Raw genomic sequence first — 72,089 nt, 5'->3', positions numbered from 1 at the left:
TCATTTATTTGGATTTTCTGAAAGCATTTGATAAGGTGCCACACATATAACAATTACAGCACGGAAACAGGCCATCTCAGCCCTTCTAGTCCGTGCCGAACATCAGACTGCTTAACAAGATAAAATCCTATGGTGTTACAGGAAAGGTACTGGCATGGATAGCAGAATGGCTGACAGGCAGGAGGCAGTGAGTGGGAATAAAAGGGCCCTTTTCTGGTTGGCTGCCAGTGACTAGTGGTGTTCCTCAGGGGTCAGTATTGGGACCGCTACTTTTCACATTGTTTGTCAATGATTTAGATAGTGGAATTGATGGCAAGTTTGCGGATGATTCAAAAATAGGTGGAGGGGTAGGTAGTGCTGAGGAAGCAATGTGATTGCAGCAGGAATTAGACAAATTGGAAGAATGGGCAAAAAAGTGACAAATGGAATACAGTGTTGGGAAATGGACGATAATGCATTTTGGTGAAAGGAGCAATAGTATGGACTATTATCTAAATGGGGGGAAGGTTCAAACATCAGAGGTGCAGAGGGACTTGGAGTTCTTGTGCAAGACTCCCAGAAGGTTAACTTACAGGTTGAGTCTGTGGTAAAGAAGGCAAATGCAATGTTGACATTTATTTCAAGAGGAATAGAATACAAAAGCAAGGAGATAATGCTGAGGCTTTATAAGACACTAGTCATGTTGCACTTGGAGTATTGTCAACAGTTTTGGGCCCCACATCTCAGAAAGGATCTGTTCTCATTGGCAAGAGTCCAGAGCAGTTTCATGAAGATGATTCTGGGAATGAAGGGGTTAACACATGGGGAGCGTTTGGCAGCTTTGGGCCTGTACTCACTGAAATTTAGAAGAATGTGTGGGGATCTCATTGAAACCTAATCAATGTTGAAAGGACTAGATAAGGTGGGTGTGGAATGGATGTTTCCTATAGTGGGGGTATCCAGAACTAGAGGGCACAGCCTCAAAATAGAGGGGAGACCTTTTAGAACAGAGGTAAGGAGGATTTTCTTTTTAGCCAGAGAGTAGTAAATATGTGGCATGCTCTGTCACAGACTGCGGTGGAGGCCAAGACCATGTGTATATTTAAGGTGGAAGTTGATCATTTCCTGATTGGTCAGGCCATCAAAGGATATTGTGAGAAGGCAGGTGTATGGGACTGAGTGGAAACCGTGATCAGCCATGATGGAATGACAGAGCAGACTCAATGGGCTGAATGGCCTAAGTATGCTCCTACGTCTTATGGTCTTTTGCTGTGGGGATGCTTCACTGCAGCAGGCCCTGGAAGGCCTTTGAAGGTAGAGGGTCAAATGAATGTAGAAAAATACAGGGAAATCCTGGAGGAAAACCTGATGCAGTCCGGAACAGAACTGGGATTTGGGGGATTTGTTTTCCAGCAAGACAGTGACCCCCAAGCATAAAGCCAAAGCTACACAGGAATAGCTTAAAACAACAAAGTTAATGTCCTGGAGTGGCCAAGTTAAATCTGATAGAGCTTGAGCAGGTTTGTAAAGAAGAATGGGGAAAAATTGCAGCGTGCAGATGTGCAAAGCTGATGGAGACCGATCCACACAGACTCACGGCTGTAATTGCTGCCAAAGGTGTGTCTACTAAATACTGACTTGAAGGGGGTGAGTAATTATGCAATCAATTATTTTATGTTTTATATTTGTAATTAATTTAGATCAGTTTGTAGAGATCTGTTTTCACTTTGACATGAAAGAGTCTTTTTCTGTTGATTGGTGTCAAAAGATTCAAATTAAATCCACTGTGATTCAATGTTGTAAAACAATAAAACATGAAAACTTCCAAGGGGAGAGTGAATACTTTATATAGGCACTGCATACAAGCTTTCACCCTCACACACACTCTCCACACCCTCTCTCACAGTTCCCACTCCCTCTCACACTCCCCGCCCTCCCTCACAGTTCCTACCCTCTCTCAATCCCCACCCTCTCACACACTCCCCACCCCCTGTCACTCTCCACCCCCTCTCACACAATCCCCACCCCCTCTCACACAATCCCCACCCCCTCTCACACTCCCCACCCCCTCTCACTCTCCACCCTCTCTCACACAATCCCCACCCCCTCTCACACTCCCCATCCCCTCTCACGCACTCCCCACCCTCTCACACTCCCCACCCCCTCACACTCCCCGCCCTCCCTCACACTCTCCGCCCTCTCTCACACAATCCCCGCCCTCCCTCACACTCCCCGCCCTCCCTCACACTCTCCGCCCTCTCTCACACAATCCCCGCCCTCTCTCACACTCCCCATCCCCTCTCACACTCTCCATCCCCTCTCACCTGCACTCCCACCCTCTCTCAATCCCCACCCTCTCTCACACAATCCCCACCCTCTCTCACTCCCCATCCCCTCTCACGCACTCCCCACCCTCTCTCACACAATCCCCACCCTCTCTCACACTCCCCATCCCCTCTCACGCACTCCCCACCCTCTCTCACAATCCCCACCCTCTCTCACACTCCCCATCCTCTCACGCACTCCCCATCCTCTCTCAATCCCCACCCTCTCTCACACTCCCCACCCTTTGTCACAATCTCCTTCTCCCTGACTGCCCCGTGGCCACCGCCTTTGCAGTCACTGGGGCCTCTGGGAGATTCGATCCCTTTGCTCCTGCCAGTGATTGTTTGGGTAAACCGTGGAGCGACGTGAGCCCTGCCGGTGATTGTTTGGGTAAACCGTGGAGCGACGTGAGCCCTGCCGGTGATTGTTTGGGTAAACCGTGGAGCGACGTGAGCCCTGCCGGTGATTGTTTGGGTAAACCGTGGAGCGACGTGAGCCCTGCCGGTGATTGTTTGGGTAAACCATGGAGCGACGTGAGCCCTGCCGGTGATTGTTTGGGTAAACCGTGGAGCGACGTGAGCCCTGCCGGTGATTGTTTGGGTAAACCGTGGAGCGACGTGAGCCCTGCCGGTGATTGTTTGGGTAAACCGTGGAGCGACGTGAGCCCTGCCGGTGATTGTTTGGGTAAACCATGGAGCGACGTGAGCCCTGCCGATGCCATCTCTCACTGAGCCTCACAGTCCCTTGCCTGGATCAAACTACGATGATCAAGTTCTCACTCCTGATTACCGCTCGATGCTGTAAGATCCTCCATCTCACCCAGTGGTCAGTGAGGCTCATCACTGTCCATCCTCGCTGATCAGAGATGCTGACCGCTATGGCGGTAGAGGCAAACACATTGGAGCCTTTTGAGAGGCGTTAGGATAGGCACGTGCTGTGGAGGAAGATGGAGGGACACGGACGTGGTGGAGGAAGATGGAGGGACACGGACGTGGTGCAGGAAGATGGAGGGACACGGACGTGGTGGAGGAAGATGGAGGGACACGGACGTGGTGCAGGAAGATGGAAGGACACGGACGTGGTGCAGGAAGATGGAGGGACACGGACGTGGTGCAGGAAGATGGAGGGACACGGACGTGGTGGAGGAAGATGGAGGGACACGGACGTGGTGTAGGTAGGAAGGATTGGTGTTCGGCTGTTCAACTGGCTCGGCATGACGCTGTTCAAATACATCCTGTCCCAGCATGCCTGTATCTCAGTATCATCCCCCTTTTTTTAACAAGGCTATAACAGTTTATTTGCATAACAATTACACAAGGTACAGTATTTACAAGACAGTGAAGACATTCCCTGGGGGACCACCGCTCCTGAAAGTCCCCCAAGGTACTGATTGCGACCGCGTGCTCCCTCTCCACGGACAGACGAGTAGGACGTATCCTTGGAAACGGGGCAGGCTGATGGCCCTGGCACAGCCCTCGACTTTCCATCCTGGCCAGGCCCGGAGCAAGCCCTGTCCTCCTCAGGACCCGTCCCCGTTCCGTACTGGGCGCCTGTACCTGCGGAGCGCGGGGCTGAAATGATTCAGAACCTGAGCAACATTCCCTTCAGACACTCAGACAGGGGCCGCGACCTCTCACACTCCATGTAAACGTGGTACACTGACCCCTCCCGGTCACAGAGTGGACAGGAGGACGGAGTGTCAGTGAACCTGCTCAGAAATCTGTTTCCACGGTACTGCCCGATGCAACACGCTCCACCCCAGGTGCCCAATGTACAGGGGAAGGGCCCCTGCGTAAAGAGATTTCCACTGGGACCCCCCCCCCCCCCACCACCCGCTGCCAGACGGTAGCACGGACCGCCAAGGTGAGTCCGGTCGGCAGGGGAAGGCAGGGAAGTGAAAGGTGAGCAGGCGCAGCCCGCACAAGAAATGCTTCAGAGCGTCACGGATCGGCACAGAGGGCATCCCCGCAAGACGGCTCACATTGTGCAGGACCCTCTCCGATGGGGTATCCCGAGGCCTGGGTCCGAGCTTCGGAGCGTCACGGATCGGCACGGTGGGCATCCCCGCAAGACGGCTCACATTGTGTGGGACCCTCTCCCGCGTGGTCTCCCGAGGCCTGCGATCGATATCTGGCCAAACAGGTGGTGGTGCAGCCACAACCCCTCCACTTCCCCGAGTCCCCTTAACACCTACCGATAGTGTGGGGACCAGTCCCCCTCGCAGCCAGAGCCCCATCCCCCGCCAATGCAGGAGCCTGTCTGGACGAGACCAAACCCCCATCCTACACAGCTCCCAATAAAACCGAGGCAGTTCCCACAAATCGGTGTCCTCTGGAATCCGCGTGCCCTCCCGCAGGCAGCGTCCCCAGCGGAGAAAGTGCATGCCATCGCGGAGGGTGGTCACTGTACAGGCATCTCTGCAGGGTCCTGGGGTGGAGAAGGGGCATCGCCAGTGCATGCCATCGCGGAGGGTGGTCACTGTACAGGCATCTCTGCAGGGTCCTGGGGTGGAGAAGGGGCATCGCCAGTGCATGCCATCGCGGAGGGTGGTCACTGTACAGGCATCTCTGCAGGGTCCTGGGGCGGAGAAGGGGCATCGCCAGTGCATGCCATCGCGGAGGGTGGTCACTGTACAGGCATCTCTGCAGGGTCCTGGGGTGGAGAAGGGGCATCGCCAGTGCATGCCATCGCGGAGGGTGGTCACTGTACAGGCATCTCTGCAGGGTCCTGGGGTGGAGAAGGGGCATCGCCAGTGCATGCCATCGCGGAGGGTGGTCACTGTACAGGCATCTCTGCAGGGTCCTGGGGCGGAGAAGGGGCATCGCCAGTGCATGCCATCGCGGAGGGTGGTCACTGTACAGGCATCTCTGCAGGGTCCTGGGGCGGAGAAGGGGCATCGCCAGTACATGCCATCGCGGAGGGTGGTCACTGTACAGGCATCTCTGCAGGGTCCTGGGGTGGAGAAGGGGCATCGCCAGTGCATGCCATCGCGGAGGGTGGTCACTGTACAGGCATCTCTGCAGGGTCCTGGGGCGGAGAAGGGGCATCGCCAGTGCATGCCATCGCGGAGGGTGGTCACTGTACAGGCATCTCTGCAGGGTCCTGGGGCGGAGAAGGGGCATCGCCAGTGCATGCCATCGCGGAGGGTGGTCACTGTACAGGCATCTCTGCAGGGTCCTGGGGCGGAGAAGGGGCATCGCCAGTACATGCCATCGCGGAGGGTGGTCACTGTACAGGCATCTCTGCAGGGTCCTGGGGTGGAGAGCCGTCAGCAGGGTGCACACGCACACCAAGGACTGACCGCCCTCTGCGATCAGAGAGTCAGGACCACTGGAGTCCACCAACCTCTTCCGGGCCCCGCAGACAAATGAAGTGAGCAGGGCTAAGGTAATCAGGTGATACCATATCACGGAGGCGACCAGCTGATCTATAAACACCAAGTACACTGCAGATGCTGTGGTCAAATCAAGACGGACAAACAAGCTGGACGAAGGGTCTCGACCCGAAACGTTGACTGCTTCTTTCAACGGATGCTGCCCGACCTGCTGAGTTCCTCCAGCTGTTTTGGACGTTTGCTGATTTATAACTATGCCCTTCCTCGACACCAGATCGCACGGAGGCCCGACCAGTGCCCCAAGCGGGCAGAGATCTTTACCTCCAAATCCCGCTATTTCTCCGGCCAGGCCTCTTCCATCCAGCTCCGGTAGACGCCAAGAAAAGGAGATGTGCCTCAACCCCTCAGGTAGGGAGTCCGCCTGGCATTGACTCACCAAGAGGCCCGCGTTCTTCTCCCATTTGACCCATGCAGAGGACGCGGCTAAGCAGACCTGCTAGCATTCTCACAACCTCTGCAAGTCAACCGGGTCAGTGTAAGCCGAAAGGATGGCCTCCATGTCTGGTTTGCGTAGAAACAAACCCGTTAACCTCTCACGGAGAAGGCACAGGAATGGCTCCATGCAAACAGAATACAACTGTACAAACATGGGTCACCCCTGACACACCCCCTCCCAAAGCACAAGGTCACTGTCAAGGACCCATTAACCTTAACGAGGCATTCCACAGCAGTGTACAGCAGTCAAACGCAGGTCACAAAATGCTTGCAAGGTTCCAAAAAGGTAGTTGTGGTCCATCCTGTCAAATGCCTTCTCAAGGGAGAGGAAGGCGACTGACAGACCAGCCTCCCGGCACAGGTAAATCAGATCCCGGACAGGGTGGATATTGTCCTGGATCGACCGCCCCGGGACCGTGCAGGACTGGTCAGGGTGGACCACTTTCGCCAGCACGGAGCCCAGATGACCGGCCACTGCCCGGGCAAAGACCTTGTACAGTACTCCGCACTGAGGAGGGATACTGGGCGTCAATTCCACAGGCAACAGAGATCCCCCTTCTTTGGCAGCAGGGCCACGACTGCTTTCCGTCAAGAGAGGGGCATCTGACGTGTCGCCGTGCTCAATACCCCAATACACCTGCACAATCAACCCCTAGGATGTCCCAGAAGGCCTGGAGAAATTCATCTAGCCCCGCGAACTTGCCTCTCTGTAGCTGCCCGAGGACACTGGTCAGCTCCACCAAAGACAGCGGGGCACCTAGACGCTCAGCACCCCCAGGGCTGACCCTCGGCAAGTCCTCCTACAGATCCTCCGTTCATCCTCACTGCACGGGTCCGGTGAGAAGAGAGCCTCACAGAAGGAATGCATTTCCGCAACAATTCTCGCGGATCGTGACGGTGGAACCATGCTCTCCCGGTAGCTCCACCAGCTGACACCCCTCCCTTTCGAGTGAGAGTAGAAGAGGGGCGAAACGAGGTCCAGATCCTGCAGCACCTGGACCCGCGACCTCACGGAAGCACCTCGGGACCTCTTGGGGTGCAGGTGCCTCAGCGCCTCCTCCTACCTCCGGTACTCATCCCGGAGGGGCTGGTCTCCATTGGTCAACCCTAGCCGGGACTCCAAGTCTACCAGCTCCTTCTCGAGCCGATCGATACCGGACATCCGCTGCACGGTCGACCCGCGAGCATATTCCTGGCAAAACAACCGGATACCCACATCCCACCAGAGCCTCGGATGCCCCCGTTCCTGCCGCCAGGAGCCTCAGAACAGCCGGAACGAATCCCGGAACCTTCTGTCCTCCAGCAGCCGGTCGTTGAAATGCCAGTACGCGGACCCCACCAGAACGGGCAGCGCATTCAGCTCCGCCCACACCCGGTGGTGGTCCGAGCAGGCAGCCGGCCGTATGGAGGCGGCCCACACCATGGAGATGAGCTGGTCGACCCGCGAGCCCCCACCCCCTCTGTGTCTCCTTGAGAAAGCACAGAGGTCAGGGTGAAGGCTCCGCCAGATATCGACCGAGGACACGACCAGCCCCCGGAACTTCCTCACCGATGCTCGAATACTCTGGGGACCAGTGCGATCCCGCTCCTCGAGGGCGCAATTGAAATCTCCCCCAGGATAAAGCATTTACTACGATCGATCGGCCCCAGCAATGCTGACCCCCCTGGGACCAGGCGCTCCTGCATCGGGCCGGGCTCAGGGTACAGACGTGGACAAAGTGTATTGGTACGCTGACCTGACGGACGGACGCTGAGGTGCGGCAGACGGCCTAGCACGAGTTCCTCAACTATTTCATGTTGGAAAAAGGGGCCAACGAGCATTTTTTCTTCAGCTGTTTGATTGAGGCACGACTGCGCAGGCGTGTGAACCTCAGCAAGTTAGACCGGTGGAAAGAATTTAAAAGGAAGACAACTTTATAGAGTGAGTGTCGGAGTAGAGGTAGACAGAGTAGGAAGGCTTTAGCTCAGTGGGGCTTTGGTGATAAAGGGTCGAGGCGAGGTAAGTTACTTGTGAAGTATGTGTGTGAGGCCTGTGTTCTGTACTGGGTGTCAGATGTGGGCAGTCTGTGCAACTCCCAGCCTCCCGGTCGGCCACATCTGCGTCGAGCGCAGCTCCTGAGGGACCGTGTTAGGGAACTGGAGATGCAGCTCGATGACCTTGGTCTGGTCAGAGAAAGTGAGGAGATGATAGAGAGGAGCTATAGGCAAGCTTTAGGAGACAGATAAGTGGGTAATACTCAGGAGAGGGAAGGGCAAGGGGCAGATACTAGAGAGTACCCCTGTGGCTGTCCCCCTGAGCAATAAATACTCCTGTTTGAGTACTGTTGGGGGGGTGGCGACAGCCTACCTGAGGGAAGCAACAGTGGCCGTGCCTCTGGCACAGAGTCTGACTCTGTGGCTCAGAAGGGGAGGGAACGGAAGAGGAAGACAGTAGTGATAGGGGACTCTATAGTTAGGGGTTCAGACAGGTGATTCTGTGGACACAGGAAAGAAACGCGGATGGAAGTTTGCCTCCCAGGTGCCAGGGTCCGGGATGTTTCTGACCGTGTCCACGATATCTTGAAGTGGGAAGGTGAACAGCCAGAGGTTGTACATATTGATACCAACAAAATAGGTAGGAAAACTGACTACAGGGAGATAGGAAGGAAGTTGAGAAGCAGGACCTCAAGGGTAGTAATCTTGGGATTACTGCTTATGCCACGTACAGGAATAGAATGAGATGGAGGATAAATGCGTGGCTGAGGGATTGGAGCAGGGTCAGGGATTCCGGTTTCTGGATCACAGGGACCTCTTTTGGGGCGGGTGTGACCTGTACAAAAAGGATGGGTTGCACTTGAATCGGAGGGGGACCAATATCCTGGCGGGGAGGTTTACTAGGGCTACTGGGGAGAGTTTAAACTAGAATCACTGGGGGGGGGTGTTTGGGAACTGAACTGAAGAGACGGAGGAAGGGGCAATTTTCTCACAAATAGAGAAAGCTCGGAGACAGTGCGAGAGGGAGGATAGGCAGGTGATAGAGAAGGGATGCGCTCAGACCGATGGTTTAAGATGCGTCTATTTTAATGCAAGGGGTACCATGAACAAAGAAGATGAGCTTAGAGTGTGGTCCAGTTCTTGGAGCTATGATGTTGTGGCCATTACAGAGACTTGGATGGCTCAGGGGCAGGAATGGTTACATTGAGTGCCAGGGTGTGTGTTCCCATTGGGGTGTGAGGTCCCATCGGGGTGTGTGGACCCATTGGGGTGTGTGGACCCATTGGGGTGTGAGGTCCCACCGGGGTGTGTGGACCCATTGGGGTGTGAGGTCCCATTGGGGTGTGTTTTCATGGGTGTGTGAGGTCCCATCGGGTGTGTTTTCACGGGGGTGTGAGGTCCCACCGGGGTGTGTTTTCACGGGTGTGTGAGGTCCCACCGGGGTGTGTTTTCATGGGGGGGGGGAGGTGGTCCCACCGGGGTGTGTTTTCACGGGGGGGGGGAGGTGGTCCCACCGGGGTGTGTTTTCACGGGTGTGTGAGGTCCCACCGGGGTATGTTTTCACGGGTGTGTGAGGTCCCACCGGGGTGTGTTTTCACGGGGGTGTGAGGTCCCACCGGGGTGTGTTTTCACGGGGGTGTGAGGTCCCATCGGGTGTGTTTTCACGGGGGTGTGAGGTCCCACCGGGGTATGTTTTCACGGGGGTGTGCGGTCCCACCGGGGTGTGTTTTCACGGGTGTGTGAGGTCCCACCGGGGTGTGTTTTCACGGGGGTGTGAGGTCCCATCGGGAGTGTTTTCACGGGGGTGTGCGGTCCCACCGGGGTGTGTTTTCACGGGTGTGTGAGGTCCCATCGGGTGTGTTTTCACGGGTGTGTGAGGTCCCACCGGGGTGTGTTTTCACGGGTGTGTGAGGTCCCACCGGGGTGTGTTTTCACGGGGGTGTGAGGTCCCATCGGGTGTGTTTTCACGGGGGTGTGAGGTCCCACCGGGGTGTGTTTTCACGGGAGTGTGAGGTCCCATCGGGTGTGTTTTCACGGGGGTGTGAGGTCCCACCGGGGTGTGTTTTCACGGGGGTGTGAGGTCCCACCGGGGTGTGTTTTCACGGGTGTGTGAGGTCCCACCGGGGTATGTTTTCACGGGGGTGTGAGGTCCCACCGGGGTGTGTTTTCACGGGTGTGTGAGGTCCCACCGGGGTATGTTTTCACGGGGGTGTGAGGTCCCACCGGGGTGTGTTTTCATGGGGGTGTGAGGTCCCACCGGGGTGTGTTTTCACGGGGGTGTGAGGTCCCACCGGGGTGTGTTTTCACGGGGGTGTGAGGTCCCACCGGGGTGTGTTTTCACGGGGGTGTGAGGTCCCACCGGGGTGTGTTTTCACGGGTGTGTGAGGTCCCACCGGGGTATGTTTTCACGGGGGTGTGAGGTCCCACCGGGGTGTGTTTTCATGGGGGTGTGAGGTCCCACCGGGGTGTGTTTTCACGGGGGTGTGAGGTCCCACCGGGGTGTGTTTTCACGGGGGTGTGAGGTCCCACCGGGGTATGTTTTCACGGGGGTGTGAGGTCCCACCGGGGTGTGTTTTCACGGGGGTGTGAGGTCCCACCGGGGTGTGTTTTCACTGGAGTGTGAGATCCCATCGGGGTGTGAGGTCCCATTTGAGTGTGTGGTGACGACAACTGTCAGTGATAATAATCCTGATTCTGATACTGCTGGCCAGCATGGTGTCGATGGGCTGATGGGCCTGTTTCCTGCTGTATTTCTCTGTGATTCTCTGAGTTTTGCAGAGTGGTGGTTCGGAGACGTTTTGCCTCAGATCAGTGGGACAGCTGCTCTCCCGTCTGTGCAGACAGGAGCAGAGAATTTACTTAGCACCTACTTTTGCCGGCGGGAGAAGCGGGGAGGATGGGTGCTGCATGTCTCAGCAAGAAGGAGGTACACAGGTGGCAATCAGGAAGGAAATAGGAGCAGGAGTAGGCCATTCGGCCCCTCGAGTTCTGCATTCATCAGGATCAATGCTGATGTATGTCAGTTCCGTTTTGTCTGCACATCCACAGATTCAATGCTCTCTGCCTTAAACTCTGGGACAGGGCCTCCTCTCGGTTACGTCAGGATACAAGTGGGAGGCAGGGGAAGACAGGCACCTATCCCTTTCCCACACATCGCTATCGGTTCTTACCACCATTGGAGGGGTGCCTGTCTTCCCCTGCCTCCCACTTGTATCCTGACGTAACCGAGAGGAGGCCCTGTCCCAGAGTTTAAGGCAGAGAGCATTGAATCTCCAACACGCCCCAACACGCCCCAACACTGAACTGCCTCACAACTAATAGAGTCACTTTCAAGGACTCTTCATCTTATGCTCTCAATAGTTATTGCTTGCTTGCTTGATTATTTATTTATTTATTGCATTTGCACCATTTGTTGTCTTTTACACTCTGGGTGTCCATCATATTGGTTGCAGTCTTACTGATTTTATTGTGTTTCTTTGTATTTACTGTGAATGCCTGCAAGATAACGAATCTCTGGGTTGTATATGGTGACATACATGTACTTTGATAATAAAGTTACTTTGGACTTTGAACTCTCCCTAGAACTGAAATGATCCATCGGAGGCAAAGTCCTGGGAATCTCCCCAGTGTAATCACATCTAACTGATAGTGTGGACCAGATGTACTCTGGATTCACGGGTACTCACTGACAGGTTACATCCTGTTCCCCTTTTCCAGCCCTGACAGTTCTCCTGGAGCCAGAGTCAGCAGTTCCCCAATCCTCATGACAGAGACTGGAGTCAGAATCAGGTTTCATATCACTAACATGTTGTGAAATCTTTTCTTTACGATATATATAATTAAATAAACAGTGTGAAAAGAGGGAGAAAGGAGTGAGGTGGTGTCCATGGGCTCATTGTCCATTCAGGAGTCTGATGGTGCAGGGGAAGAAGCTGTTCCTCAGTGTTCAGGCTCCGGTACCTCCTCCTTGATGCTGGCAATGGGAAGAGCCCATGTACTGGGTGCTGGGGATTGCTAATGAGTGAGGCGTCACCTTCTGAAGGTGTCCCCTGCTGGGGAGTCAGTGCCCCCATGGACCTGACTGAGTTGACAACTTCCTGCAGCTTTTTTCAATCCTGTGTAGTGGCCCCCTCCCCTCCATACCAGATGGCAGTGTAACCTGTCAGAATGCTCTCCACTGTACATCTGTAAAAATTTGTGAGAGTCTTTGGTGATATAGCAAAGCTCCTCACATTTGTAATGAAATATAACCATCTTCTGTAATTGCATCAATATGTTGGACTCAGGACAGAGAGGAATCAGGACTGAGGTTTATAAAGGAGGTTGGAGGTAAGAGGCAATTGACAAATGGATAGAGCTGAGATCACTGTCTCTCACTCACACACTCTCTCACACTCACACACACACTCACTGACACACACACACAATCAGATTCACAACAGAGGCACTCACACTGACACACACACTCACACAGACACACTCACCCTCACACACAGACACGCACACACTCATACATTGACAGTCACACACATACGCACACACACTCACCCTCACACACACACTCACCCTCACACACACGCTCTAACTCCAAACAGAGAGAGTGATCCCTGTGATCAGACCGTTTCTTTGAGTCCCACTGACCCTCAGTAATCAGATAAGAGCTTCTGGTTAAACGCATCTTCACACAACATACAGTACAACCATTCTCTTTAAATCCCTCGCTCCAAGAGGTTTCTGCCTCTGGTAGCGGATTAAAAACTGATCCGCTAAAGAGCCCGTAATCCGCTGGCTCCCCTCTGTCTTTGATGCTCGGCTGTTCCTGTGGACACACGGGCTGACTGCGCTCCCTTCCCCACTCTAGTTAATGAGTTATTGTGTTAGTGCCTCACGTACTGAGATGCCAATGCTCAGGGTGACGGGACAGTCAGACAGAGGCCCCCTTTGGACTGCTCCTGACCACGCCTGAGCTGTCTGTTGATCAGGGAGTGGGTTGACCCTCCTCTGATGGTCGGGGTCGCCCATGGATATTGCGTCTTTGTTCTCTAAGTCAGTACACAAGCTGGACTGTACGATATGGAGAGCGAGCTGTTCATGCAGCGGACTCCCCGTCTCCCCGCAGATGATGAATCCAAAGGAACGGCAGAGACCGATACAGTTTGGCATCAGCGGCGTCGCAGGAGCTGCCGGTCAGCGTTGAACTGAACTGAACTGAACCCCAGCCCTTCTCCAAGATGAGAAGAGTTTTCCTTCTCCTAGATGAGCTGCCAACCACAGCCGACGAACCCCATCTACCCGACCGAAATGGGTTTAAAGAGCCAGTAACCCGCCTTTGCCCCATCTCCTGTCAGTAGCCGGGTTTAGTAGCTAAACCATATGTGAAGGCCAGGAGCTGGATTTGGTTGTCAGAGGCTGTAGGAGACTCATGTCATCTAGTAGGCAGTGAATGGGATCTTATCTCCATTACACCCCACCGGCTAGGCCAACCTTTAGGAACTCCCACTATAGAACCCCTCTACAGTACACTGATGCCCCATCGGCAGCTTCCCATTGGACCGACTGACATCCGAGCTCTCCCGGGGAACAGCTGCCCGCAGGAATGCGGGACTCGAGCGCAATGTTGAAATGTTATGATATCTGTGGCCAAAGCAATAAATAGATTATCGTGCTGTTTATTGGTTTATTACAACCTGGACGGTTGCCATGGTAACAACACTGAGACAGCAAAGATGTAATGCGTCTGTAAATCGATCAGTGTGCGAGGGACATTAAGGAAGATGAGGAGTCTGTTTACAATTCATAGATCGGCTGTCCAATTAGTCCCACTCTCTGCTTTCTCTCTAAAGCACTGTAAATACCTTCGCTTGCTCTGTGACCGTGCGCACAGTGCTTCTGAGAAATAAGAGATAATACCACCACCCAAGCAATCGGAAACCGCGGAGGCCACTCGGCCCCTCGGTACTGACCTACCATTCAGTGCGGCCATGTTGATCCCTACTCCCCTCATCTCCTCTTCTGTGCTAGTCCCCATCGCCCTCAGTCCCCTGATCAGTCAAATATTTCACTCCCACGTCTTTTAACTATCCCCCCCCCCCGTGACCCAGTCTCTACACTCCTCTGGGGTGGAGAATTCTAGAGATTCCCCTCCCTCTGTGAGAAGCCCAGCACACCTCAATTTTAAATGTCTGCCTCCTAATCCTGTAACTGTGTCCCCTCGATTGAGACTCTCCTACTAGTGGAAACGCCTCCACATCTCCTTATCTCCCTGTCATGTCCGCTCAGGGTCCGAGATGTTTCTGTAGGGTCACCCTTCCTTCTCCTGAGCGCCACAAAGCACAGACTCAACTCCTTTAGCTGTTTTCTTTTCCAAGAAGGAGACTGAGGAGTTACAGATCCAACCCATCCAGTCTCTCTTGACAGGATAACGCTCTCACCCTGGAGACTGTTTGGCCCATGAGTACTGTGCTAGCCCCTATTTCTTTCCCACAGTGCATTGCCCTCTCCCAGTGTTTCTCTTTGTAAGTTTCTGTTAGATCTGAAGTTACCAAATTTCTTGTATCCTAGCTCCTCACCATGGCTGTTATCCTCTGTCACCACCCCTGGTCCAAAGTTCAACGTAAATGTGTTATCAAACTACATACATATCACCATATACAAGCCCCAGATTCTTTTTCTTGCAGGCATACTCAGTAAATCCAAGAACCATTATAGAATTAATGAAAGATTGCACCCAACAGGACGGGCAAACAGCCAGCGTGCAAAAGACAACAAACTCTGAAAATACAAAATAATAAATAATAAATAAGCAGTAAATATGGAGAACATGAGATGAAGAGTCCTTGAAAGTGAGTCCATAGTTGTGGGAACAATTCAGTGAGGCTCAGTGAAGTTATCCCCTCTGGTTCAAGAGCCTGATGGTAGAAAGATAATAACTGTTCCTGAACCTGGTGTTGTGGGTCCTGTGGCTCCTGTAATTGCCTCTGTCCCCTACCAATGGGGAGGGCTTTACTCATGATGGACTGGGCTATATCCACATTTGTAGGATTTTACATTTAAGGGCATTGGTGTTTCCACACCAGGCTGTGGTGCAGCCAGTCAATCTACTCTCAAACAGTTTGTCAAAGTTATAAATGTCATTCCGAATTCGTGCAAATGTCTAAGGAAGTAGAGGCATTGCTATGCTTTCTTCATAATTGCACTTAATTGCTGCGCCTAGGACAGGTCCTCTGAAATTATTACATGGAGGAATTTAAAGCTGTTGACCCTCTCCACCTCTGATCCCCCAATGACCTCTGATTACCTGCTCCTGAAATCAATCATCAGTTCCTTGGTCTTGCTGATATTGAGTGAGAGGTTGTTGTTGTGGCACCACTCAGCCTCATTTTCAGTTTCCCTCCCATATGCTGATTCGTCACCACCTTTGATTTGCTAATTGATAGTTGTGTCAACAGCAAATTTAAATATTGCATTGGAACTGTGCTTAGCTACTCAGTCATAAGTGAGTAGAGGAGGGGTCTAAGCACGTAGCCCAGGAGAAGAGGAGACCTGGGGAGGAGGAGGGTCGACTGGAACCTCTGTCAGAGAGCCAGCCCTGGAATAATGGGCCAAGTAGTCTGCAGTTGTGTGAGTCTATAACAGAGCAGAGACGAACTCTTAGGAAGTGAATAGGCCAGAGATGACGGTATTGGAAGTGAGGTGTCCCATGGAACTGCAGTAGGAAAACAATCTGGTTAATTATCACTGCCTATAAAAAGTATTCATCTCCCCACCCTTGGAAGTTTTCATTATTGTTTTAATTTGGCTTTTTTTTACACTGATCATCAGAAAAAGACACTTTTGTGTCAAAGTGAAAACCAGATCTCTACAAAGTTATCTAAATTAGTTACAAATATAAAACACAAAATAATTGATTGCATAAGTATTCACCTCCTTTAATATGACACACCAAATCATCATGGGTGCCCCCAACTGGTTTTACAAGTCACATAATTAGCTAAAAAGAGGTCACCATGTGCAGTCAAGGTGTTTCAATTGATTGTAGTAAAAATAAAACTGTACATGGAAGGGCCAACTTCTAAGTGTCTATGTGGGTATTCTTTGGGTGCTACGTGAAAACCTCTTGACCATTTATATTTGTTTAATTAGATCGGTATTTGATTATGGCTCTGTGGCTTATGGATCAACATCATCTTCAAATTTAAAATGTTTCGATGTGATACAGCATGGGCTTTAAGGCTGTGTTAAGTTGCAGTAAGGTTGTGATACAGCATGGGCTTTAAGACTGTGTTAAGTTGCAGTAAGGTTGTGATACAGCATGGGCTTTAAGACTGTGTTAAGTTGCAGTAAGGTTGTGATACAGCATGGGCTTTAAGACTGTGTTAAGTTGCAGTAAGGTTGTGATACAGCATGGGCTTTAAGACTGTTAAGTTGCAGTAAGGTTGTGATACAGCATGGGCTTTAAGACTGTGTTAAGTTGCAGTAAGGTTGTTTCCTATTTCAGCTTCACTGGTTGAAATGGGACCTTTACAGTTGTGGAGGCTGAAGTTGTTGTTGAAGTACTGGGTTAATTTGAGGAGGCAGAGAAATGATCACCCTGTTAAGTATGTTGGAAGACTGTTGGGAGCATCACAAGAAGAGTGTTCAAATCACAAACAAGAGAAAATTTGCAGATGCTGGAAATCTGAGTAACACACACAAAGTGCTGGAGGAACTCAGTAGCCAGGCAGTACCTAAGGAAAAAGTATAGTCGATGTTACTTTTTTCCATAGATGCTGCCTGGCCTGCTGAGTCCTCCAGCATTTTGTGTGTGTTGCAAGAAGAGTGTTTTTTGTTTTGGGTGGCTGGGTTCTTATCACACGAGGAATATACTGAAGTTTGTTGGATTATGCAATTTGTCCCATTGTAGCTTTTCTGGTAACCCCACCATGGCTTTAGTTGATTTAGGTTGCATGATTTAATGAAATCCAACGATCCTGATATACCTAAGGGTCTGTTGGTTCATCAGTATGTTAAGGAAAATAATTGTGGTATGTTAACCATTTTTACAGATGGATCAAAAGATAATTTAATGGGAAATGTCGGTGTGACTGTTTTTGTGCCTGAATTTCAGGTAACAATAAAGAAACATCTTACTAACCATTTATCAATGTATACTGCAGAACTACAAACCCCATTTCCAGAAAAGTTGGGATATTTTCCAAAATGCAATAAAAACAAAAATCTGTGATATGTTAATTCACGTGAACCCTTATTTAACTGACAAAAGTACGAAGAAAAGATTTTCAATAGTTTTACTGACCAACTTAATTGTATTTTGTAAATATACACAAATTTAGAATTTGATGGCTACAACACACTCAACAAAAGTTGGGACAGAGTTAAAATAAGATTGAAAAGTGCACAGAATATTCAAGTAACACCGGTTTGGAAGACTCCACATTAAGCAGGCTAGTTGGTAGCAGGTGAGATATCATGACTGGGTATAAAAGTAGCGTCCATCAAAGGCTCAGTCTTTGCAAGCAAGGATGGGTCATGGCTCACCCCTTTGTGCCAAAATTCGTGACAGAATTGTTAGTCAGTTCAAAAGGAACATTTCCCAACGCAAGATTGCGGTGAATTTAGGTCTTTCAACATCTACAGTGCATAATATTGTGAAAAGATTCAGAGAATTCAGAGACATCTCAGTGCGTAAAGGGCAAGGTCGGAAACCACTGTTGAATGTGCGTGATCTTCAAGCCCTCAGGCGGCACTGCCTAAGAAACCGTCATGCTACTGTGACAATTATAGCCACCTGGGCTCGGGAGTACTTCGGAAAACCATTGTCACTTAACACAGTCAGTCACTGCATCCAGAAATGCAACTTGAAACTATATTACGCAAGGAGGAAGCCATACATCAGCTCTATGCAGAAACGTTGGCGAGTTCTCTGGGCCCGAGCTCATCTCAGATGGACCGAAAGACTGTGGAACCATGTGCTGTGGTCAGATGAGTCCACATTTCAGCTAGTTTTTGGAAAAAACGGGTGTTGAGTTCTCCGTGCCAAAGATGAAAACGACCATCCTGATTGTTATCAGCGAAAGGTGCAAAAGCCAGCATCTGTGATGGTATGGGGGTGCATCAGTGCCCACGGCATGGGTGAGTTGCATGTATGTGAAGGTACCATTGACTCTGAGACGTATATTAGGATTTTAGAGAGACATATGTTACCATCAAGGCGACATCTCTTCCCGGGATGACCATGCTTATTTCAGCAGGACAATGCCAGACCACATTCTGCACGGGCTACAACAGCGTGGCTTTGTAGACACAGAGTGCGTGTGCTTGACTGGCCTGCTGCCAGTCCAGATCTATCTCCTATTGAAAATGTATGGCGCATCATGAAGAGGAGAATCAGACAACGGAGACCACGGACTGTTGAGCAGCTGAAGTCTTATATCAAGCAAGAATGGACAAAATTTCCAATTGCAAATCTACTACAATTAGTATTCTCAGTTCCAAAACGATTAAAAAGTGTCATTAAAAGGAAAGGTGATGTAACACAAGGGTAAACATGCCTCTGTCCCAACTTTTGAGTGTGTTGCAGCCATCAAATTCTAAATTTGTGTATATTTATAAAATACAATTAAGTTGGTCAGTAAAACTATTGAAAATCTTTTCTTTGTACTTTTGTCAGTTAAATAAAGGTTCACATGAATTAACATATCACAGATTTTTGTTTTTATTGCATTTTGGAAAATATCCCAACTTTTCTGGAAATGGGGTTTGTAGTTGCCGTCATTTTGAGCTTACAGTAGGTGGAGAAAATTTGTCCTTGCGAAGTTATAATTTGTTCAGATTCTTTTTCGGTTTTGATTTGATTAAAACTGGTCATTCTCGCAGTAGCTCAGATTTACTGCTGTAAGCTCTTTAAACTTTATTTCACATTCAAAGTATTACTCTACATGTTCTCTTCTTAAGAGTTCCTGCAAATCGAGGTGTGAGGGGAATGAGTGGGTTGATTGTTTGGACAAAAAAGTCATTAAAAGTTCATCTGTGGATATAGACCTTCTACTTAGCAAGTCAGAAGCTAAGGGGTTGGTGGGGCTAAGTAGGGGATTGTGACAAGACTTGTGGGATAATGGGCAGAAGGGGAGACACCTTTACAGAATACATAAAACTGTTGGATTGATGGGAGAAGGGGGTAAGACAAGACGGGAAGGAATTGCATTGACTTGACTTATGCTTAATTATTCCTTGTATCTTGTTGGAAAACATCACTCTGGGGCGTGTAGGTTTTGTCATCATTATGAAAAAGTTGAACACATTCTTTTACAATGTGAAGCATATAAGGTTGAAAGAAAACAAATCAAGCTGCATTACTAGCTTTGGGGGTCGACAGTTTTCATTTTAAAACTTTACTGAGTTATGGAATGACTTTAATATAATTCACAATATTGTTTTTCATTAGTTAAAATCTATAGAGCTTTTTGGAGTAATTTAGTTTTCATTTGATAAAGAACTCGTAAGGAATTTATTTCCCAACTCGCTACAGCACACTCCAGTCCAGTTGGTGGCGGTAGTGCACCTTTAAGTTGGACTGCCAACCACCATTAAAAGCCCAGAAGAAGAAGGAGAAGGTCCAACTGCTGGTGAGTCAGTATCCTGGCAAAAACTATCATGAGGACAAAGAACACACTAATCAACTCCGCGAAAAGGTTAATGAAAGTCAGGAGATGGATACAAAAAAATTTCCAAGTCACTGAATATCCCTTGGAGTGCAGTTAAGTCAATTATCAAGAAATGGAAAGAATATGGCACAGCTGTAAATCTGCCTAGAGCAGGCCGTCCTCAAAAACTGAGTGACCATGCAAGAAGGGGACTAGTGAGGGAGGCCACCAAGCGACCTATGACAACTCTGGAGGAGTTACAAGCTTCAGTGGCTGAGATGGGAGAGACTGCACGTACAACAACTGTTGCCTGGGTGCTTCACCGGTTGCAGCTTTATGGAGAGCAGCAAAGAGAAAGCCACCATTGAAAAAAACTGTAATGAAATCTCGTCTAGAGTTTCCCAGAAGGTGTGCGGGAGACTCTGAAGTCAGCTGGAAGAAGGTGATATGGTCTGGTGAAACCAAAATTGAGCTTTCTGGCCATCAGACTAAACGCTGTGCTTGGCACAAGGCAAACACTGCACATCATCAAAAACACACCATCCCTACTGTGAAGCACGGTGGTGGCTGCATCATGCTGTGAGGACGCTTCACTGCCACAGGCCCTGGAAGGCTTGTGAGGGTAAACTGAATGCAGTAAAATACAGGGAAATCCTGTGACTTGGGAGAAGATTTGTTTTCCAGCAAGACCGTGACCCCAAGCATAAAGCCAAAGATACACAGGAATGTCTTAAAAACTAAGTTAATGTCCTGGAGTGGCCAAGTCAGAGTCCAGACTCAATCCAGCTGAGAATTTGTGGCTGGACTTGAAATGGGCTGTTCACTCACGATCCCCATGCAATTTGACAGAGCTTGAGCAGGTTTGTAAAGAAGAATGGGGAAGAATTGCAGTGTGCAGATGTACAAAGCTAATAGAGACATATCCACACAGACTCAAGGCTGTGATTGCTGCCAAAGGTGCATCTACAAAATACTGACTTGAAGGGGGTGAGTAATTGTACAATCAATTATTCTGAATTTTAAATTTGAAATCAATTTAGATCACTTCGTAGAGATCTGATTTCACTTTGACACTAAAAAACTATTTTTCTGTCGATCAGTGCGTAACACTCGCTCTGGCTAATGGCTTAATCTGGGGGATTATAACCACCTCCCACCGCCGGCTAGGCCAAACTTAAGAAATCTTGTTTGGGTGGATGCTGCACGATGTGTCCCCCGTTACAAATCAGTACCCCGAAATAACAAACAGTGCACAATATGTGATTAAATGATTGAGCTTTATAATTCTTAATTTGATTATATGATTAGTAAAGAAACAAGAGAAAGGCCCATTCTCATGAAACGGTCTAATGCACAACGTTGGAGCTCACGGTTCCGTTTAAAGTCCAATCCAGGTGCAAAAGGCAGTGACATAGCTCCTGAAACAGTAGGGTCACACTCTGTTCCCCTGGTGCTACATAGGCCAGCCTATCTGGTGGTCTCCTAATCCTCTGAGACCTCTGTACTCCCTCACCTAACTCTTCAGGTTCTGACACTACTGGGGATACTTCTGGTCTACCTGGTGAGGCCTCCCCTGACCTATCACTCATGCCCACCGGCAACTCTGACCCCTCCGTCCCGTGTCCAAGCCCCGCCTCATCCCCTGCAGGGTCCCACTGCAACCCAGGCTGTCCACAGATAGCTCCCCAGCTTCACCTGACTCAGTGGGAGAAGGGCTGGGAGTCTCTTCCTCAATCAATGGGGAGTTAGCGAAAAGCAACATATACAACACATCCAGGTCCTCATCCTCTGAATCAGTATCCCTCTCAGGGGTGGGAGCCGGCCTAACCTGCCCCGCTGCAGGCCCTGCAGTCGCCCCGTGCTTCCGCAGAGTCCTCTTACTAGGTGTAGGCTCCAAGTCGGGCTCTGGGTCTACCTGCACCTCTTGTCCCAGGGACAACAGGTGGTTCCAATGGAGAATCTTGACAGGCCCATCCATTCCTTTCCTCTGGTTTCACCCGGAAAACTGGTAGGTTTGGCATTTGACTCTCCACCACGTAGGGCTTAGCCGCCCAGCGGTCCACCAATTTGTGTTTCCCCGGCAGCCCCAAATTCCTTATGAGGATCCAGTCTCCCAGCAGGAGTTGGGAGAACCTCACCTTTTGATTGTACCTCTTCTTATTTCCTTGATTCTGCTCGGCAACTGCAACCCCAGCTAATTCATAAGCCCTTTTTCAGCTCTCTTCTCATGTCAGACAAATACTTCAGATAAGTCTTCGGTGGTAAGTCACCCTCGTCAGTCCCAAAACAGAGGTCGATGCGCAACCTCGCCTCGCGCCCAAACATCAGGTAATATGGCGAGTACTCAGTAGCTTCATTTCGAGTACAGTTTTAACTGTGAACCAGATGTCCAACATGTTGACTCCACCTGCTCTTCTTGCTGATCTCCAGGGTCCCGAGCATGTCTAGCAAGGTCCATTTAAACCTCTCTGGCTGGGGATCACCCTACGGGTGATAGGGCGTGGTCCTCAACTTCTCAACTCCAAGCATGCCCAGTAACTCATGGATGAGTCTGCTCTCGAAATCCCATCCCTGATCACTATGTATCCACCTGGGAAGGCCATAATAAATGAAATACTTCTCCCATAACACTTTGGCCACCGTAGACACCCTCTGGTCCTTGGTAGGAAAAGCCTGAGCATATCTGGTGTAGTGGTCAGTGATGACTAAGACATTCGCCGTGTTGCTGGGTTCTATTGACAGGAAATCCATACACGCCAGGTCCAGGGGCCCCGCACTCTGCAAGTGGGACAAGGGAGCTGCCCACATAGGCAATGTCTTCTGCCATATGCATCGAATGCATGACACGCAGTATTCTTTAACCTCCGACTTCATTCGGGGACAGTAAAACCGGTCTCTGAGCAATCCATAGGTCTTTTCCACCTCCAAATGTCCAGAATTATCATGGAGTGTCTTCAATGCAATCCTCCGATATTTTTCCGGCAGAACCAGCTGACAACGCCGAGATCGGTCCGGGGGTGACGTGACCTGGTGTAGGATTTGGGTCCGCAACGCCAACGAGGCCATTCTGTCAGTAATGGAGGCACAGATGCGTGTTTCATCTTCTCCGCCTGAGCCACGTCTCCTTTTTCAACTGCTGTCCAGATGATACTGATGCCCGGGTCACCTCACTGAGCAGCTGCCACTTCCCCAGAACTCAATCCCAGCAGCTGATTTGTCTTCAGAGCAGTCAAGTTACAGTAAACTTGGGGATTGGCATCATGGGAAATCCCCAATTGATCCACCGCTCACTCCTGCCCCTCCTTTCCCTCTGCCTTCAGGGTGATGGCAAACTGACAGATGACCTTCACCCCCGGGGCAGGAACGCACTCCCACTCCTCGTCCCTGTCCAGCCCTTCATGCGCGTGTTGGGACAAAGCATCAGCATCAATGTTCCGGCACCCCGGCCGGTACTTCAGGCTGAAATCATAGGCAGACAACACCACCAACCACCCATGGCCTGTGGCATCCAGTTTCGCCAAGGTCAGGATGTAAGTTAGGGGATTGTTGTTTGTCCTTACCTCAAACTTGGCTCCACAGAGGTAGTCACTCAACTTGTCCACCACCGCCCACTTCAACGCCAGGAATTCCAACTTGTGCGTGGGATAGTTATTCTCTGAGGGCGACAGACTCCAGCTGACAAACACAACAGGCCTCAACCAGGAGCCCTGATCCTGATACAGGGCGCCGCCTAAACCCTCTCGGCTGGCATCCGTGTGTGGTACATACAGCAATCGGAGGTCAGCAAAAACCAGCATCGGCACCTGGTTCAGCAACTCCTTCAGCGAGTGAAAGGCCTCCTCACATTTTACATCCCACCTCTGTCCAAAGGGCTCCCACAGGCTAATATACTCTCCACCCTCCTGTCCTTTTTCCCCCTCCCTTTCTTCCCCAAGGGAGGGTAACTTTTCTCTCCTCATCTCTCCCTGACAAAAGACTGTGAAATCTCTGACATACAAACAAGCTGGATGAACTCAGCAGGTCGGGCAGCATCCGTTGAAAGAAGCAGTCAACGTTTCAGGTCGAGACCCTTCGTCAGCACTAAAGAAGGAGGGGGCAGGGGCCCTATGAAGAAGCTGAGGGGAGGGTGGAAAACCAATCAGAGGAAGGATCAAGAGGTGGGGGAGGGGATAGGCAGGAGAGGTGAAGAAGGAATCTAAGGGGAAAGCACTATGGGTAGTAGAAGAAGGCAGAATCATGAGAGGTGATAGGCAGCTAGAAGAGGAAACAGAGTGAAGGTTGGATGGGGGAAGGGAGAGGGAGGGAATTACCGGAAGTTGGAGAATTCGATGTTCATACCAAGGGGCTGGAGACTACCCAGACGGTATATGAGATGTTGTTCCTCCAACCGAAGTTTGGCCTCGTCATGGCAGTAGAGGAGGCCGTGTATGGACATATCCGAATAGGAACGTGAAGCAGAGTTGAAGTGAGTGGCAACCGGGAGATCCTGTCTGTTGTGGCGGATGGAGCGTAGGTGCTTGATGAAGCGGTCCCCCAATCTGTGTCGGGTCTCGACCCGAAACGTTGACTGCTTCTTTCAATGGATGCTGCCCGACCTGCTGAGTTCATCCAGCTGTTTTGTATGTCTTGATTTGACCGCAGCATCTGCAGTGTACTTTGTGAAATCTCTGCTCCCAGACCCACAAGAAAGAACCACATCCCTCTCCCATTGGATGGCACACATTCCAAAGCCCCGGTTTCTCTAGTCATAACCCAAACACTGCTGCTACAGAGGAACCATTACATTATCAGTGAAACCTTCCAGTGTTTTACAAGTGTCAAAACAGCCAAATTAAATCCAGTGTGATTCAATGTTGTAAAACAATAAAAGATGAAACTTCTGGGGGGGCAGGAATACTTTTTATTGGCACCGTATGCTGTGAAATTTGCTGTAGATTGCAATACATAACAATGAAAATGATAAATTACAGAAGAATTATATATTAAAAATAAATTAAATAAGTAGTGTAAAAAGAGAGGAAAATAGCAAGGTCATGGATTCATTGTCCGTTCGGAAATCTGATGACAGAGGGGAAGAAGCTGTTCCTGAAACAGTGAGTGTGTGTCTTCAGGCTCCTGTATCTCCTCCTTGAAGACAGCATGTCTTGGGTGGGTCATTCATGATGGATACTGCTTTTGTGAGGTATCACCTTTTGAGGAAGTCCTGGACAGTAGGGAGGATAGAGCCCATGGTGGAACTGGCTGAGTTTACAACCCTCTGCAGCTTTTACCGATCCTGTGCAGTGGCCCTTCAATACCTGGTGGTGATGCCACCAGTCAGAACACTTTCCAGAGGACATCTGTAGGTGCACAGAGCAAACCTCCTCAAACTCTTAATGAAATACAGCTGCTGATGTGTCTTCTCTGTAATTGTTGGGCCCAGGATCGATACTCAGCGATGCTGATGCCTGGGAACTTAAAGATGCTCACCCTTTCCACTGCTAAAGGACCAACAGCAGAAGATTTAACCATCTCACTTTCCAAAGCCTCCTAATGAAAGGTGTGGGCACAGCAACTCCGTAATCTCCTCAAGTTGGAAGATAACTTTTCCATATTTGTGGTTTCTCTCCGCCTTCCTGTCTTTCCTGTGCATTTCCTATCTTCCTCTACAGGAGGCCGTTGACACTGCCTCTCAGGCACGGTGCCACAGGACTTGTTACCGGGAATGTCAGGAATAGTGGGTACAGTGGTGCTGCCTGCAGGCTCCTGAGACACTTGTTCAATCCCTGCCTCTGGTTCTGTCTGTGTGGAGTTTGCAGGTTCTCCCTGTGAGCATGTGGGTTCTTCCTGGGTGTTCCGGTTCTCTCCCACATCCCAAAGACGTGCGGATCAGTAGATTAATTGTCCACTGTAAATTGTCCCCAGTGCACGTGGATGAGGGGTGGAATTTGGGGAAAATGAAATTAGATTAGTGTAGGATTGGTGTTGATGGGTGGTTGATGGTCAGCATGGTCCCAATGGGCTGAATGGCCTGTTTCCCTGCTGTATGACTCTGTGATGCTATTGTTCTGAGACAAGTAGACATTGATCTACTGATATGAGTTCAAATCCCACTGGAGCGGCTGGGATTTAAATTCAGGTTATTGACTAATGTGAAAAAATAAACAAGAACTAATCTCGTTAGTAATGGTGAAACCATCGGATTGTCTGGAAGCCTATATCGCTTTCACAAGTCCTTCAGGGAATGAGGTGCACTCTTCTTTCTGTGTCAGGCTCTTTGTGACTACAGACCCCCGCTACGGTTGATCAGAAACACTCGCACAAAATGCTGGGGGGGGGGGGGGGGCTCAGCGGTGTCTCTGGAGGGGAATAAACGGGGGTTGTTTTAGGCTGAGACATTTCATCCAGACCACCAGGTGATCAGAACCACTTCCTCAGATGGGGGGCTATTCCAGATGGTCAATAAATGCTGGCACTGCCTCCAGACTCCAAGATCGGATAGGTTGGAATCTAAATGTTTGGCTGCAGGAGGTTTAATGGAAAACATCAGCGTCACCGAGAGTACAGGTCCTTCACCCTGCAACGACATGCTGATGAGAGATTACACTCCTCTTTTTGCCACAATAAAGCCCCTATCAGGTTGGAGGAGCAACACTTCGTATTCTGTCTGGGAAGCCTCCAACCAGATGGCATGAACATCGATTTCTCTAACTTGCAGTAATTTTTCCCCCTTTCCCTTCCCTCTTCTTCATTTCCCCCCTTCCATCTTCTCTTCCCATGCTTATCCCCCTGGTGCTCCCCCTCCTTCCCTTTTTGCCATGGTCCACTCTTCTCTCCTATCAGATTCCTTCTTCTTTGGCCCTTTGCTGTTTCCACCTATCACCTTTCAGCTTTGTACTTCATTCGCCACACACCTGGCTTCATCCATCACCTTCCCGCTTGTCCTCCTTCCCCTCCCCACCTTCTTATTCCAGCATCTTCTCCCTTTCTTTCCAGTCCTGAAGAAGGTTCTCAGTTTGAAACATCAACTTTTCATTTATTTCCATAGCTGATGCTGACCTGCTGAGTTCCTCCAGGTTTTATGGTGGATTTCCAGCAAATGCTGAATCTCTTCTGTTTAAGAAATGCTGATTCCACACCGCTCCCATTTCATTCCCCCCAGATTCCACCCCTCCCACACCCTGGGGACATTTTACAGAAGCTGATTAACCCACCAGCTTTGGGTTGTGAGAGTAACACGCCCAAAGCGGGAGCGTGCGAACCTCACATAGAGAGCACACGAGGCAGAATCGAGTCTGGATGTGAGGCACTCCACCTAACTCCTGATTTGATCCAGCCCATGATTCTGTTACCATGGTTACAAAGAGTGAACAAGTGGGGGAGTGGAGGGGTCTGAATTGATCACAGACTGTGCAGGAAGCAGGAAGTATGTCGTGGGCCCAGAAAGTGAGGGGTTCCCAGGGTGGGCTGCGTGGGATGGGTGTGTTCTCCTGTTACTCCTGGGCTCCGTTGTCTCTGGGACCTCCTGTAATTAGTGGGAGCCACTAATAGCATCAATAACCAGAGCCATAATGCTGACAGATTGTGTGAACACAGTCTCGGTACAGAGAACATCTGTATGTTGGATCAGGGCAGCTAAATGACACATAATTACTGGAATAAGACAAGGTGATGCGTCGCTCAAGGCTCAGACTGAGGGATCCGGGCCCATCACTCCCAGTAATGGCCTTGAACACATCGACAGTTTCCAGCACTAACTATAAGTTATGGAGTGTGTGGGCCTCGATTATGTGCAATCGTTAACCAGCGGGTAATCCTGATTCTGCCGAGGACTGAGTGATTCATGTTTCATTTACATTATCCCTGGTTGCAGACAGTTAGTCTCAGGGAGAGCGATTATCAAACACTGGGCTGTACAGTGAGAGAGAGAGAAACCCGGTAGTGTTCAGTCTCACTCACTCACTCGCACGCACACACGCACACGCACACACACACACACACGACTGTATAGTGAGGGAGATTAACTGAGGAAGGGAGAGGGTTCAATCTCAGAAACATTGCAACCAATCAGTGCACAGCAAGATCCTACAAAGAGCAATGGAAACATTGAATGACTGAATTGTACAACGTGAAATGGGCCTTTTGGCCAACAGGTCAAAGCTGACCAGGGTACCTGCATAAACTGATCCCATTTGCCTGCGTTTTGCCCACGTCTCTCTAACCCTTCGGTGTCCCTCTCCGAGTGCCTTTGAGATGATTGTTTGCTCTCTTTTTGCAATATTTACTGAATTTAATTTGTTTATATTTCTAATTGTAAGTTATAGTTTTTTAAAAATGACTGTCTATTGCAATGTACTGTTGGTGCAAAACAACAATTTTCACAATATATGTCAGTGGTGTTTAATCTGTTTTGGATTCTGATTTTGCCTCACCTTAGTTCCATATACCCGCCACCTCTTGGCTGAAGAAGCGATAGAGCACTACACACAGAAACAGCACCCTTCGGCCCATCGTCTCCATGCCAACCTGTTTCTCTGCTTACTCCCACTGACCTGCACCTGGACCAGAGCCCTCCGTAACCCTCCCATCCATGTACCTATCCAAACTTCTCTTCAGTTTTGTGATCAAGTCTGCATCCACCACTTGAGCTGGCAGCTTGTTTCACCATCTCACTACCTTCTGAGTGAAGAAGCTCCCCCTCATGTTTCTCTTCAACATTTCACCTTTCACCCTTAACCCTTGATCTCGAGTTACAGTTTCAGTGGAAAAAGCCTGCATCCACTTACCCTGTCTAACCTATCTATACCCCTCGTAGTTCTGTATACCTCTATCAAATCTCCTCTCATTCTCCTAAATTCTAGGGAATAAAGTCCTGACCTACTCAATCTTTCAAGTACTCAGGTCCTGCGAACATCCTTGTAACTTTTCTCTGTACTCTTTCAATCTTGTTGAAATGTTTCCTGTAGGTAGGTGACCAGAACTACACACAATACTCCAAATTAGGCCTTAACAATGTCTTATACAAGTTTAACATAACATCCCATCTCCTGTGCTCAATGCATTGATTTACTCGTCAGTTCCCTACCATTCACCATGTGTAAAACCTAGTCTGGTTGTCCCTTAGCTTCTTATTAAACTACTTCCCACTTATCTCATACCTTTGCTTTCTGGTTTCAGACTCCCCTACCTTGCAGACGAGGCTCTGCTCTCCCACATGCCTTTCATGGGGAGAAGATCTGGTCACTCTCTGGACTTCCCTAGACTCCGACCCATTTGCTGTGAGCCCCCAGGTTGAGGTGGGAGGTGTAGGGGTGGTGCTGAGACACAGGGATTCGGGATTTGGAGAGAGAGGACCAGGTTTTTGTAAATGTTTCTCAAAATGAGTTCTGTCCCATTGGAGGATTAGTCCAGAAATGCTGACAAGGAAATAAATTAAAATCCGGAATATGATGGCTGTGTATCAAGGGTGGAGCTGATTTGATTGTTCAGAGAGGATTAATTTTCTGCTCTGAGCTCCAGACACAGCTCCTGATGTGATCCTCGGACTCTGCACCATAACACCCATCACACTCACATTCGGGTGGGGCGATGGGGAACCACAGCCCTCTCAACTCCGCAGCCGGGTCACACGCCTCAACCCTGTGGGCGTACAGGAAAGGGCTGGGGTCTAGGGAAGCCCAGAGGAGGGCCAGGTTGGTGGCTGGGACAGGGGTGATGATGTGAGAAGCTGGGAGGTGATATGTGGAAGAGGTAAAGGGCGAATCTCATAGGAGAGGAGAGTGGACCATGGGGAAAGGGAGGGAAAAGAACCAGAGGGAGATGGGCTGATGAGAATGGCAGGTGGCAATTGTTTCCGTCTTCTTTGTCTCTAAGACAAAGGAAATAACTCGTTGGCCACACTGGTAGAATGTGTAGAACCAACACCTCACAGCTCCAGGGACTGGGTGCAATATCACCCTCAGGCACTATCTGTGAGCAGGGCTTCCCCTGGGCTTTCTGATCCCCAGAGTGGGGGAGTTAATAGGACTGTGGGAGGAATGCGAGGAGATGTGGATTTGGGGTGGAGTGGTGGTGTAGAGTTAGCACAATACGATTACAGGTTCAATACCCACGACTGTCTGTGAGGAGTTTGTACGATATCCCTGTGATCGTGTGGGTTTCCTCCCACAGTCTAAAAACGTACTGGTTAGTAGGTTAATTGGTCACATGGATGTAATTGGGCAGTGGGGGCCCATTGAACCAAAGGGCTGGATCTCGATACAGAATAAAATGGTTTCAGTGTAGATTTGGTGTCCATAGTTGGTTGATACAGACAGACAGACAGACATACTTTATTGATCCCGAGGGAAACTGGGTTTTGTTACAGCTGCACCAACCAAGAATAGTGAAGAAATATAGCAATATAAAACCATAAATAATTAAATAATATAAGTTAATCATGCCCAGTGGAAATAAGTCCAGGGCCAGCCTATTGGCTCAGGGTATCTGACACTCCGAGGGAGGAGTTGTAAAATTTGATGGCCACAGGTAGGAATGACTTCCTATGACGCTCAGTGTTACATCTCGGTGGAATGAGTCTCTGGCTGAATGTACTCCTGTGCCTAACCAGTACATTATGGAGTGGATGGGAGTCATTGTCCAAGATGGCATGCAACTTGGACAGCATCCTCTTTTCAGACACCATCGTCAGAGAGTCCAGTTCCACCCCCACAATATCACTGGCCTTACGAATGAGTTTGTTGATTCTGTTTGTGGTTAGCACAGAGCTGATGGACAGAATGGCTTGTTTCTCTGTCATGTAACTGTATGACACAATCTTCAGCAGGCAACCATGGTTAATGCAGATGGCCCACCTCCCCCTTCCCACATCTTCTCGGGGGCAGGCAGGGACGGTCGAGAAAAGCTGCTGTTGCTGGAGACACGCAGATGCCAAGAATGAATAACTATATGATGATAAGTCATTGGAACAGAATGAGGCCATTTGACCAGCTGAGTCTGCTCCACCATTCAATCATGGCGATTTATTATCCCTCTCAACCCCATTCTCCTGCCTTCTCCCTGTAACCTTTCATACCCTGACTAATCAAAAACCTATCAATCTCTGCTTTAAATATACCCAATAACTTTGCCTCCATATAACGGTGCAGTCTGGGGTGTCGGAACTGTACCGGAGAGTCCTGTGTAGCGATGAGGTGAGGCTGGTTCAGATTAGCATTCACCCTGTGTACATTTGGTGATTTGTATTCAGACTAAACAACTCGACCGAAACTGCTCCTAATGTGTCGGCAGTGAGACAATTAGCAGGCAATAACTGGAGATTATTCAACTAATCTCTATTTAATCAGGACTGATATATCACTGGCCGTGCGGGATCAGAGGAACCCAGTACTGATATATCACTGGACATGACAGAGATTGGATTATCGTGATCAGGAAATATTAACACAAGAACCATGGCGATTGCTTGTCTAATTTACAGTGACAGTTCAGGCGAGCGGAGATGTGGTCACCCATGGCAACGGCAGAAGGTGTGTCTGCCCACTCCCGTAGGGATACATCCGGTGTTCACACTGCGGACCCCCTGCCCTGTTTTGTGGGACCCGCCACTCTGCTGGACGGATGAACATGGAATGTAGAACTGTACAGCCTTTCGGCCCACAACTCTCTGCCAAGCACGATCCAAATCAAGGTAAATCCATTCTGCCCTTGTCTCTCTATTCCCTGCACACCCCCTATTGTACCTCCTTCCAACACCACACTTCATGGCACATTCCAGCCACCAACACTCTCCAGGTGAAAATGTTGTCCTGCTTATCTCCTTTGAGTTTTTCCCCTCTCCTTTTAACCTTATGGCCTCTGCTATTAGACATTTCCACCTTGGAAAAAGGTTAGCAAGTCTGTCTACTCTATCAATGCCTCTCACAGTTTTATAAACCTCTCTCAGCTCTCTCCTCAGCCTCTGCCGCTCCAGACAAAACAAGCTCAGTTTGCATCCTGCTGAGCCACCTCGTCCTTCCTTGCTGTAGATAAATACGGGTAGTATTCGGAATAAGGTGGAGAAACTCATGGCACAATTAGAGCTTGGTCATAGTTGGGAGCTTCACATCAAAGGATGTACTTTGTATCAAAAGGACAGGCAGGAAGGCATAGGTGGTGGTGTGGCTCTGTTGGTAAGAGATGGAATTACATCTTTAGAAAGAGGTGACACAGGATCAGAGAATGTCGAATCTTTGTGTGTGGAGCTAAGAAACTGCAAGGGTAAAAACCATTATAGGAATCATATATAGGCCTCCAAATCTTAGCCAAGATGGGTTGAGATTACAAAGGGAGCTGGAAAAGGCGTGTGATAAGGGTTATGACACAATTGTAACGGGGGACTTCAATATGCAAGGGGATTGGGAAAAGCGGGTTGCTGTCAGATCGCAAGAGAGGGAATTTGTTGTATGCCTATGAGATGGCTTTTTAGAGCAGATTGTGCTTTGAGCCTACTCCTTGTTAGATTGGGTGTTGTGTAATAATTCAGATCTTATTAGGGAGCTTAACACAAAGGAACCCTTAGGAGACAGTGATCATAATATGATTGAATTCATACTGCAATTTGAGAGGGAGAAGCATAACTCACATGTATGTGTATCACAATGGAATAGAGGGAATTACAGAGGCATGAGAGAGGAGCTTGTCCATGTGGATTGGAGGATGTTACTGGTGGGGATGATGAGAACAGAGATGGCTGAATTTTTTAGGAATGGTTTACAAAGTGCAGGATAGACATGTCCCACAGAGGAAGTAGTTCTCAAATGGCAGAGGTAGGCAACTGTGGCTGACAAGGGAAGTTAAGGACTCCAGAAAAGCCAAGGAAAGGGCTGATAAGGTAACAAAAGTGATTGGGAAGCTTTTAAAATCCAACTGAAAGAGTTATAAGAAGGGAGAAGATGAAATATGAGGGTAGACTAGCCAATACTATAAAACAGGATACCAAAAGTTTTTTCAATTAGTATATAAAGATAAAAGGGAAGTGAGAGTTGATATCAGATCACTGGAGTATGATGCTGGTGAGGTAGTAATGGGGGACAAAGAAATGGCAGATGAACTTAATGGGTATCTTGCATCTGTCTTCACTGTGCAAAGTACTAGCAGTGTGCCAGAGGTCCGTGAGTGTCAGGGAGCAGGATTGAGTGCCGTTGCTATTACAAAGGAAAAAGTGCTAGGCAGACTCAAAGGGAAAGTGGATAAGTCACCTGGGCCAGATGGACTACATCCCAGAGTCCTGAGAGAGATTGCTGAAGAGGTAATGGGTGCATAAGTCATGATCTTTCAAGAATCACCAGATTCTGGTGTGGTCCCAGAGGACTGGAAGATTGCAAATGTCACTTTGCTCTTTGAGAAGGGAGGAGGGCAGAAGAAAGGATATTATAGACCAGCTAGCCTAACCTCAGTGGTTGGGAAAGTGTCGGAGTCTATTATTAGGGATGAGGTTTTAGAGTACTTGGAGACTAATGATAGAATAAGTCAAAGTCAGCATGGTTTCTGTAAAGGAATACCTTGCCTGACAAATCTTCAAGTTCTTCAAGGAAGTAACAAGCAGGGTGAACAAAGGAGAGGCAGTGGATGTTATTTACAAATGTTTTACTTGGATTTTCAGAAGTCATTTGATAAGGTGCCACACCTGAGGCTGTTTAACAAGATAAAATGCTTTGACATTACAGGAAAGGTACTGGTATGGATAGAGGAATGGCTGACTGGCAGGAGGCAGCAAATGGGAATAAAAGGGGCCTTTTCTGGTTGGCTGCCGGTGACTATTTTTCACATTGTTTGTCATTGATTTGGATAATGGAATTGATGGCTTTGTGGCAAAGTTTGCAGATAATACGAAGACAGGTGGAGGGGTAGGTGTGCTGAGGAAGCAATGCGATTGCAGCAGGACTTAGACAAATTGGAAGAATGGGCAAAAAATTGGCAGAGGGAATACAGTGTTAGGAAATGTATGATCATGTATTTTGGTAAAAGGAACTATTATCTACAAGGTAAATGGGGAGAAGGTTCAAACACCAGAGGTGCAGAGGGACTTAGGAGTTCTCGTGCAAGACTCCCAGAAGGTTAATTTACAGGTTGAGTCTGTGGTAAAGAAGGCAAATGCAATGTTGGCATTTATTTCAAGGGGATTAGAGTATGAGAACAAGGAGATAATGCTGAGGCTTTATAAGACACTAGTCATGTTGCACTTGGAGTATTGACAATAGTTTTGGGCCCCATATCTCAGAAAGGGTGTGTTGTCAATGCAGAGATTCCAGAGGAGGCTCATGAGGATGACTCCAGGAATGAAGGGGTTAACATATGAGGAGCGTTTGGCAGCTTTGGGCCTGTACTCACTGGAATTTAGAAGAATGCGGGGGGGATCTCATTGAAACCTACCGAATGCTGAAAGGACTAGATAGGGTGGATGTGGAGAGGATGTTTCCTGTGGTGGGGGTATCCAGAACTAGAGGGCACAGCCTCAGAATTGAGGGGTGACCTTTTAGAACAGAGCTAAGAAGGAGTATTTTTAACCAGAGTGTAGTGATTCTGTGAAATGCTCTGCTAGAGATTGTGGTGGAGGCCAAGTCCGTGGGTATATTTAAGGCAGAAGTTGATTGTTCCCTGATCGGTCAAGGCATCAAAGAATATGGGGAGAAGGTAGGTGTGTGGGGTTGAGTGGGATCTGTGATCAGCCATGATGGAATGGTAGAGCAGACTTGATGGGCTGAATGGCCTAATTCTGCTCTTATGTCTTATGGTCTTCCTGTAATGGGGTGAGCAGAACTGCACACAAATCTGCAGATGTGGCCAAACCAATGTTTTATACAGCTGTAGACTGACTTCCAAGCTCTTGCATTCATTGTGCCGAGTTCTGAGCAAGTGTGCTGTGTACCTTCGTTACTGACCAGTCCACTTTCAGTGAGCTGTGGATTGGGCCTCACGATACCTCTGTACATCAGCCCTGTTAAAGATCCAGCCCTTAACTGAATAGTAAGGAATACACACAAAATGCTGGAGGAACTCAGCAGGACTTCTGAAGGGTCTCGGCCTGAAATGTCGACTGTACTCTTTTCCATAGATGCTGCCTGGTCAATTAAGTTCCTCCAGAATTTTGTGTGTGTTTCTTAGGTTTCCAGCATCTGCAGATTTTCTGTTTATTAAGTGAATACTATCAATATCCATTTCAGGGATTGGGGGTGGGGTAGGTCTGAGGGTTGCGAGGCAGAAGAGTGGAGAGTCAAGGTGGGGGCAAAGGTATTTCCAGAGCTCAGGGCCCAGACAGATGAAGGCCCAACCATCAGTCGTAGAGTCACAGATCAGTACAGCAACAATACAGGCAATCCAGTCCATGCTGAACCATTACCCTAGCTAATCCCATCAACCTGTACCTAGACCATAAGCCTCCATACCCCATATATCCAAATTTCTCTGAAATGCGAAAATCAAATTCCATCCCAATATTTGCACTGCATCTCGATCCACACTCTCAACATGCCCTACGTGAAGAAGTTCCCCTTAAACGTTTCACCTTTCACCCTTAACCCATAAACTCTAGTTGCAGTCTCATACTCGCACAATAGAAATATTTCATTCACCCTGTCTATACCCCTCATAGTTTTGTATACCTCTGTCAAATCTCCCCTAACCTTTCCCTATAACTCAGGTCCTCAAGTCCCAGCACCATCCTTGTAAATTTTCTCTGTGCTTTTATCGATATCTTTCCGGTAGGTGACCAAAACTGGACACGATGCTCTAAATTAGGCTAATGTCTTGTACAACTTCACACAACATCCCATCTCCTGTACTTAATGCAGTGATTTTTCAAGGCCAATGTGCAAAAGCTTTCTTTATGACTTCACCTGCTATATTTTTCCAGCTGGTCCTAGCTGGTTCCTAGCTATCTACTACACTTCCAGTCCTGGTCTCATCCACAAATTTGCTGATCTAGTTTCTCACATTATCATTCAGATTATTGATATAGGTGACAAACAAAAAAGGACCCAGCACCGACCCCTGAGGTACTCTACTAGTCACAGGCCTCCAGTCAGAGAAGCAATCCTCTACTACCACTCTCTGACTTCCCTCACAAAGCCAATGTCTCATCCAATTTACTACTTCATCTTAAATGCCAAGCGGCTGAACCTTTTTTGCCAAACTCCCATGCAGGACCTTGTCAAAGGCCTTGCTAAGGTCCATGTAGATGACATCCACTGCCTTGCCTTCATCTACTTTCCTGCTCCCTTCCTCAAAACATGACATGACCTACCATGCACAAAGCCATGTTAGCTATCCTTAATTAGTCCATGTCCAAGCAAATACTTACAGTATTTAGATCCATAGAACATTACAGCACAGAAACAGGCCTTTTGGCCCTTCTTGGCTGTGCCAATTTATCCGGTCTCTTGGAATATTAATTTACCCATTACTGATGTCAAGTTCACTGGCCTATAATTTCCTGGCTTATTCTTAGAGCCTGTGTTATACAGCAAAACAACATTGACTATCCTCCAATCTTCTGGCACTTCACCTGTGGCTAAGGATGAGTTAAATATTTCTGCTAGGGCCCCGGCAATTTGCCTCCTACAGTGGTCCACAGGAACACCTTGTCAGGCCCTGGGGATTTATCCACTCTGATGTGCCTCAGGGCAGCAAACACAACTTCCTGTATCATGTACGGAGTTCATGCGCTTGCTGCTGCTTTGCCACACTTCGGTATCTGTCTCCTGAGTAAATACAAATTTAAAAAATTCATTCAAGATCTGACCCCTCATCCCTTTCAGCTCCATGCATGGATTACCACTCTGATCTTCCAGAGCAACTTTGTCCCTTGCTATCCTTTTTATTCTTAATACATCCGTAGACTCTCTGGTGTCCTGTATGCAGGTCAGTGGTGAGCAAGCAGCTTGGACTGGAATGATGGAGGGAGGTGGCAGAGGAAGAGGAGCAGTGAGGGCAGGGGATCTCAGAGGGGCAAATAGTCACACAATCCAGAGGAGGATTCAGAGAGGGAGGGCGAAGAGTGGAGGAGGTGAGAGACAGGGTAGAAGTCAGTGTGAGAAATCTTGGCGGGATGTACCGTCAGAGTCTGGGGAAGGTAAAGGGTGAGGGGTGAAGGGGGAGAATGGGGAGTGTGTCTCAGAGAAGGTGAGAGATGCAGTGGGTCAAAGACAGGGAGAGGGGAGGAGTGGGTCAGGGAAGGGTGAGGGGTGAAGGGGGAGAATGGGGAGTGTGTCTCAGAGAAGGTGAGAGATGCAGTGGGTCAAAGACAGGGAGAGGGGAGGAGTGGGTCAGGGAGGGGTGAGGGGTGAAGGGGGAGAATGGGGAGTGTGTCTCAGAGAAGGTGAGAGATGCAGTGGGTCAAAGACAGGGAGGGGTGAGGAGTGGGTCAGGGAGGGGTGTTGGGTGGGGTTACAGTGGATAAGGAAGGGTGAGGAGTGAGGGACACAATGGGTCTGGGAGAGGTGGGGGGTGAGGGGTGAGTGGTAATGGTCCAGGAGGGGTATTGGGGGGTGAGGGGTGCAGTGGGTCAGGGAGGGATGAGGCGTGAGGGATACTGGGTCAGGGATAGGTGAGGGGTGCAGTGGGTCAGGGAGGGATGAGGCGTGAGGGATACTGGGTCAGGGATAGGTGAGGTGAGGGCTGCAGTTAGTCAGGGAGGGTTGAGGGGTGCAGTGGGTTAGATGGGAAAGGGTGAAGGATGAACTGGTCAGAGAGGGAGGGGTGAGGGTGGAGTGGGTTAGATGGGAAAGGGTGAAGGATGAACTGGTCAGAGAGGGAGGGGTGAGGGTGCAGTGGGTTAGGGAGGGATGAGGCGTGAGGGATACTGGGTCAGGGATAGGTGAGGTGAGGGCTGCAGTTAGTCAGGGAGGGTTGAGGGGTGCAGTGGGTTAGATGGGAAAGGGTGAAGGATGAACTGGTCAGAGCGGGAGGGGTGAGGGTGGAGTGGGTCAGGGAGGGTTGAGGGGTGCAGTGGGTTAGATGGGAAAGGGTGAAGGATGAACTGGTCAGAGAGGGAGGGGTGAGGGTGGAGTGGGTTAGAGAGGGATGTGGGGTGAGGGATACTGGGTCAGGGATAGGTGAGGGGTGCAGTGGGTTAGGGAGGGATGAGGCGTGAGGGATACTGGGTCAGGGATAGGTGAGGGGTGCAGTGGGTTAGATGGGAAAGGGTGAAGGATGAACTGGTCAGAGAGGGAGGGGTGAGGGGTGCAGTGGGTTAGGGAGGGATGAGGCGTGAGGGATACTGGGTCAGGGATAGGTGAGGGGTGCAGTGGGTTAGGGAGGGATGAGGCGTGAGGGATACTGGGTCAGGGATAGGTGAGGGGTGCAGTGGGTTAGGGAGGGATGAGGCGTGAGGGATACTGGGTCAGGGATAGGTGAGGGGTGCAGTGGGTTAGGGAGGGATGAGGCGTGAGGGATACTGGGTCAGGGATAGGTGAGGGGTGCAGTGGGTTAGGGAGGGATGTGGGGTGAGGGATACTGGGTCAGGGATAGGTGAGGGGTGCAGTGGGTTAGGGAGGGATGAGGCGTGAGGGATACTGGGTCAGGGATAGGTGAGGGGTGCAGTGGGTTAGTGAGGGATGAGGCGTGAGGGATACTGGGTCAGGGATAGGTGAGGGGTGCAGTGGGTTAGTGAGGGATGAGGCGTGAGGGATACTGGGTCAGGGATAGGTGAGGGGTGCAGTGGGTTAGGGAGGGATGTGGGGTGAGGGATACTGGGTCAGGGATAGGTGAGGGGTGCAGTGGGTTAGGGAGGGATGAGGCGTGAGGGATACTGGGTCAGGGATAGGTGAGGTGAGGGCTGCAGTTAGTCAGGGAGGGTTGAGGGGTGCAGTGGGTTAGATGGGAAAGGGTGAAGGATGAACTGGTCAGAGAGGGAGGGGTGAGGGTGGAGTGGGTTAGAGAGGGATGTGGGGTGAGGGATACTGGGTCAGGGATAGGTGAGGTGAGGGCTGCAGTTAGTCAGGGAGGGTTGAGGGGTGCAGTGGGTTAGATGGGAAAGGGTGAGGGATGAACTGGTCAGAGAGGGAGGGATCAGGGGTCCAGTGGGCCAGGGAGGGTTGAGGGGTGCAGTGGGTTAGATGGGAAAGGGTGAAGGATGAACTGGTCAGAGAGGGAGGGGTGAGGGTGGAGTGGGTTAGAGAGGGATGTGGGGTGAGGGATACTGGGTCAGGGATAGGTGAGGGGTGCAGTGGGTTAGTGAGGGATCAGGCGTGAGGGATACTGGGTCAGGGATAGGTGAGGGGTGCAGTGGGTTAGGGAGGGATGAGGCGTGAGGGATACTGGGTCAGGGATAGGTGAGGGGTGCAGTGGGTTAGGGAGGGATGAGGCGTGAGGGATACTGGGTCAGGGATAGGTGAGGGGTGCAGTGGGTTAGGGAGGGATGAGGCGTGAGGGATACTGGGTCAGGGATAGGTGAGGGGTGCAGTGGGTTAGATGGGAAAGGGTGAGGGATGAACTGGTCAGAGAGGGAGGGATCAGGGGTCCAGTGGGTCAGGGAGGGTGAGGGGTGCTGAGGTGACATTGATTACATTACCGACACTCAGAGGCTGATCTCCTGTTCCTCACTATGATCAGAGTTCAATGTAATTTTATTCTCCAAGTACAATATACACCCTGAGATTCGTTTTCTTGTGGGCATTCACAGTAAATACAACGAAACACAATAAAATCAATGAAAGACTGCACACAAAGATGGACAAACAACCAATATACAAATACAACAAACTGTGCAAATAGGACAAAGAAAGAAAACAAAATAATAATAGTAAATAAATATCGGGAACATGAGATGCGGATTCTTTGAAAGTGAGTCCCTAGGTTGTGGAATGAATTCAGTGTTGGGGTCAGTGACTGAGTGATTTAAAGACCAGAGCAATGTGACATTGACAGTGAACATGGGGTTAGGCTGTGGGGTCCAGGCAATGTTCATCCACTCTCCAGACACAACCTGCCTCCCCTCCTGGTGAATCCCTAGGGGACTTGACGCAGATATTTCCCATCTCACTGCTCTTGGAGTTCTGCAATCTCTCGGTTAACTCTCTCCACTCATCCCTCACTGAAATCATCATCTGGAGGTTCTGTCCTGTGGGAGGATGGATGAGTCACTCTGCGACATTTCAAAGGATTCCCACCTCCTTCCCCTTGTGCTGAGACCGTCTCCCTGGGATGTGGTAGGGTCCCAAGATTGTGCTGGTGGTGATTGGTGGGGGCTGTTGATAGAGAGGAGTCATCATCTGAGACCGGGGCTGTTAATATCACATGCTGTACCCACATTTTCTTCTCATCCCCCTTGGTCCCAGGGTTTGAATACAGGACGGTGGGCACACAAATCAGAGTACTGAATACAGTAGTCAGGATGTTATGTTGAAGTGGTTAGAGCGCGGGGTGTTGGCATGTCAGGATTTGATGTTCGGGGTTCAGCTCCGACAACATCTGTAAGGAGATTGAGCATGTGACTTCCTCTGGTTTCCTCCTACATTGCAAAGATGTACCAGTTAGTAGGTTAATTGCTCATTGTGAACGATCCTGTGATCAAGCTGGGAATAAATCGGGGGATTACCGGGCAGGGAGGCTCGCTGGGCGTGAAGGATGTTCCACACTCTATCTCTAAACAAACAAGGGCTAATCTGGAGTATTGCGTGGAGCTCCAGTCACCTAAACATATCAGAAAGTGGTTCCCCAAAAAATAGATAGGGTTGGTGAAGGAGGCTTTTGGTATGCTGGCCTTCATCAGTCAAGAACTGGAACCTTATGTTACAGCTGTGCAGGGTGCTGGTGAGATCACGCACGGAGTATTGTGTGCAGTATTCATCTCTCGGGAGCTTGTAGGGTGTATTAAACTGAAAGGGTGCAGAAACGATTCCCCACTTTACAGTGATATAACCCAGTGTTAACTTTGCTCTCAACGCCCTTTGTTACCTCAGCTCAAGTAATTAAGTCAGAATTTCATTACTATTCCTACAATTTGACAAGGTATCTCATGGTAGGCTGATTCAGAAGATTAAAGCACACGGTTGCAGAGTAACTAATAGATTGGATTCAAAATTAGTTTGGTTATAAAGAGAAGTGGTGGAGGGTGTTGATCTGTCTGCTGGTGCTCACAGTGATCAGCGATGGGATCACTGTTGTTTCTCATGTATTGACCATGGGACATAGAACATTACAACACAGCACAGGCCTTTTGGCCCACAATGTTGTGCTGACCCCTTTATTTACTCTAAGATTAGTAGAACTCTTCGCCCTTACATAACACTCTATCATCCATGTGCCTATCTAAGGGTCTCTTAAAAGTCACAAATGTATCTGCCCCTACCTCCAGCCCAGCAGTGTGTTCTACACACCCACCACTTTGTGTAAAAAAAGCTACTTCTTACACCCCTCCATACTTTCCTTCAGTCACTTTAGAATTATACCCTCTCAATTAGCCATTTCCACCCTGGGAAAAAGTCTGACTCAACCTATCCTCATATGTTATGCTCTCCAATCTATGCATCATCCTGGTAAACCTCCTCTGCACCCTCTCTAAAGCTTCCACATCTTTCCTATAATGAGGTGACCAGAACTGAACACAATGTTCCAAGAAGGTTTTATAGAGCTGTAACATTACCTCACAGCTCTTGAACTCAATCCCCTGACTAATAAAGGCCAACACACCATGTGCCTTCTTAACCACCCTGTCAACTTACATGGCAACTTTGATGTGGACCTTAAAGTTCCTCCACACTGCTGAGAATCCTATCATTAACACCATAATCTGCCATTGAGAATACGGAATGCATATTAATGATTTGAATGAAATTGGAGATGGTCTGGTTAGTAAATTTGCAGATAACATAAGATGTGGTGGAGTTATGGATAGGGATTACCAAATGATACAACAGGATTTTGATCAGATCTGGGTGGAGGAAAGGCAGATGGATTTTAATCTGTAAAGATGTGAGATGCACTTTGTGAGGTCAAATATAGGGAGGAAATACAGAGGACAATTGATATAGAGCAGAGGTTCCCGACCTTTCTTATGCCATAGACCAATACCATAAACAAAGGGTCCATGAACCCCAATTTGGGAATCTTGGGGTGCAAGTCCATGGCTCCCTGAAAGTGGCAGTAAAGGTGTTAAAGAAGGCATATGGTATACCTGCCTTCACTCCTTGGTGCAGTGAATATACAAATTGGCAAATTCTGTTACAGCTGTTTAAAAATTTGGTCCTGCCACATTTGGAGGGTTGTGTGCAGTTCTGGTTGTGCCCATCACAGGAAAGATGAAGAGAGTGCTGAAGGTGCCTGCTGGATTAGAGAATGTTAGCTCTAAAAGATTTAGACAAAGTTGGGCTGTTTTCTCTGAGGTGAAACCTAATAGAAGACCATGATATGAGAGGCACATACAGGGTTGATATCAGAATCCTTTCGCCAAATACTAGTTTAAGTTGAGAGGGGACAAAAGTTAAAGAAGATTGATGAAACAGTATTGTGAATGGGAGGGGGAGCAGCCAGAAGCTGTGGAACATATTAGTACCAACGACATAGGAAGAAAAAGAGAGGAGGTCCTGAAAAACTACAAAGGGAGTTAGGAAGGAAGCTGAGAAGCAGGATCTCAAGGGTAGTAGTCTCAGGATTTCTGTCTGTGCCATGCGACAGTAAGGATAGGAATAGAATGAGGTGGCAGGTGAATGTGTGGCTGAAGAATTGGAGCAGAGGGCAGGGTTTCAGATTTCTGGATAACTGGCACCTCTTCCAGGGCAGGTGTGACCTGTACAAAAGAGACAGGTTGCATTTGAATCTGAGGGGGACCAAGATTCTTGCAGGCAGGTTTACTAAAGATGTTGGGAGTGGTTTAAACTGATACGGCAAGGGAATGTGAACCAGGATGATAAAGCTGAGGATGAGCCAGCAGGTTTACAAGTAGATGATGGGTGTAACATGAATGTATGGAAGGTCAAACCAATGATTGGGTACAAATGCAGACAGAATAAAGAGTTAAATTGTACCACAGAGGCAAAATTCAAAAGGGCGAAGAATGCAGGACTGAAGATGCTGTTTTTAAATGCATGTTGCATTCGGAATAAGGTGGATGAACTCGTGGTACAATTACAGATTGGTCAGAATGATGTTGTGGGCATCACTGACTCGTGCCTGAAAGAAGGCCACAGTTGGCAGCTTAACATCAAAGGATATACTTCTTATCAAAAGGACAGGCAGGAAGACACAGGGAGTGGTGTGGCTCTGTTGGTAAGAGATGGAATTAACATCTTTAGAAAGAGTTGACATAGGGTCAGAGAATGTCGAATCTTTGTGGTTGAAGTTAAGAAACTGCAAGGGTAAAAAAACATTATGGGAATCATTTATAGGCCAAAACATTAGAAGCCTAGATGTGGGATTGAGATTGCAAAGGGAGCTGGAAAAGGCATGTAATAAGGGTAATGACAATTGTAATGGGGGACTTCAAAATGCAAGGGGATTGGGAAAAATTGGGTTGGTGTCCGATCACAACAGGGGTAATTTGTTGAATGCCTACAAGATGGCTTTTTAGAGCAACTTGTGCTTGAGCCTACTTGGGGAAAGCCCATCTTAGATTGGGTGTTGTATAATAACCCAGATCTTATTAGGGAGCTTGATGTAAAGGAACCTTAGGAGACAGTAATCATAATATGATTGAATTCATACTGCAATTTGAGAGGGAGAAGCATATCTCACATGTATCAGTATCACAATGGAATAAAGGTATTACAGAGACATGAGAGAGGAGCTTGTCCAGGTGGATTGGAGGGGGATACTGGTGGGAATGATGGCAGAGCAGGGGTAAGACCATGAGATCGTAAGATATAGGAGGAGAATTAGGCCATTTGGTTCATAGAGTCTGCTCTGCCATTTCATCATGACTGATATATTTTCCCTCTCAAACACAATCTCCTGCCTTCTCCTAAAATCCCTTCATACTCTGACTAATCAAGATGCTATCAAACTCTGCCTTAAACATACCCACTGACTTGGCCTCCACAGATGCCTGTGGTAATGAATTTTACACATTCACCACTCTCCGGCTAAAGAAATTCCTCCTCATCTCCATTCTAAAGTGACTTCCCTCTGTTTGAAGGCTGTGTCTTCTGGTCTTTCACTCCCCTCCCCATCATGAGAAACATCCTCTCCACATCCACTCTATCGAGCCCTTCCAACAATCAATGAGATCACCCATCATCTGAATGGCTGAAGTTTCTGGGAATAGTTCACAAGGTGCAGGATAGATAGGTCCCACAAAATAAGTTCTCAAATGGCAGGGGTAGGTAACTGTGGCTGACAAAGGAAGTAAAAGCCAAGAAAAAGGCACACAAGTTAGCAAAGTGAACAGGAAGTTGGAATAGAGGACTGGAGGATTGGAAATGTCACTCTGCTCTTTAAGGGTGGAAGGCTGTTATGACACTGGGATCCAATCAGAGATCTAGTACAGTGCACACAGTGATATTAATTGAGTAACGAATCCTGAGGTGTAAACAAAGTCGGCATCGAAGTTCAGGCAGAGATCAAAACATCCAGAGAAATCTATAAACCAGAATTGGAAACAGGCAGAGTTTAATGTTCAGGAAAACCCACTGGCACAATCTGGCAACAAATAGGTGAAAACACAGGACTGAAATACACTGAGCAATAAGCAGAGAGGCAGATGATAGGTGGAGCACAATGAGACACAGGTGGCAGCAATACAGGTAATAATGAGAAAGATGAGAGACGGAGTACTCAGTGATACAGGGGCTGGAGCGGAGACAGGAGCACATGGCAACACAAAACCACAGACTGACAGCTGGGGGAAACACACAAAAAGACAGAGTTCAACTGGAGGTACTAACAAATGCAAAAGAAAACAAATTATAGGCTAGTTAGCCTAATCCAGTGGGTGGGAAAGTGCTAGAATCTATTAAACAGTTTTCATGATAAAATAAGTCAAAGTCAGCATGGTTTCTGTACAGGGAAATCTTGCCTGACAAGTCTGTTAGAGTTCTTTGAGGAAGTAACAAGCAGAGTGGATAAAGGAGAGGGAGTGGATGGCATTGACTTGGATTTTCAGAAGGCGTTTGATAAGGTGCCACACATGAGGCTGCTTAACAAGATAAAATCCTGTGGTGTTACAGGAAAGACACTGGCATGGATAGAGGAATGTCTGACAGGCAGGAGGCAGCGAGTGGGAATAAAAGGAGCCTTTTCTGGTTGGCTGCCAGTGACTAGTGGTGTTCCTCAGGGGTCAGTTTTGAGACCACTACCTTTCATATTGTTTGTCAATGATTTAGATAATGAAATTGATGCCATTGTGACGAAGTTTGCGGATGATACGAAGATGGGTGGAGGGGTAGGTGGAGCTGAGGAAGCAATACATTTTCAACAGGACAGACAAATTGGAAGAATGGGCAAAAAAGTGGCAGATAGAATACAGTGTTGGGAAATGTATGATCCTGCATTTTGGTAAAAGGACCAATAGTGCGGACTACTATCTAAATGGGGAGAAGGTTCAAACATCAGAGGTGCAGAGGGACTTAGGAATCTTCATGCAAGACTCCCAGAAGGTTAATTTACAGGTTGACTATGGTAAAGAAGGCAAATGCAATGTTGGCATTTATTTCAAGGGGAATAGAATATAAAAGCAAGAAGATAATGCTGAGCCTTTATAAGACACTAGTCAGGCCACACTGGAGTATTGTCAACAGTTTTGGGCCCCATATCTCACAGATGTGTTGTCATTGGAGATAATCCACAGGAGGTTCATGAGGGTGATTCCGGGAATGAAGGGGTTAATATATGAGGAGCGTTTGGCCGCTTCGGGCTGGTAGTCACTAGAATTTAGAAGAATGCGGGGGGATCTCATTGAAACCTAGCGAATGTTGAAAGGACTAGATAGGGTGGATGTGGGGACGAAGTTTCCTCTGGTGGGGGTATCCACTCTAGAGGGTACAGCCTCAACATTGAGGAGCAACCTTTTAGAACAGAAGTAAGGGGTAATTTTTTTTTAGCCAGAGAGTAGTGAAGCTGTGGAATGCTCTGCCATAGACTATGATGGAGGCCAAGTCTGGAGGTATATTTAAAGTAGAATTTGATAGTTTCCTGATCCATTGGAGCATCAAAGTTTATGGCGAGAAGGCAGGTGTATGGGGTTGAGTGGGGTCTTGGATCAGCCATGATGGAATGGTGGAGCAGACTCGATGGGCTAACTGGCTTAATTCTGCTCCCATGTCTTGTGGTCTTGTGGACAGATTCTTTGCTTTTTTACATCTGGAGCTGTGGCTGTATGGAACTCTCTGCCGGGGAGATGGTAGAAGGACGAGGCATTTAGACAGACACACAAACAGGCAGTGAACAGAGGGATATGGAGTTTGAGCAGACGTGAGGCATTAGTTTAGGTTGACATGATGGTGGGTGCAGACATCGTGGCTCCAGGAGGAAGTTACTCTTCTGTAGTGTTCCCTGTTCTGTGCTCTGTCACCAACACTAATCCATAATGATTGTGACGTTTCCTATCTTTCTCTTTACAAATCAGTGAAGAGTGATGCTTCTGTTGGTCTGTGTTGATCATGAATGTTGCATCCTAGATGTCTATGTATGTATAGGCAAGACAGGGCAGTATGATATGGAGCCCAAGCTGTTGCCTGTGTAGCTGGCTCCCCCTGTCCTCACAGCTGATGAAGCCAAAGGAAAGGCAGAGACCGATACAGTTGGGCACCAGCGGTGTCACAGGAGTTGCCGGTCAGCGTTGAACTCGGTGTAGGTCTGACTTAGGGACTCCAGCTCCGGATTTTTTCCTTTGTGTTACTTATGAAGTGAGCATATTCGCAAGTCAGCGGATGTTTAAGATCAGAGTTTTCCTTCTTCCAGATGAGCTGCCAATCATAGCTGATGACTCCCATCTGCCCAGAAACATCAGTATTGTGTTAGCAATCTCTCAACTCTGTCACTGCAGCTCTTTCTGAAATTTTCCATCTCTGCCCAAAGTTTTTTAACATGCTTGGATTGATTTATCCAGAGCCATGGTTTATCCTCTGTGAACTATGCTATTTACTCTAGCCCCAAATCTTCATATAACAGTATTTATTCCTCATCATCCAATTGTTTTACTTGATATTTATTTATTGATATGACACGGTACACACCCTTGCGCCCAAGGAGCCACACTGCCTAGCAGCCACCTACCTAACACTGGCCTAATCACACGACAATTTTCAATGACCAGTTAACCTGTTAACCATTTTGACTTTAGACAGAGAGGAAACTGGAGCACTCGGAGAAACCTCACACAGTCACGGGGAGAATGCACAAACTTCTAACAAATGGCATTGGAACTAAACTCGAAACTTCTGTGACCCAAGCTGTAATAGTATTGTGCTAGCCACTACCTACCATGACGCCCATCTTCCTGACTAACGCGAGCATTTCTACTAAGTCACTGCAGTACTTGCTGCCTGTTCTTTCAGGCACCATTCAACTCTAACATTCTGCTTTTTATTGATGTGTCCATGAAGTATTTTGATGTTCCTTGACAATTTGATTTAATAGTTGGCCTTACCTTCCTAATTGTTCTGTTTTGTCTCTGTCTTAATTTTCTCAATTCTCTTGTATCAATATTTTCTGCTGCTTGTCTGCTTAACTGCAAACATCCCCTAATACCGTTATTCATCCAGTGAGTCTCTGAGTGTTCATCCTTCCTTCCAGCTGCATCCCTTTCTGCACATTTTCCCCACTGTAGGTCTACACAGCCATTTGTCATTTTGTTGTGAGTCTTATCCTCCCAAGTTCTAAACCCAGTCACACAAAATCACTTTCCAATCCATTATCTTTGCCCTTTAATTAGGGGTTTGCATAAAGTGCGATGATGCACTGGTCAGTTTCATTTCCTGCTGCTGTCTGTAAGGAGTTTGTTTGTTCTTCCCGTGACTGTGTGGGTTTCCACCAGACGCTTTGGGTTACTTTCATATTCTAATGACATACGGGTTAGGCTTACTGAGCTGTGGCACACTATGTTGTCGTTGGAAGTGTGGTGACAACTGTGCACTGCCCCCGGCACATCCTCGGACTGTGTTGTTCATTGATGCAAATGATGCATTTCACTCTGTTTCAATGTACGTGTGACAAATAAAACTAATCTTAAATTTTAAAAAATCTGTCTTACTTAATTCCTCCTCCATTATCATTTGAGTTATGGTTACTATTGCCCAGATGCTCCCCAGTGCCTGATTCTCTGATCTATTCTGCTTCATTCCTCATCATTGCCCTTATCATATTGCATTAGGAAGGAGTTCTGTACAATCACTAGCAACTCCATTCTTGCACAAATTCTACCTACCTCCACACTCCAATTAGCATTGTGAAATCTCCTGCAATTGCTAGTCTGTTTTGAACTCATTTTCATAATTTTCCCACTTATTATTTTTTCTTTCTCTCTTCCATGAGCTGGCCGTTTGTAAACTGACTATCAGTGTGATTCATCCTTCATTAAATTTTTAGCTGAATCCACGTGGATTCCATTTTTATCTTCCTGATAGGTTTTTGTTTCACTGCCATCTCATTGGCTCAAATGAGAACCATCATTCCAACTTTGTAGAATTATTCTGTATTCTTTACGAAACACATGAGACCTTGCTGAGTTTAATATCTGGGTGATTTTTTCTGAAGCCAAGTTTCAGTTGATGCCCAGTCCCAGTGTGAAGCTTGTGGCCAGAGTTAGAGGCAAGACAAGGGACAAGGAGCCAAGGCTAGTTCACATGATGTGCTGACTGAGAGGTTGAATGGCCTAGAGTTACAGAGACGTAGAACGCTACAGCACTTTTAGTCCGTGCTGAACTATTAATCTGCTTAGTTACTTTGACCTGCACATGACCCTAGCCCTCCATACCCCACCCAGCTATGCACCTACTCAGATTTCTCTTAAAAGTAGAAATTGAACCCACATCTGTCAATCATTCCACACTTTCACCACCCTGTGAGTGAAGAAGTTCCCCCTCATGTTCCCCTTAAATATTTAATCTTTCACACTTAACCCATGTCCTCTGGTTCATGTCAGTGAGAAAAGCCTGTCTGCATTTATCCTATCTTGGCTGACAAATTTGTTAGAGTTCTTTGAGGAAGTAACAAGCAGGGTGGACAAAGAGGCAGTGGATGTTATTTACTTGGATTTTCAGAAGGCATTTGATAAGTTGCAGCGCATTAAACTGCTTAACAAGATAAAATCCTTTGGCGTTATAGGAGAGATACTGGTGTGGATAGCGGGATAACAGAATGCCTGAAAGGCAGGAGGCAGTGAGTGGGAATAAAAGGGGCTTTTTCTTAGAGCAAACACGAGGAAATCTGCAGATGCTGGAAATTCAAACAACAGCACACACAAAATGCTGGTGGAACACAGCAGGCCAGGCAGCATCTTTAGGAGAAGCACTGTTGACGTTTCGGGCTGAGACCCTTCGTCAGGACTGAAACTCGGCCCGAAACGTCGACAGTGCTTCTCCTATAGATGCTGCCTGGCCTGCTGTGTTCCACCACCAGCATTTTGTGTGGGCTTTTTCTTCTTGGCTGCCGGTGACTAGTGGTGTTCCTAGGGGTCAGTATTGGGACCACTACTTTCCACATTGTTTCTCAATTATTTAGATAATGGAATTGATGGCTTTGTGGCAAAACTTGCAGCTAATACAAAGATAGGTGGAGGGGTGGGTAGTGCTGAGGAAGCAATGTTACTGTAGCTGTACTTAGACAAATTGGAAGAATGGACAAAATGTAGTAGATGGAATACAGTGTTGGGAAATGTATGATGATGTATTTTGGTAAAAGGAACTATTATCTAAATGGGGAGAAGTTTCAAACATCAGAGATGCAGAGGGACTCGTGCAAGACTCCCAGAAGGTTAATTTACAGGTTGAGTTTGTGGTAAAAAAGGCAAATGCAATGTTGGCATTTATTTCAAAGGGAATAGAATTTAAAAGCAAGGAGCTAATGCTGAGCCCTTATAAGATACTAGTCAGGCCGTACTTGGAATATTATCAATAGTTTTGGGCCCCATATCTCAGAAAGGATGTGTTGCCATTGGAGAGAAGGTTCATGAGGATGTTTCCGGGACTGAAGAGGTTAACATATGGGGAGTGTTTGGCAGCTTTAGGCCTATGCTCTTGCTGGAATTTAGAAGAATGTGAGGCGATCTCATTGAAGCCTACAGAATGTTGAAAGGACTGGATAAGGTGGATGTGGAGAGGATGTTTCCTATGGTGGGGGTATCTAGAACTAGAGGGCAAAGCCTCAAAATTGAGGGGCAACTTTTTAGAACTAAGGTAAGGAGGAATATTTTTAGCCAGAGACTAGTGAATCTGTGGAGTGGTCTGCTACAGACTGCGGTGGAGACCTAGTCCATGGGTAAATTTGAAATGGAAGTCAATAAGTTTCCTGATGTGTTGGCTAAGAGGTTAAAGCATTGGTCTAGTGATCTGAAGGTTGCTAGTTTGAGACTCAGCTATGGCAGCGTATTGTGTCTTTGAGCAAGGCACTTAACCACACATTGCTCTGCGACGACACCGGTGCCAAGCTGTATCGGCCCTTGCCCTTCCCTTGGACACCATTGGTAGTGTGAAGAGGGGAGACTTGTAGTGTGGGCAGCTGCCGGTCTCCCGTACAACCCTGCCCATGCCTGCGGCCTGGAAACTTTCCAAGGCACAAATCCATGGCCTCTCGAGACTTAACGGATCCCTATTTATTTATTTTGGTTTCCTGATTGTTCAAGGCATCAAAGGATATGACGAGAAGGCAGGTGAATGGAGTTGAGTGGGATCCGGGATTAGCCATGATGTAATGGTGGAGCAGACTTGATGGGCTGAATGGGGTCTTATCTGTACCCCTAATAATTTTGTATACACCGTTATCAAATCTCCCCTCAGTCTTCTACATTGTAGGGATTAAAGTCCTAACCTAGTCACCCTTTCCCTATAACTCCCGTCGTCAAGTCTCAGCAACATCCTTGTAAATTGTCTTGGCACTCCCTCAATCGTATTGATGTTTTTTCCAGTTTAAGGTGGTGCTGGTGAGACACACTGATGACTTGCTGGCAACAAATAAAAGCTATTAACTACATTTAATCACATTTTTTCTCGGAAATGATCACTGCAGTCAATGGGCCTATAACTTTCCTTTTGGAGTTGAGCTTTTGAGCTGCCTGTACTACCTGACATTTTTATGGTTAGAATTGCAGTCTTGAAGGCTCAGGATGGTTGAGGCATGGTGGGTATGGGTTGAACTGAGACGGGGGCCTGACCCCAAGAGCGAAGAATGGGCCACTGGAGCTTGGTGAGGTTTACTCATCTCTGCACTGAACTGAGGCTGTGACCTGCAACTAATGGGCTGAAGTTATGGCTGGCTTCGTGGCTGTGAACTTCAATTATGAATGTCATTTACTTAATGTTAATATCTGCACAATTTGTTTTTTCTGCACATTGCGTGTTCTTTTTTAAATGGTTTCTTTTGTGTTTCTTTGTTTTGTGGCTGCCTGTAAGGAGACAAATCTCAAGGTTGTAGACAGCATATATACTTTGATTAACAATGTACTTTAAACGCTGACAGGTGACCATAACTGTAAATACTCCTCCAGATTGGGCCTCACGAGTATCTTCTACAACTTCGGCATGACACATCTCCTGTACTTTGATTTTCAAAGGCCAGCGTGTCAAAGGCTCTCTTTATGACCCCACCTGCCTGTGACGCTGCTGTCAAGGCCGACTCCTGCTCTTGTTCCTTTTCTTCTGCCTACTGCCTGTCCAACTGACTCATCCTCTTTCTTTCCTGGGCCTCATGAAGTGCCATGATTGTATAATGTTTCATCTGTTCCACTCTCCATAGATGCTGCATGAACTGCTGAGCATTCCTAGTATTTAATATTTTTATTTCAGATCTCAAACGTCAGTACTTTTGTTGAATTTTCCCTGACAAGGCAGGAGTTGGTTTCATTGTAATGGAGAAGGATAAGGGGAAACGAGATTGAGGTGAGCTAGACAGGGAGAGGGTCCTACAGAAAGAACAGGAAGGAGTGATGTCCCTTTGTAGAGAGGCTTAGATTTAAACTAATTGGGGTAGGTTTAGTAGGGAATTGAGGAATCAGGAAGTGGCGAGGACATTAACTCATCATGTTAGCCTTCGTTAGTCAGGGGTTGAGTTCAAGAGCTGTGAGGTGATGTTGCAAGTCTATAAACCACACTGGAGATATTGTGTTCAATTCTGGATTCCTCTCATAGCCAGCATGTGGAAATTTTAAAGAGGGTGCAGAGGAGGTTTACCAGGATGCTGTCTGGATTAGAGTGCATGTTTTATGAGGGTAGCTTGAGTGAGCTGGGGCTTTTCTCTTAGGGGTGAAGGAGGATGAGAGGTGACTTGGTAGAGGTTTATGAGATAGTAACAGGCATAAATCAAATGGACAGCAGGAGTCTTTTCCTGGGGCAGAAAGGGTTAATATAAGGGGGCATAACTTTAAGTTAATTGGGGGTAAGTAAGTAGAGGGGGCAGTGTCAAATGTAGGTTTTTTACACAGGGAGTGTTGGTTGTTTGGAATGTCCTGCCAGGGGTGGTGGTAGGGGCTCATACATATCGACACTTAGGAAACTCTTAGATAGGCACATGGATGATAGAAAAATAATGGGTTATGCAGGAGGGAAGGGTTAGGTTGATTTTAGAATAGGATAAAGGGTCGGTACAACATTGTGGGCTGAAGGGTCTGCACTGTGCTGTAATGTTCTATGTTGGATCAGTGGGATATGGAACAGTGGTGGGGGGGGGGGGGTGTGTGTGTGTGTGTGTGTGTGTGTGTGTGTGTGTGTGTGTGTGTGTGTGTGTGTGTGTGTGTGTGTGTGTGTGTGCGTGCGTGCGTGCGTGCGTGCGTGCGTGTGTGTGGGGAGAGAGACAGCTGGCAAATAGGAGCATTCTCTGCAGCTCATTAATGGTTGGCATAGATAGAATGGCCGAACAGCCTTGCACTGTCCTGTAAATTCTCCTGCACTGTGAATCCCACAGACTCCCCGTCTCTTGGGGTCGAGGGAGTTTCGATTATAACTACTTTTATCAGAAACAAGAAACAAATCTTTGAATTATTGATCTTGGTGACCCGTTTATTTCAGCTTGCTTTAACTCTCCTGGGATATCCTGTCAACCGAGGCAGTAAATATTTCAGTGACGTCTATTGACATCACTGTCTCTTTGAAAGGTTTCTGTCTCAAGGTCGATGATAAAGAATTTCAGAGAAATTTAAAAGTTGATAATTGAATTTTAACTGTGGCTCCCAAGACAGCAGAGAAGCCTCGTTCAGACCTGTTTCTCTGTAGTTTATAAATCCCAGTGAAATACGGAGAGAATGCAGCTCTGAGCAAGGCCAGTGAAGAGGAACGGTCACACTGTGGGAGGGGTGGTATTGAGGGTGGGGTCACACTGTGGGAGGGGTGGTACTGAGGGTGGGGTCACACTGTGGGAGGGGTGATACTGAGGGAGGGTCACACTGTGGGTGGGGGTGGTACTGAGGGAGGGTCACACTGTGGGGGGAGGTACTGAGGGAGGGGTCACACTGTGGGAGGGGTGGTACTGAGGGTGGGGTCACACTGTGGGGGGGCGGTACTGAGGGAGGGTCACTATGGGAGGGGCGGGTACTGAGGGAGAGTCACACTGTGGGGGGGCGGTACTGAGGGTGGGGGGGTCACACTGTGGGAGGGGTGGTACTGAGGGAGAGTCACACAGTGAGAGGGGTGGTACTGAGGGTGGGGTCACACTGTGGGAGGGGTGGTACTGAGGGGGGTCACACTGTGGGGGGGTGGTACTGAGGGAGGGTCACACTGTGGGAGACGCGGTACTGAGGGTGGGGGGGGTCACACTGTGGGTGGGATGGTACTGAGGGAGAGTCACACAGTGAGAGGGGTGGTACTGAGGGAGGGTCACACTGTGGGGGGGTACTGAAGGAGGGTCACACTGTGGGAGGGGTGGTACTGAGGGTGGGTCACACTGTGGGGGGTACTGAGGGAGGGTCACACTGTGGGAGGGGCGGTACTGATGGAGGGTCACACTGTGGGGGGGCGGTACTGAGGGTGGGGGGTCACACTGTGGGAGGGATGGTACTGAGGGAGGGTCACACTGTGGGAGGGGGTGATACTGAGGGAGGGTCACTGTGGGGGGTGGTACTGAGGGTGGGGGGGGTCACACTGTGGGAGGGGTGGTACTGAGGGAGAGTCACACAGTGAGTGGGGCGGTACTGAGGGAGGGTCACACTGTGGGAGGGGTGGTACTGAGGGAGAGTCACACAGTGAGTGGGGCGGTACTGAGGGAGGGTCACACTGTGGGAGGGGCGGTACTGATGGAGGGTCACACTGTGGGGGGGCGGTACTGAAGGTGGGGTCACACTGTAGGGGGGTGGTACTGAGGGTGGGGGGTCACACTGTGGGAGGGGGTGATACTGAGGGAGAGTCACACAGTGAGAGGGGTGGTACTGAGGGAGGGTCACACTGTGGGAGGGGGTGGTACTGAAGGAGGGTCACACTGTGGAAGGGGTGGTACTGAGGGAGGGTCACATTGTGGGAGGGATGATATTGAGGGGTGGTTCATACTGTGGGAGGGGTTGTACTGAGGGAAAGTCAGACTGTGGGAGGGGTGGTACCGAGGGAGGGTCACTGTGGGAGGGGTGGTTCTGAGGGAGGGTCACTCTGTGGGAGTGGTGGCGCTGATTGTGGGGTCACACTGTGGGAGGGGTGCGCGAGGGAGGGTCACACTGTGACGGGTTGATACTGTCGGAATGTCACACTTTGGGAGGGGTTGTAAGTGAACCAATAATAATAAAAAATGATACAGAAAACCTTTTCAGATATACAATATCAAGATTAAAAGAGAGTTTGGACCACTGTGAAGTTGCACAGGAGAGTTAGTATTAGGGAATAAGGAAATGGCTGCCAGATTAAATCACTGTGATAGACAAGCAGTATGCTGGAAGTTTGAGAGTATCAAGGGGCATGAATGAGTGTTGTTATTACTAAGGAGACATGCTTAGGAATTGAAAGGTCAGGCGGTAGATAAGTCAACTGGACCAGATGGACTACGCCCCAGGATTCTGAAAGAGGTGGCTGAAGAGATTGTGTAGGAATTAATAATGATCTTTCAAGAGTTCCTAGATTCTGGAATGTTTCCTGAGGATCAGGAAGTTGCAAATGTCACTCCACACTTTAAGAAGGAAGGGAGTCAGTAGAGAGGAATTTATAGGCCTGTTAGCCTGTCTTCAGTAGTTGGAAAGATATTTGAGTTTATTATTAAGGATGTTTTGGGGTACTTGGATAAAATAGGCTGAAGTCTGCATAGTTTTCTAAAGAGAAAAGCTTCGTTGACAAATCTGTTGGAATTCTCTGAGGAACTAACAGGCAGGATAGAGAAGGGAGAGTCAGTGGATGTTGTTAATTTGGATTTTCAGAAATCCATTGACAATGTGCCACGCAGGAGGCTGCTTAACAAGGTAAGAGCCCATAGCATTCCTGGGAAGGTGTGCTATGGGTAGTTGACTGGCTGACTGTCAGGAGGCAAAGAGTGGGGATAAAGGAGACCTTCTCTGGTTGGCTGCCAGTGACTAGTGATTTGCCCTATGGGTCAGTGTTGGGACTGCGGCTTTTCACAGTCACTTCAATGATTTGGATGAAGGAATTGATGGCTTTGTGACCAAGTTTGCAGATGAGATGAAGATAGGTGGAGAGGCAGGTGGTGTTGAGGAGCAGGTGTCTGCAGAAGGACTTAATCAGAATGGGGAAATGCACAAAGAAGTGGCAGATGGAATATAATGTGGACTATTTTCTAAGTGGGGAGAAAATTAAAAAATCAGAAGGGCAAAGAGACTCGATTTCCTAAAGGTTAACTTGCAGCTTGAGTTGGTGGTGAGGAGGGCAAATGTGATGTTAGCATTTATTTCAAGCGAACAAGAATATAAAAACAAGGATGTAATTTTGAGGCTTTATAAAGCATTGATCAGACTACACTTTAAGTTTTGTGAGCAATTCTAGGGCCCTTATCAAAGAAAAGATGTGCTGGCATTAGAGAGGGTTCAGAGGAGATTCAGAAGAATGTTTCTAGGAATGAAAGGGTTAATCCATGAGGAGCGTTTGATGGCTCTGGGCTTGTACCATTAGTGTTTAGATGAATGAGGGGTGACTTCATTGAAACCTAACGAATATTGAAAGGCGTAGATAGAATAGATGTTGAGAGGATGTTTGCTGTTGTGGGGGAGTCTAGGATCAGAGGGCACAGCCTCAGAATGAGGGATGTCTATTTAGAACAGAAATGTGGAGGAATTTCTTGAGCCAGACAGTGATGAATCTGTGGAATTCATTGCCACAGATGGGTGTGCAGACCAAGTCATTGGGTATATTTAAGTCAAGGTTGATAGGCTCTTGATTAATCAGGGCATCAAAGTTGACAGGAAGAAGACAGAGAATGGGGTTGAGAGGAATAATGAGTCAGCCATGATGGAATGGCAGAGCAGACTCTATGGACCAAATGGCCAATTCTGCAGCTTTGTCTTATTGTCTAATATTCCAAATGTGGTCCAACCAAGTGTGGTCCAACCAGAGTTTTATAGAGCTACATTTCTTCGAGACTAATGATACAATAAGTCAAAGTCAGCATGGGAAATCTTGCCAGACAAATCTGTTAGAGTTCTTCAAGAAAGTAACCAGCAGGCTGGACAAAGGAGAGGCAGTGGCTGACATTAACTTGGATTTTCAGAAGGCGTTGATATGTGGCCACACACGAGGCTGTTTAACAAGGGTACAGGAAAGATACCGACATGGATAGAAGAATGACTGACAGACAGGAGACAGTGAGTGGGAGTAAAGGGGGCCTTTTCTGGTTGGCTGCCGGTGACTAGTGGTGTTCCTCAGGGCTCCTGTTTTCAGTGCTCTTCAGTTCGTAAAATCCACCTTGATCAAAAGCTCATATCCCGAGGAGTAACATCTCATACCTGTCTGGGCAACCTATGACCAGATGGCATGAATATTGATTCCTCTGGCTTCCAGCATTCCTCCCACCTCCCTATTCTCCCTATTTCCATTCCCTAATCTAGTTAGTCTCTTACTCCTTCTCTTCCCTACATCTGCCTCAACCCCTTCCTTCACTTTCTCCCATGGTTCACTCTTCTTCAGCCCTTTACCACTTCCACCTATCACCTCCCAGCTTCTCACTCCATTTCCCTTCTCCCCCACCCACCTTCCCCCTCACCTGCTCTCACCTGTCACTTGTCAGCTTGTACTCCGACCACCCCCCAACATCCTTATTCTGGCTACTTTCTCCTTTCTTTCCAGTCCTGGTGAAGGGCCTCAGCTCAAAACATCGACTGTTTGTTCATCTCCATCGATGTTGCCTGACCTGCTGAGTTCCTCCACATTTTGTGTTTGTGGCATCTGCAGAATCTCTTGTAGTCAGGAAAATATCATGGAAATACCTCAGACATGACCTTCCTGACAGGTGAAGCTCACCCAGGGGACAGACGGAAATACCTCAGACTGGACCTTCCAGACAGGTGAAGCTCACCCAGGGGACAGACGGAAATACCTCAGACATGACCTTCCTGACAGGTGAAGCTCACCCGGGGGACAGACAGAAATACCTCAGACTGGACCTTCCTGACAGGTGAAGCTCACCCAGGGGACAGACGGAGGTACCTCAGAGTGGACATTCCTGACAGGTGAAGCTCACCCGGGGGACAGACGGAAATACCTCAGACTGGACCTTCCTGACAGGTGAAGCTCACCCAGGGGACAGACGGAAATACCTCGGACTGGACATTCCTGACAGGTGAAGCTCACCCAGGGGACAGACGGAAATACTTCAGACTGGACATTCCTGACAGGTGAAGCTCACCCAGGGGGACAGACGGAGGTACCTCAGACTGGACATTCCTGACAGGTGAAGCTCACCCGGGGGACAGACGGAGGTACCTCAGACTGGACATTCCTGACAGGTGAAGCTCACCCGGGGGACAGACGGAGGTACCTCAGACTGGACATTCCTGACAGGTGAAGCTCACCCGGGGGACAGACGGAAATACCTCAGACTGGACATTCCTGACAGATGAAGCTCACCCGGGGGACAGACGGAGGTACCTCGGACTGGACATTCCTGACAGGTGAAGCTCACCCAGGGGACAGACGGAAATACCTCAGACATGACCTTCCTGACAGGTGAAGCTCACCCAGGGGACAGACGGAGGTACCTCAGACTGGACATTCCTGACAGGTGAAGCTCACCCAGGGGACAGACAGAGGTACCTCAGACTGGACATTCCTGACAGGTGAAGCTCACCCAGGGGACAGGCGGAGGTACCTCAGACTGGACATTCCTGACAGGTGAAACTCACCCGGGGGACAGACGGAGGTACCTCAGACTGGACATTCCTGACAGGTGAAGCTCACCCGGGGAACAGACGGAGGTACCTCAGACTGGACCTTCCTGACAGGTGAAGCTCACCCGGGGGACAGACGGAGGTACCTCAGAGTGGACATTCCTGACAGGTGAAGCTCACCCGGGGGACAGACGGAAATACCTCAGAGTGGACATTCCTGACAGGTGAAACTCACCCGGGGGACAGACGGAGGTACCTCAGACTGGACATTCCTGACAGGTGAAACTCACCCAGGGGACAGACGGAGGTACCTCAGACTGGACATTCCTGACAGGTGAAGCTCACCCAGGGGACAGACGGAGGTACCTCAGACTGGACATTCCTGACAGGTGAAGCTCACCCGGGGGACAGACGGAGGTACCTCGGACTGGACATTCCTGACAGGTGAAGCTCACCCGGGGGACAGACGGAGGTACCTCGGACTGGACATTCCTGACAGGTGAAGCTCACCCAGGGGACAGACGGAAATACCTCAGACATGACCTTCCTGACAGGTGAAGCTCACCCAGGGGACAGACGGAGGTACCTCAGACTGGACATTCCTGACAGGTGAAGCTCACCCAGGGGACAGACAGAGGTACCTCAGACTGGACATTCCTGACAGGTGAAGCTCACCCAGGGGACAGGCGGAGGTACCTCAGTCTGGACATTCCTGACAGGTGAAGCTCACCCAGGGGACAGACGGAAATACCTCAGACATGACCTTCCTGATTGGCAGATCTCACCCAGGGGACAGATGTATGATTCTTTCTGTTGTATGTCCTTAGACTCTTAAAATCCACCTTGATCTAAAGCTGTTGCCTTTTACAAACAGAGGTTTAATCTTCAGGAGATAAGCTTCCCGAAATATTCATCTCACAGCTGATAATCCATTGTAACATCAATACGAGACCTCAGCTGAGAAAATTAATCCTTCTACACATGACAAGACAGTATTTAGAATATCAGAACAAGCTGAGGCAGGGTGTTCACTGTTATATCAACAGAACGGCAACTTTAACAAATGTATTCAAGTCCTTTGAGGGTATAATTAGTGAGGTGACAAAGGGAAAGTGAGTGGACATCTGAATGCATACATTAGGGGCAAGATTAAGCCAAGTTCACTTGCTAGTAGACAAGATGACAGTTGGTTCAAATCCAGTCTCACCTATCCCAATAACCTTTCACCCAGTAGCTCATCAAAATCTTTCTGTCTCAGAAATATGCTACTGTCCTTTGAGGAGGAGAATTTCAAAGACAACAGTCAGATAATACTTTTCCTCATCTCTCCCTTAACAAACTGTGCCCTTGTTTTGAAAACAGTGACTAGATTCTCCAACTAGCAGAAACAACCTCTCCACATCCACCATCCACATCGTAGAGTTATAAAGTCAAAGTACAGCACAGAAGCTCTTTAGCTCATCTAGTCAATGCTAGATCATTTAAACTACCTACTCCCATTGACCTGCACCTCGAGCACAGCCCTTCACACCCCTACCATTCCAAACTTCTCTTAACCATTGAAATTGAGCTCACAAGCACCACTTGTGCTGTCAGCTCGTTCTGTATTTTCACAACGCTCTAAGTGAAGGAGTTTCTCTTCATTTTCCTCTTAAGCTTTTAACCTTTCATATTTAATCCTTGACCTCTGGTTATAATCCCACTCAACTTCAGTGGAAAAAGCCTACTTGCGTTTACCCAATCTATTGTCCTCATAATTTTGTATACCTCTATCAAATCTTCTCTCTATCTTCCACGATTCAAGGATTAAAATCTTAACCTATTCAATCTTTGCTTATAACTCAGGTCCTCCAGGCCCGACAACCTCCTTGTAAATTTTCTCTGTACTCTTTCAATCTTATTTACTTCTTTCCTGTATGTAGGTGACCAAAACTGCACACAATACTCCAAATTAGGCCTCACTAATGTCTTAAACATAATATCCCATCTTCTGTTCTCAATACACTGACTTATGAAGGCCAATGTACCAGGAGCTTTCTTTATCACCCTTATTCAGTCCATTTTTCTCTTACTCCACTAAACTGAGTGGATTCAGGGCCAGAGTTTCTTCAGAAGACACCCCTGCTTGTCCAGGCATCAGGCCACAAACGTTGTCCCAGTACACTGAATGGATTCAGGACCAATACTCTTTCAGAAGACCCCCTCCGTGTCTGGGTGTCAGAATAGTAAATCTTCTGCAAACAGCTTACCATGCATCAATATCCTTTGGCATATACTTGGTGGCCTCTGAGTCTTTGTTCATGGTCTTCTGCTGCTGTCACACATTCACATCACAACATAGAAACATAGAAAACCTACAGCACAATACAGGCCCTTCGGCCCACAAAATTGTGCTGAACATGTCCCTACCTTACAAATTACTAGGCTTACCCATAGCTGTCTATTTTACTAAGCTCCATGTACCTATCCAAAAGTCCATTAAAAAACCCTATTGTATCCGTCTCCACCACCGTTGCCAACAGCCCATTCCATACACTCACCACTCTCTGTGTAAAAAACTTACCCCTGACATCTCCTCTGTACCTACTCCCCAGCACCTTAAACCTGTGTCCTCTTGTGGCAGCCATTTCAACCCTGGGAAAAGCCTCTGACTATCCACACAATCAATGCCTCTCATCATCTTATACACCTCTATCAGGGCACCTCTCATCCTCCATTGCTCCAAGGAGAAAAGGCTGAGTTCACTCAACCTGTTCTCATAAGGCATGCTCCCCAATCCAGGCAACATCCTTGTAAATCTCCTCTGCACCCTTTCTATGGCTTCCACGTCCTTCCTGTAGTGAGGCGACCAGAACTGAGCACAGTACTCCAAGTGGGGTCTGACCAAGGTCCTATATAGCTGCAACATTACCTCTCGGCTACTAAATGCAATTCCACAATTGATGAAGGCCAATACACCATACGCCTTCTTAACCACAGAGTCAACCTGCACAGCTGCTTTGAGTGTCCTGTGGACTCGGACCCCAAGATCCCTCTGATCTTCCACACTACCAAGAGTCTTACCATTAATACTATATTCTGCCATCATATTTGACCTTCCAAAATGAACCACTTCACACTTATCTGGGTTGAACTCCATGTGCCACTTCTCAGCCCAGTTTTGCATCCTATCGATATCCCGCTGTAACCTCTGACAACCCTCCACATATTCAGTCTTGAAAGTTCATGCAGGATTGGAATTGCAGTTTCCAGTGTCATCTTACACCTGCCGTTTTTGCCCCTTTTCTCATCACTGCAGGGCTTGATGAGTGGCCGGGGAGGACGGTCGTAGACATGGGCGTGTCCTTCGGCCTGCGCAATGTTTTTTTTAGGTGGAGTGCAGTGTGCGCGGTACTGGCCCCACCCTTTACACCTGGGGTTCATCTGCCATAGCCTAGCAAGCTTGGACGGTGACAGTGATGTCCTCGGGTTGTAGGAGTTACGTCGGAGTGTCCTTCTCCTCGGTGGATGGCCTGACAAGGCTGTCGAGCCCCACCTGCCCGGGTTTGGAGTCAGAGTTGTCCTTCTCTTAGGCTGGCTGCCAACCAAGGCTAACAAGTCCAGCCTACCCATCCAGTTATACCGCCGGACACTCGGTCGCGTCATGACGTAGCAAACTCGGTGGAAACAGGGGAGGTGTGGCACCGACGAGAAGGTGTTGCTACGGACGCAGTGGTGTAGGAGAGGCCATTTGCAGTGGCCTCCCACCTAGCAGGCCAGACAGTGACCACGCGGTGATCACTACACCGGGAAAGGAGAGGAGATGTATTGCACGTGCACTTTCCCTGGGCGAGCGGGACGTCAGGCCCAGACCTTAGCGGCCCCCCAATATCCCTGTTACTATTGGATGGCCAATAAAAACCACCCTGTAACGTTAATGACCCCTTTCCTGTTCCTAACCTCCACCCACAGAGACTCCGTAGACAATCCCTCCATGGTGTCCACATTTTCTGCAGCCGTGACACTATCTCTGATTAACAGTGCCATGCCCCCACCTCTTTTGCCTCCCTCGCTGTCCTTTGTGAAACATCTAAATCCCGGCACTTGAAGTAACCAATCCTGTCCCTGAGCCATCAAAGTCTCTGTAATGGCCACCACATCATAGCTCCAAGTACTGATCCACGCTCTAAGCTCATCCGCTTTGTTCACAATTCTCCTTGCATTAGACACATCTCAAACTGTCGGACTGAGCGCATCCCTTCTCTGTCACCTGTCTATCCTCCCTCACACACTGTCTCCAAGCTTTCTCTATTTGTGAACCAATGGCCTCTTTCCCACTCTCCTTAGTTCAGTTCCCACCCCCCAACAATTCTAATTTAAACTCTCCCCTGTAGCCTTAGCAAACCTCCCCGCCAGGATATTGGTCCTCCTGGGATTCAAGTGCAACCCGTCCTTTTCGTACAGGTCACACCTGCCCCAAAAGAGGTCCCAATGATCCAGAAATCTGATTCCCTGCCCCCCTGCTCCAATCCCTCAGCCACGCATTTATCCTCCAGCTCACTCTATTCCTATTCTCACTGTCGCGTGGCACAGGCAGTAATCCCGAGATTACTACCTTTTCAGTCCTGCTTCTCAACTTCCTTCCTAACTCCCTGTAGTCTGTTTTCAGGATCTTTTCCCTTTTCCTACCTATGTCATTGGTGCCAATATGTACCACGACCTCTGGCTGTTCTCCCTCCCACTGGAGGTTATCTTGGACGCGATCTGAAACATCTCAGACCCTGGCACCTGGGACGCAAACTGCCATCTGAGTTTCTTTCCTGCGTCCACAGAATCACCTATCTGACCCCCTAACTATCAAGTCCCCTATTACTACTGCCTTCCACTTCCCTTCCCTATCCTTCTGAGCCACAGGACCAGACTCTGTGCCAGAGGCACGGCCACTGTTGCTTCCCCCAGGTAGGTTGTCCCCCCCAACAGTACTCAAACAGGAGTACCTATTGTCAAGGGGTACAGCCACTGGGGTACTCTCTAGTACCTGACTCTTCCCCATCTTGTCAGCCACCAACAACCATTCCACAGTCAAAGTCACAGATCTCATTGTTTCCCCATCCTGATGATTGGTCTGAACAATAAATGAATCTCTTGGCCATGTCTGCATGCTTTTATGCATTGAGTTGTTGCCACATGATTGACTGATTAGATTTTTGTATTAACCAACTGGTGTACAGGTGTACCTAATAATGTGGCCACTGAGTGTGTGTGGAGATGAGAGTGTTGGGGACTCTGATAGCTCAACGAGGACTTCCTTACTGTTGGGTTCAGCTTATTTATTTGGAGATACTGCATGGTATAGGCCCTTACAGCCCTTGAGCCACACCACTCTAGCAACCTCTGACAACCCCGATTTAACCCTAACCTAATCACAGGAACATTTACAGTGACTAATTAATCTGCTCAGTATGTTTATCAACCTCCACTTTAAGTACACTGATATATGCGTCTGAATTTTATAAAACTCTATTGGCTCACTCCTCAGCCTCCTGTTTTCTGGTGAGAACAACCCAGCCTACCCGTCTCAGCTCATAACTCCAGGCATCCATACCATCTGACATACTGATGAACCTCTTGCATTCACTCTCTGTTACTGCCCCCATCTCCAGTGGCATGGTGACCAGAACTGTACACAATATTCCTTCAATTTTGGCTGCCAGAATAGAGATTATATTACATTCCCAGGGTCTTTGACTGGATTTAAGATTGTTCAAATCATGTCCAGTACACAAGTGTAAAGAAGAACAAAATAATTGTTACTCCAGATACAATACAATACAAATAGCACTAATAACAATAAAACACAATAAATATAAATACATAAGACTTTATCTCCATAGATTGATTAAGACCATGATATAGGACAGAAGTAGGCCATTTGGCCCATTGAGTTTGCCATTCAATCATGGCTGATCCAATTCTTTCCCATTCTCCTGGCCCATACCCTTTGATGCCCTGGCTAATCAAGAGCCCATCTATCTCTGCCTTAAATACACCCAATGACTTGGCCTCCATAGCCATTCATGGCAGCAAATTCCACAGGTTATCACCTTCTGACTGAAGTAATTTCTCTGCATCTCTGTTCTAAATGGACGTTCTTCTATCCTGAAGTCGTGCCCTCTTGTCCTAGACTCTCCTAACATGGGAAATAACTTTGCCATATCTAATCTGTTCAGGCCTTTTAACATTTGGAATGTTTCTATGAGATCCCCCCTCATTCTCCTGAACTCCAGGGAATACAGCCCAAGAGCTGCCAGACGTTCCTCATACGGTAACCCTTTCATTCCTGGAATCATTCTCGTGAATCTACTCTGAACCCTCTCCAATGTCAGTATATCCTTTCTAAAATAGGAACCCAAAAGTGCACATAGTTTGTCTGTCCATAGAGTGACGCTAGGCACAGGAGTGTCTATACACAAAATGACTGACAGGAAATGATGAAGATGTGGTGGTTGGGGGTGTGGAGGGGTGGGTTAGTGGGTGGAGGTGTTGATCAGCCTCACTGCTTGGGGAAGGTAACTGTTTTTGAGTCTGGTGGTCCCAGCGTGGATGCTACGCAGCCTCCATCTGGGAGTGGGACAAACAGTGAACCTATCCATATCCCACTGTATTTGAAAGGAACATGCTGAAACTGTTCAGGTCAGGCAGAAGGATTTGAGGACTTCCATCAGAACTGGGAAATGGAACAGAAAAGGACCCTCACCCCTCACTTGTCACCCTTTCCCAGCAATCCTCCATCAACTGGCCATCACCTTGTGTCCTCCAGCACTCAGTGGATGACCTTCAGGCCAGAACGCATCTCATTAGTATCGCGTGTCTCAGGAATCCAATTACACTGATATTACAATCCAAGTTCTCTGTTCAACCCCCCTCTCAGGCAGAAATGTAAAGTGATTCAGAATATTCTCCTGCAGACATGGCAAGGGCAGTGGCCGTGTCTCGTGTTCCATGCATGTAACATGTCTGCACTGAGGTCCTCTCGGCCCTTTCTCCTTCTCTCTGAGACTCCCACCCCATCCACCCACACCTCTCTCCGAGGCCCCACACCACTCCTTTCCCATCTTCATCTCTCTACAGCTCTCCCCGTGACCCCCACAACCCCTCCCTAGTCGCCATACCAATCCATGTCTCTGTAACTCCTCCCATTATCTCCTGGAACCCTACACCCTTCAGTCTCCTCCTGAGACTCCCAGCCTGTCAAACGGCTGTCTTCTTGTGACCCCAACTCTGGCACATCCCTCACTGTCTCTATGTCCTCTACACTACTCCCCATAAATCCCTCCAGCCCCTCTCATCCCTATACTCCCTCTGCACCCTCCCCTACCCTCTCAGTCCCTCATGTCACTCCCTATTTCTTGTGCCTGAAAGAAACAAAATAATTGTTCAATATTATTTTTAGTACACAAGTGTATAGGAGAACAAAATAATTGTTACTCCGGATCCCATGAAGCACCAAAAAAACCACAATAAGATAAGAACACAATAATAAAAAAACAATGCATATAAATAATGAAGATAGTTTCTTTACATTGATTGTATGTCTATAAAGTGACATCAGGCACAGAGTGTCTGTACATCAGGTGACTCTGACAGGAAATGATAAAGTAGTGGTGGTTGGGGGTGTGGAGGTGTTGATCAGCCTCATTGCTTGAGGTAAGTAACTGTCTTTGAGTCTGGTGGTCCTGATGTGGATGCTACGTTGCCTCCTCCCTGAAGGGAGTGGGGAAGCAGTCTATGAGCAGGGTGGGTGGGATCCAGACCCTGACCTGTGACATCTCGCGCCTCACCCTTCTGCCTCCCTCCCTTCCTGCCCTGCCCAGCTGTGTCCTGACTGTGAACTGAAGGTAAATGTGAGTCATTGTTATAGCACAGTCCCTATCTCATTCTCCTGTGGTCCATCCCATGATCCTGTTACCATGGTTACGAATGGCAAACCAATGGGTGGGCTGCATGGGATGGGTGTGTTCTCCCTGTTACTTCTGGGGCTTCTTCAGCACCCAGCACCCTTCCTCATGCTAATTAGTCCTTCCCTCTGCCCCAGTTCAATATAAATTTATTATCAGAGAACATATACTCTCTGTGGCAACTTTTTTAGGGGCAGGAGTGGAAGCAGGTGTGTCTGTAGCCATTCCACTTTAAGGTCCAATATGTTGTGTGTTCAGAGATGCTGTTCTGTACACCACTGTTGGAATGTGTGGTTATTTAAGTTAGTCGCCTTCCTGTCTGCTTGAATGAGTTTGGCCATTCACCGCAGATCTTTCTCATTAACGAGATGTTTTCATCCACAGAACTGTCGCTCACTGGATGTCTTTTCATTTTTCGCACCTTTTGCTGTAAATCTCAGAGAAAATCCCAGAAGATTAGCAGTTTCTGAGATACTCAAACCACCCAATCTGACACCAACAATCGTTCCGTGGAGAAAGTCTGTTAGATTACATTTCTTCCCCATCCTGATGTTTGGTTTGAATAACAACTGAACCTCTTGACCGTGTCTGCATATTTATAGAAAATAGAACATGTGTATGGCCTATGGTCTAATTCTGCTCCTATGTCCATAGCTTATTGCCAGTCCCTTTCCATGCTATCCATCCTTTCTATGTCGAAGTGGCTCAACTGCTCTGAGAAGCCTGTTATGTGGCTTCTGTTGTTAATGCCCACCACGTCAACATTGTACCCTCATCAACTTTATCTATAACTCATCTAAACATTCTCTCAAACTGATTCATCATCATTTATTCCACGCAAATCCATACTGGCGCTTTAATTAATTCCATCTGCTCCTGGTGACTTGAATCTTGTCCCAATCAATGTTTCTGAGAGCTTTCCCGGCAAAGAGTTTAACCCAGTGGCCTGTACTTGTGCATTTATCCTCGTTCTCTTATCTGAATAAGTGAGTATATCTCATTTATTGCAATCGTTAACCAGCGGGTAATCCTGATTCTGTCCAGGACTGAGTGATTCATGTTTCATTTACATTATCCCTGGTTGCAGACAGTTAGTCTCAGGGAGAGCGATTATCAAACACTGAGCTGTACAGTGAGAGAGAGAGAAACCCGGCAGTGTTCAGTCTCACTCACTCACACGCACACACACACACGGCTGTACAGTGAGAGAGAGAGAAACCTGGCAGTCTCACTCACACGCACACACACACACACACACACACACACATGCACACACACGGCTGTACAGTGAGAGAGAGAGAGAAACCCGGCAGTGTTCAGTCTCACTCACACACGCACACACACACACACGCACGCATGCACGCACACACACCCACACACACTTGCACCCACAAATACACAGAAACAGACACACACTCACACCCACACCTACACACTTGCACTCTCTCACACTCATACACACACAAACACACTCACATTTGTACTCTCTCACACACTCATACACAGACACACTCTCACACACATGTACATATACACACTCACACCCACACACAGACACACTCACACACTCATACACACACAAACACACGTGCATGTACTCTCTCACACACCCATACACACAGACACACTCACACACACAGACATTCACATACACAGGCATACACACACAAACACACTCACATTTGTACTCTCTCACACACTCATACAAACACAGACACACTTTCACACACATGTACATATACACACTCCCACCCACACCCACACACTCACACAATCATACACACACAAACACACATGCATTTACTCTCTCACACACTCATACACACAGACACACTCTCACACACACATGCACATATACACACTCACAACCACACACACACTCACATACACAGAGACATTCACATACACAGGCACACGCTCACACAGAGGAATGTACACATTCATTCACATACTCTCACACGTTCTCTTTCTCTTCCTCACACACAGTCTCTCACACAGATACAAAGATTCTCACATATAGACACATTCTTTCTTTCTCTCTCTCTCTCACAGACACACACACTCCCTTTCTCTTTCTCTTGCACACACACACAGTTAATTTCCCTCACTGTAGAACCCTGTCTGTGTGTGTGGGAGTGAGAGAGGGGGGAGAGAGAGAGAGGAGGGAGAAAGAAAGAGAGAGAGAGAGAGAGAGAGAGAGAGAGAGAGAGAGAGAGAGAGAGAGAGAGAGAGAGAGAGAGAGAGAGAGATGGAGAGGTTAGGGGGAATGAATCTCACAAACCCTGCAATCTACTATTGGACATGAGCTCCCACAGCCAGCTGCAAACTTTGACCAGACAGACATTGAAGGATGTATTGGCCCCAAGCCTCGGTGTCTGGCCCATTTCCTGTGTAGCCTAGTAGGATCAGAATGGTCAGGGACTGAGGTCTTTATAATCGGGGTCACAGAAGAGTTAGACATTATCAAAGAGTCAGGCCAGGAATAATTTCACAGATACATTGTTGTTTTAAAGAGATTAGTTTTATTTGTCACTTGTACATTGAAGCATAAGTGAAATGCATCACTTGCATCAACAACCAACATGGTCTGAGGATGTGCTGGGGACCGCCAACAAGCATCGCCATGTTTCCTGTGCCAACATAGCATGCCCACAACTTACTAACCAAATCCAATACATCACTGGAATGTGGGAGGAAACTGGAGCACCCAGAGAATCCCACATGGTCACAGGAAGAACGGATAAACTCCTTACAAGACAATGCTGGGAATTGAACCCTTTTTGCTGATTGTTGATGTTATAAAGCAAATGTGCTAACCGCTATGCTACTTTGCTGCCAAAGCTGTGAATCCAGACACCAGAATCGGATTTAATATCACTGGCATTTATGAATTTTGTTGTTTTGCAGCAGCAGAACATAATATTGCAATACATAATAAAAATAATTAAAAAACTATAACTTAGAATAAAATATATACATTTAAAACTTGAATTAAGTATGTAGTGGAAAAAAAGCAAAAACAGAAAAACACAGCAGAGAGGCGGTCCATGGGTTTATTGCTCATATTGAAACCTGCTGGCAGAGGTGACAAAGCTGCTCCTGAGACGTTGGTTGTTGAGTGTGCATCTTCAGGCTCCTGTACCTCCTAACACTGAACACACACAGCAGATGGAAGCTGTTCCTAAAACGTTGTTCCTGAATTGGCAAGTACTTGTCTTCAGACTCCTGCACCCCTAACGTTGAACACACGCAAGAGGAGGCTGGGTACTACAGAATGGAGGAGAGGAAAAGGTCAGAAAACTGCCCACAGCACAGAATGGTGTGCCGCACACAGCCTGCAGCTTATCATCAAAAAATGACAGATTTATCCCAATGTTTCTGTTAACCAATCTGCAGTCCACAGTACAGACTCAGGTCTCCAGAGCCCTGACACCTGATCTAACCTTTTATGTGCCAGCTTATCAGATGCCTTTTGAAAATCCGTACACACTGCACACTGAAGGGAAGGTAGCGGAATTTGCTGATGATATACACATAGAAAGGAAAGTTAGCTGTGATAAGCAGGGCGAGCTGCCTCAATGACTCTACACCAGTGCCACTCATAACGCTGTGATGAAGAGCTTCAAAAGGCAGGTTTTGCCCAGAATTAACTCCTGCCTGAGCAAGGACCTGGGCCTGCTGCAATTTGCCTATCACCCCGACACCACAAGGCCATAACACAGAGGAGCACAATTACTCCATTGAGTCTGCTCCACCATTCCATCATGGCTAATTTATTTCCACCCTCCTTCCTTCTCCTCATAACATTTGATGTCCTGACTAATCAAGAAGTTTTTAACCTTTGTTTTAAATATGCCCAATGACTTGGCTTCAACAGCTGTCTGTGGCAACGCATCTAGAATGGATACAATCTCATTGGCTTCCTTTTGGCCTTGGATCAGCTGGATAACAGCAATACTTACATCAGGCTGCTGTTTACGGATTACAGTTTAGCGTTCAACACCATCATCTCTTCAGTATGTATCGGTGGAAGTCAGGAACAGGAAGGGAGCAGTTACTCTACTGGAGGTATTCTATAGGCCCCCTGGTAGCAGCAGAGATACCAAGGGGCAGATTGGGAGGCAGATTTTGGAAAGGTGCAAAAATAACAGGGTTGTTATCATGAGTGACTTTTACTTCCCTAATATTTATTGGCACTTGATTAGTTCCAATGGTTTAGATGGGCAGAGTTTGTTAAGTGTGTCCAGGACAGATTCCTGTCACAGTATGTTGACAAGTCGACTAGGGAGAATGCCATACTAGATCTAGTATTAGGTAATGAACCGGGTCAGTACACAGATCTCTTGGTGGGTGAGCACTTGGGGGAGAGTAACCACTGCTCCCTGGCCTTTAGCATTATCATGGAAAAGGATAGAATCAGAGAGGACAGGAAAATTTATAATTGGGGAAGGGCAAATTATGAGGCTATAAGGCTAGAACTTGCGGGTGTGAATTGGGATGATGCTTTTGCAGAGAAATGTACTATGGACATGTGGTCGATGTTTAGGGATCTCTTGCAGGATGTTGGGGATAAATTTGACCCGGTGAGGAAGATAAAGAATGGTAGGGTGAAGGAACCATGGGTGACAAGTGAGGTGGAAAATCTAGTCAGGTGGAAGAAGGCAGCATACTTGAGGTTTAGGAAGCAAGGATCAGATGGGTCTATTGAGGAATATAGGGTAGCAAGAAAGGAGCTTAAGAAGGGGCTGAGGAGAGCAAGAAGGGGGCATGAGAAGGTCTTGGCGAGTAGGGTAAAGGAAAACCCCAAGGCATTCTTCAATTATGTGAAGAACAAAAGGATGACAGGAGTGAAGATAGAACCAATTAGAGATAAACCATATAACCATATAACAATTACAGCATGGAAACAGGCCATCTCGGCCCTTCTAGTCCGTGCCAAACGCTTACTCTCACCTAGTCCCACTGATCTGCACTCAGCCCATAACCCTCCATTCCTTTCCTGTCCGTATACCTATCCAATTTTGCTTTAAATGACAATATCAAACCTGCCTCTACCACTTCTACTGGAAGCTCGTTCCACACAGTGACCACTCTCTGAGTAAAGAAATTCCCCGTCGTGTTACCCCTAAACTTTTGCCTCCTAACTCTGAACTCATGTCCTCTTGTTTGAATCTACTCTCCTACTCTCAATGGAAAAAGCCTATCCATGTAAACTCTATCTATCCCCCTCATAATTTTAAATACCTCTATCAAGTCCCCCCTCAACCTTCTACGCTCCTAAGAATAAAGACCTAACTTGTTCCACCTTTCTCTGTAACTTAGGTGCTGAAACCCAGATAACATTCTAGTAAATCTCCTCTGTACTCTCTCTATTTTTTTGACATCTGTCCTATAATTCGGTGACCAGAACTGTACACAATACTCCAAATTTTGCCTTATCAATGCCTTGTACAATTTTAACATTACATCCCAACTCCTATACTCAGTGCTCTGATTTATAAAGGCCAGCATACCAAAAGCTTTCTTCACCATCCTATCCACATGAGATTCCACCTTCAGGGAACTATACACCATTATTCCTAGATCACACTGTTCTACTGCATTCTTCAATGCCCTACCATTTACCATGTATGTCCTATTTTGATTATTCCTACCAAAATGTAGCACCTCACACTTATCAGCATTAAACTCCATCTGCCATCTTTCAGCCCACTCTTTCTAACTGGCCTAAATCTCTCTGCAAGCTTTGAAAACCTACTTCGTTATCCACAACGCCACCTATCTTAGTATCATCTGCATACTTATTAATCCAATTTAGCACCCCATCATCCAGATCATTAATGTATATGACAAACAACATTGGACCTAGTACAGATCCCTGAGGCACATCACTAGTCACCAGCCTCCAACCTGACAAACAGTTATCCACCACTGCTCTCTGGCATCTCCCATCCAGCCACTGTTGCATACATTTTACTACAATATTAATACCCAATGATTGAACCTTCCTAACTAACCTTCCGTGTGGAACCTAGTCAAAGGCCTTACTGAAGTCCATA

The sequence above is a fragment of the Hemitrygon akajei genome, chromosome 12, assembly GCF_048418815.1.
Source record: "Hemitrygon akajei chromosome 12, sHemAka1.3, whole genome shotgun sequence".
NCBI classification, from domain to species: Eukaryota; Metazoa; Chordata; class Chondrichthyes; order Myliobatiformes; family Dasyatidae; genus Hemitrygon; species Hemitrygon akajei.
Note: the sequence above shows the minus strand (reverse complement) of the source record.